The 60,948-nt window shown below is 40.9% G+C and overlaps 4 protein-coding genes across 4 annotated transcripts; 1 reads left to right on the forward strand and 3 right to left on the reverse strand.

The window, feature by feature from the left end:
• Window positions 1-8,706: 8,706 nt before the first annotated feature.
• Window positions 8,707-10,718, reverse strand: LOC306706811 (homeobox protein SIX6; the record flags this gene model as incomplete). Its single annotated transcript, XM_079174032.1, has 2 exons — window positions 8,707-8,872; window positions 10,147-10,718. 2 exons carry the CDS (start codon window positions 10,716-10,718, stop codon window positions 8,707-8,709), a joined length of 738 nt encoding a protein of 245 aa, XP_079030158.1.
• Window positions 10,719-37,856: 27,138 nt separating this feature from the next.
• On the reverse strand, window positions 37,857-46,521 carry ppm1aa (protein phosphatase, Mg2+/Mn2+ dependent, 1Aa). The gene is made up of 6 exons (XM_079174346.1): window positions 46,185-46,521; window positions 44,357-45,210; window positions 44,145-44,262; window positions 42,910-43,021; window positions 42,760-42,817; window positions 37,857-39,917 (listed from the first exon to the last, which is right to left on the reverse strand). Exons 2-6 carry the CDS (start codon window positions 45,191-45,193, stop codon window positions 39,888-39,890), a joined length of 1,155 nt encoding a protein of 384 aa, XP_079030472.1. The 5' UTR covers window positions 45,194-45,210; window positions 46,185-46,521; the 3' UTR covers window positions 37,857-39,887.
• A 1,526-nt stretch (window positions 46,522-48,047) lies between these two features.
• dhrs7 (dehydrogenase/reductase (SDR family) member 7) lies at window positions 48,048-52,329 on the forward strand. Its single transcript, XM_079174309.1, has 7 exons — window positions 48,048-48,249; window positions 49,148-49,300; window positions 49,422-49,528; window positions 49,681-49,920; window positions 50,146-50,268; window positions 50,390-50,605; window positions 51,980-52,329. The coding sequence occupies exons 1-7, from the start codon at window positions 48,120-48,122 to the stop codon at window positions 52,019-52,021; spliced, it is 1,011 nt and encodes a 336-aa protein (XP_079030435.1). The 5' UTR covers window positions 48,048-48,119; the 3' UTR covers window positions 52,022-52,329.
• Window positions 52,330-52,579: 250 nt separating this feature from the next.
• Window positions 52,580-60,636, reverse strand: pcnx4 (pecanex 4; the record flags this gene model as incomplete). The annotated part of the gene is given in 11 exon segments (XM_079175096.1): window positions 52,580-53,429; window positions 53,597-53,783; window positions 53,893-54,998; window positions 55,078-55,181; window positions 57,120-57,480; window positions 58,157-58,279; window positions 58,514-58,614; window positions 58,735-59,273; window positions 59,600-59,779; window positions 59,889-60,598; window positions 60,601-60,636. Coding segments are annotated over 11 exon segments (3,699 nt in total). The 3' UTR covers window positions 52,580-53,177.
• Window positions 60,637-60,948: the final 312 nt, after the last annotated feature.

The raw sequence follows: 60,948 nt of genomic DNA on the forward strand, positions 1-60,948 counted from the left end.
ATTATAAAGGGATTTTGGTAGAGCCGTAAGATAAGGATGAGCTGATGATTAGGCAGGTACTGTAGTTCAGTGACACTGGGACTATTTGGACTTTCTGAAGCTCCAGGAGACACCGCGTGAAGGACAGACGAGGGTCTCTGCTTCACTCTCTCTGTCTCAGAGTTTGGCAGGTTTATAACTATAACTCAAGAGCATGACTGAGAAAGGCTCAAGGTGCTGAACTTAAACTTGGCGACAGCTGCAGAAACTGGAGACCAGAGAGTTTAAATATAGACCCCTTAAAAATCCCAACTGGTGCCCTTGCCCTGCCTCAACACTTTCTTACACATGTACCTTCACACCTTCCATTCAGCAATACCGTACACTACGCTCATTTACACCTTCAAATTGAATGTGGCGTACCTGTAGTTTGTTTGTATGCACGGTCGAAAATGCATTTAAAGAGCTCTTTGTACAGTGAATGTTATTCTTAATGTAGGTTAACCATTCTCTAATTAAATGAAGCCTAAATGGAGGCCTGAAAAAACCCAAAATAAAAAACACGTCCTCTTAAGCCATTGTCCTCTAAGTGACAGTTGTGTTATTTATGTTCTTAATCAAAGTAGTCATTAAAGGCTATGTTGGCAATATGAGGCTTTGTATTAATATAATATATGACAGAAGTGTACAAAACCTGCTGTAGCGCTGCTGAGTCGATTCTTCTTCACTATGGATCTTGTCCACCATCTTGTGGCCAAACGTCAGTACTGCAGGTACAGACACTACACAGTACCAGGTGGGTTATTCTTTATTTAATTAAACTTATAAAAGACAGCTTGTCTTCATCAAACATATTTGTCACAGTGCTTATCTAAGTGAGCGATAGATGAGCATGGAATTTAAAAAAGTAATCTTTGTAAAATGCTTTATGTAAAAGTTCCTGTAAAACACATCATATGGATCATATATTTACATTCTAAATGGAAATAAAATGAATCAAACCACGGATAAGATAATAAATCAAATAAATCAAAAATAATTATGATAAGCATATAAAATAGCATACAAATTAATCTCACAGCACATGTCATATTTCAAAGTCATATTTTATGAATTACTGAAGAAAAACTTACTTTCATAAAAATAAAACAACGTATGCAATTGATCATGAATATAGTCACATTTAAGAAACATTTGAAACGTTTTTTAAAAATGTGCAATAGTAATTTAACATCATTTTTGTAAACATGTAAACCCTCATACATAATGAATGTGTGTAGTCAGTGTTTCAGTTTAGTAGTCAGAAGAAATTAATGCTGGTGAATTAGCCACAGAAAAAAGCATATTTTTTTAATTGACAGAATTCATATCTGGATAAAATATAACAAGGCTTCTATAAAAGTCTCATTCTTTAGTCGCCGTCTCCATCTAGTGGTCGAATACTGTACTTCACTCTCTGACCTGAGCAACACTTGTCTTTCTTGGCATGCTTAGGCTATAATTTGCCCTCAATGTAAAATACAAAATAATTGTGATGGAAACCATCAGCTCATAAAATATACACGAGTCCTACCAATACTAGGCCTCAGGGGCCGAGATCCTCAGGGTTCCAAAGGTTCCCTGTGTGGCAATTAGTCAGCGGTAATGTGACATTCTTAAATATGATTGGCCTAATAGATCTAGGTTTGTGGCACGTTTAAAGGTGCTCAAAGACCTGTTACATAACCAGCCAAAATGTTTGTCATTTTAGGATCTACTTTCTCTTGAGTCTCCTGTCTCGGTGAGATCGACACAGTCCTTGACTTGCTGCAGGTCATCTGACCTCTAGCAGGCAGCTTCATCTAAGATCTGCTTCTGTCGACATATTTCCCTGGCAGCTCCAGTCGCGGGCGGAGGGTCCAGGCTGACATTAGTCCTCTTTGTGTGTGCAGAGCAGCCCGATGATGTGAACGCTGGCTGACTTCACATAATTGCCTCACATTGTCTGCATTGTATCTGCTGACAAACAGTGGATTTGTAAGCGAAGCAGACGAGCCAAGGTTGGAGCCCGATTGATCGGAGCCTGATTTTAAAGCAGGCCTGTCAATGGCTGTGCCGTGGAGGAGGTATAACTTGAAGAACATTAGTAGCCTATATGAACTCCAGTCGTGGATCAATCAATACCTACACATATATAGTGTATGTGTCTTCTTTAGATGTCAGGCAATTATTAGTTTATTAGTAATTATAGTATTTGAAGTAAGCCACAGTAAAGATGCCTCATCATCTACCAAAAAGTACAATGTATCTGTAAAGAAAATGTGCTACACATGATTATAGGAGGCACAATAACATTTTTTTAATAATGTATCAAATTCATCTGATTAGCATAAACACACACTTATATATGCTTTAATGTTGAACAATCACATATGGGTGTCCACATACTTTTGACCATGAAGTGTATAGCACTATGAAAGGTCTTCGTCTTTGAAAGGATGTTAATATGTTCAGATTGCTGGAAGAACTTGGTCAATCTATAGAGAAACGGAGGAAATAAACAGAATGGTTAATGCGGTTTCGCTCTGCGGGAGGGAGAGACTGACTACACAATGATTAAGCAGATGATACTGTACACACTGTTTATTGCACAAGTGAAACACTTGGGATGTCACACTGATATGGAACGGATATTGTGGAACAGTGTATTGATGAAGTAGCTCAACTGTGTCTCTCTCCGTGGTACTGAAAGTCTCCTGCAGAGAATCAGCATTTACTGACCCTAGAAAGCTATCTTCGATGGAGTATGGCTTCCTCAATTTAAATTTCAACTGGAGCCTGCACGTGCATTGTGTCAAACCACATCTTTAAATCTAGTCAGGACAGCTACCATTGAGAGGACACTTCATGTCCCTCAGTATTGTTTAGAGGAATTTACGTTTTACAATCACACTCAAACTACACATGGGGTGTTTTTTTTTAATGTGCTTCTGCTAATCTTTAGAGTAAATATCTTTAAATGTGGCGATTTAAAAAAGGTTGAATTCATTATGAATCGCAAGTTAAAGTAAAATAAAAAGAAGGGATCTTAGAGTGTTTCTGTGACAGAATAGGCGTCTTTGTAACAGCGGTTAGAGCAGCATCAAGGAGGATGTCATTTACTGAGTGTTACTGAACAGTTAAGGCTAAATAAATTATTGAATAGGATGTGGATTTGTTTTCCTTGGTGTGTGCTTAAACTTCTTTAGATGGGGGAATACTACAACATTACGCCTAAGAGCAATAGGAAATACATAAAATCACTTAATTGTTCTCAGTATGTTTGGTTTGGTTTTAGTCCAACAGATAAAACTGGTTCGGCTATAATGTCCAGAATCGGATATCTAACTTCATATTAGATTGTTCCGGGATAAATGCATTAGGAATGATAGACAAGTGCTTGGTAAACTTCGAGGATCCCTCATCCAGATCCATGTGCGACATCACGACCACCAGGGGGCGTCTCTGGTCTGCGGTTTCATTTTTTAGAGAGCAATTCAGTGAAGCCTTCAGAAGATGATGCAGCTACACACAACTGAGATAGTTTCTTATTCTTTTCGAAGAAGACATTTCTGATGGGATGAAGAAAACCATCGGCCGGGTTACAATAAGGTGCACATGAGCCTCGAAATAGCTGTATTTCCAAGGGCGCGGAAATGAGCGGGTTTTTAATGAATATTTTTGATATAAATTCATTGCTTTTCGCACAATGAACTGACAGAAATAAGAAAAACTATTTTGATGGCGAGTTCAGGTTTAACCTTGTAAACAACAAGCAATGGGGGTGACAAAAAAGAAGTTGTTGGAGTGTGGATGGGATGGAGGTTGTTTTAGTTTGAAAAGGATGAGGGCAGAGAACAAAAGCCCTGCTGAAAAGGACAAGTTTCCCCTGCTGAGTGACCTCAACAACTTCAGGAGACATGTTGAGAGGGTGAAATGTGACGGCGTGACAGTATCACCGTTAGCCACATTGCTGCAGTGTTTTATCATCATTGTATTATTAATATTATAGTTATTGGTATTATTGTTATTACTATCATCATTATTATTATTATTAGCTGTGGTGAAGGATCCTGGGGTGGAACAAGTATTCAGATATTTTAAATAAAAATGGCAGTGTAGAAATCCCAAAGTAAAATCACATTTAAAACTAAAGCATCAAAATAAAGTGCCAAAAGTAAATATACTCATTATGCAGAATGACCCCTTTCAGAATAATTGATATTGCTGCATATGCACATGCAGCTGGTATCCGTGAGGGCTCATTTGAACTTATTACTGTCAGGTAGCCATAATCTATAATAATACATCGTTAATTATTACTTGATTATACACTCAGTGGCCATTGAGTGGCCACCATGTTTATTATTGAGGTTATAGTTAAAGGTGGTGTTGTACTGCACTGCATTATATTATTATATTATATTATATTAAAAGGTGTTTCAGTTTGTCCTCCCTGCATTAATAAGGTGTGCAGAAGAGGAACAGCTCTCAATGCAGTGCAGTACAACATCACTACGACTGCAATGCTAAAACTAATAAAACCTCTAAGAGAATTTTAACAAAGACTGAACATTATTGAGAACATTAAAGCAGACTTTATGGCAGACCAGTTGCTTTTGGATTGCTGCAAGAAACTACAAGTGTACCTAATAAACTGCTCACTGAGTGTATTTTCTATTAATAATCTCAACCTGCAAATAATGTAGTAACAAAACCTGTCAGATAAATGTCAGTTAAAAGTAGAATATTTTCAATTTAAAAAGGTTATGTATATATATATATATACACACAGCATCAGAAAAACAAGCACATCGCTGAGGATGGAGACCATCCCAGATTAATCACATCGCTTTTACTGCAGATTGTTTGATGCTGGGCTGACTGCATTACATGGACGCAGCAGGTCTAGATGAGGTGTCTGCAACGACATTAAAACACTGAGCCCAGATGTATTTTTTTTAACTGGTATATTGGACAAACCATTGTTTCTGTTATTATAATACTGTGCAGACCGGAAGTTGAGCTATACCAATACAAGTTGTTTGAACAGCCAACCATTTGAGCAGCCTGCATGGCGCTGGGCACGTTTAAACACTCCGTCTGCAGGATGTGGTGTATCTTGTTCAGTGTTTAAAATGGTTGTTATATAGAAGTTGTACTATGCCATATTTGATTTTAGACAGACAAAAAGCAAGTGTTGGAGGTAGCACGCTCTTCGGGTAAGACAGTCTATGTAGTCAAGGTTGGTCCTTCAGCTGCTTTCAACATTTATTTTATTGTATGACTGCTGATCATCTCGTCGTGATTAAAAATTAATGGAATTCGCAATATATCATTCTTACAGTGTCAGGACGGATACAAAGCAGGGGGGCGAGAAAGTACAGACCTGCGGTAAAAAGCAACAACACAATGTCAGCAACACGTGGTGGTTGCCTTTTGGAAACTGGGAGATGACACTGAGAGGGTTGGATGCGGCAAAGTTGCTTGACTTCGCTGTCACATATTTGGCAGATATGTAAATATATTAAAATATAGGGTTGGTTTTCTGCGCCTGAAAGAAGCAACGACATGCAAAGTGTCCCCACCTTCATCCTCACAGTTTGGAGAGGAGACAGTTGGACCGTTTCTACAGTATCTGTGACCTTCTTTCTGCTTCCTCTCTGTAGGATATGTGTTAATAAAAGGTTATACTGTTTGCCACCCTACAGCTAGTTTTTTTAAATGCCTCTCTTCTGGTGATAGTCTGCCCTGTGGGACTTCTCGGGACTCTATACTGCTATAAAATAATATAAACACTTCAATAGTAGCATTGGAAGTGGCAGTTTAAGGTCCCATATGCATTTACTTTGTTTGTTTTAGCAATCAATGTAGTACTTGTTTCTTTTTTGTTTACTCTTATTTGTTTTTAATTAGGCTATTGTTCTTATATAATTTAAAGGAGCAGCTCCAAAGCCGTTTCCATTTAATAAAACTACATTACAATTACCATTATTAGGCTATTATCATTATTTTTTAAAGTATTACTAGTATTTGTCTTGCGACTATTGGTCGTCTTAGTATAATACGTAGATTTATTCTGGTACACATTTTGTGATCAAATTAGGTATAAACAGTCTGAGGTTTTATTAAAAAATAAATATGTAGTTTATAAAATGCAGATGCTCTGCAGGCATATCGGCCAGCGCAGGCTGTCATGTCTGTGCAGTCATTTATCCTGAACAACTTTACCGCAGTGTGTGTGCACACTGAACCGCACCGACAGATTCATAACAAAACAGACGTAAAGTCAAGGCTACAGCCTGCCATTCAACACATCACAACCACAGCTGAAAGAGATATGCAAGTTAACCTCACGTATCTACTGAGAACCCTTAACTTGTCAACATACTCTGAAGCTGAAATAGGCTACTTGGTGAAGTTGCCCAGCATATAGATAAGATGAAACGTTTTCTCCACAAAGCCGAGATCACGTTGGAGCAAACTATATTCAATCCTCTTGTAATTTACTGAAGCATACTGCTGCGCCTATGAGTAGGCCACTACAAGCCAGAAAACAATCAACTTGTAATTAAATCCTTTTAATAGGCCAAGCCATACGCTCAAACGGTAGCACGTACGTACACGCACACACGCACACACACACAAACACACACACACACAAGAGAAGTTGTGATTTCCGTGCCCCAGACTACCCTCACAGGAGTCTTTTCTTTGGAGAGGGACCCGGTCGCTTCCCTTCACAAAACAGCAGCAGGGCCCCTTTTGTCCGAGCAGGGACCCCAGACCCATCATTAGCACTGATTACCGCTGACCAGTTTGACAACCTTATTGACTGCGAGAAAGACTTTTTCATCTAGTCCCCCGGTCGTCCTTATTTTCAAAAGAAACGGAAATATTCAGCCATTTTGTCCCCGTGGTTTGAAAGAGAAGTAGCAAAAATAAAAAAATAAAAGGAATACCCCCCCTCCATTTATTTCCCTTTACTTGTTTCCTCTCTCTCTCTCTCTCTCTCTCTCTCTCTCTCTCTCTCTCTCTCTCTCTCTCTCTCTCTCTCTCTCTCTCTCTCTCTCTCTCTCCCTCTCTCTCTCTCTCCATACACATTTAGCTTCCGTGTTGTTCAAGCTGAAAGGCTTTTGTCTGTCTCAGAAGTTACTGTAGCCTAATTAATAGCAAATTGGACGAAACCAGGTGTCTGTCCCATCAGTTGAAGCTCAACTTTAACTTCTGTTTAAGTCTGCTTTACTCACTTTGTTTCTCACCACATTGAGACCTCAGTGTATTTGTTCTGATTTAAAGTCTATCAGTAGAAATGTTCAGCAATATGATGCGCAGGTAGATATATTTTACAGACATTGTTTTCAACCTGGAAAATAATAATTCAAGATGTCGGTTTGGAAGGATGCTGCGGATATACGACAACAACAAAAGCCTTCCACAGAAAAAAATAGAGTATTTACCCCACTAGAGGGAAGAAATATTGTTGGAATATTGTGATGATTCGTTTAAGTGTGAACATTTAGACTAACTGAGGGAGGGAAACTGCTGTATCAGCACATAAACGAGCATGTAGTCAAATAAAATAGCAAAACAAGAAAAGACAAATAAGCCTTTTAGTCCAAACAGATATATGTGTGTGCATTAATGCTACACATATTATAATGATTTAGCCATAATACATCTGACATGATGCATTTACATCAAGCATGGTCTTCTAAATCAAAGCCTTTCTTGGGGGAAATGGACACTTGCAGAGAGTTAAGAAGCGTGTTTCTACATCTCTGTCCTCCTGCACATTTCTACAATCTGCTGTGTTTTGATCTCCACGATCTCTCTCGCACATCATCCGGGTTAGCGAGTCGGCCTTTCTGTGACCTCTCGCTGTCACCCTGCATTACACGACGCAAAGCATGTTGGCCAATTAGGCCTCGCTCTAAAACGTGTCAGGGAATATAGCACCGTGGTGTTATAATCAGAAAAAGTTTTGTCTTCATGAAAACATCGAAGAGGATTGTATATAAAAAATGTTAATATTTAACAATTGTATTCATGACTGTCTTTCTCCCCAAACAGCAATGAAAAAAATAAGACTAAACGCTATACTCTCTTGATCAACAATTCTTTTATTAAGTTATCTTTACTTTTTTTTTCTTTTACTGAAACACATTTTTCACTAAAGCGCGCATGCTCAACAGGTTCACCTGTGTACAAGGTAAGTATTAAAAACACCAAGCAAATGAATATGAAATTCGAAGAGACAGAGCAGATCGTTTTTAAATAGGCAAATAAACATTATTTATAAAACTTTGAAAGTAAAGTAAAAATATCACAGTTCTTTTTCAACATGAAATACCCACAGAGAACAGCAGGTTAGGCGCTCGAATGCCTTCGTCCCCCTCTTTGTATTTTTTTTCTTCTTCTTTTTACTTTTCATCTCGGGTCGTTGGTTTATTAGTCCGTCAAATAGGTTTCGTCCATATTAAGTTCAGTTATCCACACGTGGGTAAAACGCAAAAAAAAAGTAGGCATAAAAGGAAAAGGACGGGCAGTCCGCCGCAGATCACAGATCCCCTCATGTTTTTGGCACCCGTCAAATATCAGTTTGTGTGTGTGTGTGTTTTTTACTCAACGCAGGCACTAGGACTTGTTTTATTGGATTGTCTTTCACTCGTATCCCCCTTTAATTCATCAACGCCGTCGATCTGCCCGTCAGATGTCACATTCACTGTCGCTGGAGGTGATGGAGATGGCCGAGGCGGCTGCTTTGCTGGACAGACTGGCCTCCGGACTGGACGAGTTCCCCAGGCGGTCCACGGTGCCGTCATCGTCCGCCAGGGAGCGAACCGAGCCGCCGGACAGGACCTGCTGCTGGAGCCTGGGCAGAGGACACGAGACAAGACAACATTACATTAACACGTCTATTGTGCAATTTATTCTTTACAGTATAATAATAAAAAAAAAAAAAAATGCTGAAAACAGTTTGTAAAAAAAGGTGAATGAGGAAAATATTTCAAATACATATTTATTTTCCACTCCTCCCGATGATCTTCTTAACTGAGGGTTATTTTGAATTCATTTATGTGGCATAATTTTATCCTGTGCATTTTTTCTTTTGGAGAAAAAACCTGAATCCTGAAACAAAAAGGAACTAAACAGATGGTCTGCTACCTCAACCCATTAGCTTATTTTTTCACCTTCACGTTTATAAAACACACAATATATGACATTTTATTAAGTAAAACATTTTGGGGGCTAACAGTTAGAAATATTCCTTATACAAACAAATAGCACTGCATGGGATATTTTTTATTGTGCAGGCAAGATCGGTTATTTACAATAGGCTAAACCAATACGATAATTACAAATGGTGTGTCATTTCACGAAGATCTCACTAATTAATGTAGGCTATTGATTACATTCACTATAAACTAAAAAATGGTGGGCTGTTTTGGCTGCATTAAACATGACCAATACAGCAGTGTGACCTCGACCCACACTGCAATAGGCCCTTTAACAGATCGACTACAATTGTTATTGGAAATGAGCATATGATCTATTCAAATACATTTCAAATATTACATTATCATTATCGATCCTAAATATATTATTTGGCTTATAGTGCACTAACAATTAAATAAGAATACAATAACATGTGAATGTTTAGCTCACTCTTCATGTTAGCTTAAATCGTGTTCTGCAGCATTGTGTTAATCTTATTCATAACAAATCAATTAAAACCATTTATCCAGAGGTTTGCTCTCCCAATAATCTAAAATGATATGGGAAATCGTTATTTTGTTATTGTCACTGCTGGCTGGACATTTTCTGCATTTGAATCCCTTTAAAATATAACGTGATGTCAGACACTGCGAGCAGCATTAATTACAATAGAAAAAGCCCCCTGGCTGTAGGATTATTGAACAATTCAGAATCTAATATCTAGAGGAATATAAGAATTGATGTGCTCCAACCAGCGTGGGTTCCAGTGTGTTTTGCTATATTAAACTTAAAGACTATTAAATCACAGGATGCATACGTAGAGTCAGGATGCAGGGTGTTTTTTCCTTCTTCTCTTTTCTATGGCCAAACACTGTTTTGTGTTGCAGATATTGTGATCAGAAACCATTCAGAGACGCATGTATAGCTCACCTGTTCTTCGCAGCCGCTGCTCTGTCTCTTTGTCTGCGATTTTTGAACCAGTTTCCTACTTGTGTGGGTGTAAGTCCTGTAGCCTGTGCAAGCTCCCTCTTTTTACTGGGATTTGGGTAGGGATCCTGCAAATACCATTCTCTTAACAAGTGCCGGGTTCTCTCCTTGAAGCAATGGGTTTTCTGCTCTCCATCCCATATGGTTCTGGGTAGGGGGAACTTCTTCCGCACCCTGTATTTGTCCACCGGCCCCAGCGGGCGTCCCCGCAGCTTCTCAGCCTCCTGGTAGTGCGCTTCGAGCCACAGCGCCTGCAGCTTCGTGTGGGACTCTTTGGTGAACTTGTGGTTCTCCAGGATGTGGTAGAGTTCGCGGAAATTGCCGGTGTGGAAGGCGACGACTGCCCGGGCCCTCAACACCGACTCGTTCTTGTTGAGGACCTCGCAGGCCGCCGGCGCAACGGGCAGCGACCAGAGGAAGCGGCCGAGGCGCTCGACGTCCCCGCTCTCCTCCAGAGTCTCGCAGACCCCGGCGACCTGCTGGGGGCTGAAATTCAAGATGGGCAGCTGAAACATGGAGGCTTCTCCCGTGTTTCCCTCTCCCCCTCCTTTCTCTCCTCTCTCTCTCTCCTCCGTGTCGAGTCCTCCTGCGTCTGCTTCTCCGCGCGCCAGAGCAGTCCAAGACGAGGCAAACCCCAAAGTTACACCGAACCAATCGTCTGACCAGCCGTGAAAGACGCAAACACCCAAACGCCGCGGAGGAGGAACGATGCTGCGTGGGGGCCGGCTACCGCATCTTCAGGCTCGGCAAACTTGGCAGGCAAAACGGGGCCGAAGGTGCGAGAACATTAAAGCCGGAGCCACGATGTATTTTTCAAAGGTGGGCTGGGATTGAAAGTACGAAAGAATTAAAACCGGTGCCGAGATGTATTTTTTAAGGGGGGGAGAAAAAGACAGTCAAGCCCCCTCCGATGATTTCCTATTGGACTTGGCAGATTGGCTGCCCGGTTGCCATGGATGCGCGTCAATCACTGTCAAGTTGGACCAATCAGGCGGAAAGGAGAGCTCAGCGCCTCCCTTTTCAAAAATAATATAAACATTTTGACCTTTTTGCTTCGCGTCTTCAAACGTTTAACTGCCCTGTCGTGCTTTCCAAACACCCCTCTGCCTTTGTGTTAAAGAAAGACTCTTCAGTCTATGTAGTCAAGTGCCAAAGCAGGCAAACACGCTCAGCTCAGTCTCCCTTTAGAGCTCTTGAAACGGGCTTTAGGGTACACAGCAAAAAGACACAGCCCGCTGACTAGCATGCATGCACTAAAAATCAGTAGATAATATTATATAATTCTCAACTGTGTAAATATGGTGTTGTCTATTCGATGTGTTAAGCGTGGGCTATTAAATTGTGGCGTTTATGACCTCGCGTAATATGCTTTCTATTAATCTACAACCATTTAGGCATAGATATATAATATTCCTATACCATAAGCCATAATGTGGCTATATGTTTATATGCTTCGCTTTAAAATAAGATTACCCTGCAGTTCGTTATGTTTAATACTCATATATCCTAAGGCTTATATCGATGCTGATTTGTAGAAATCATTAAAAGGGTCAATGTGGGCTTTATTTCAACAGGGCTGCGAATTTGAAGCCAACTCACTTTCGCAACCTTGACCAGATTTTGTTGAGGCTTTCTTGCATTTTTCAACCGCACAAAAGTGATAATTTATTAACCATAATAAATTATATCAGAGCCTAAGTTATGATGAAGCATGCTCTTTTATGTGGAGCATGAATAAGTGCTCTTTTTTGAAAACACAGGCTAATTGATTGCTGTTATATTGGCACACTCTCAGAAAGGATGTGTTAATATCATACACACTTCTTGTGTTAGTACTATTTCAACACATGTATAGGGAATAAACGTGATAGTTGTTTATATAGGATTATCATGGCCCTGTCAGGCTACTCGGCTTTAGTATCAGACACACTCCGTTTTGTGCACAGGCTGATTTAGTAAATAAGAGGGCAGATAGATAGCGCAGATGGTTTGAAGTGTCGGGTCAGATTATTTCATGGCTGGATACAGTAGTAAAGTTCATTCTGACGGAAAAGCCTGATATTATTTTCACAGATCCCCTACCCACCCACCCCCACACACACAGACACACACACTCTCTCTCTCCCTCTCTCTCCCCCTCTCTCTCTCTCTCTCTCTCTCTCTCTCTCTCTCTCTCTCTCTCTCTCTCGCCGTCTCTCTCTCATGCACGCGCACACTCAAGCCGAATCCCCCTCGGGCTCTTTTTGCATGAATTATAGACTCTTGATGCAGGGTTATGAAATGCCTTCTGCACAGGAAGCTGTTCCTTCGCTTGCTGGTTTACTGGAGACAGCATCATCATTAAAAAAAAAAGAAGAGCACAATAATAAAGAATTTGCATATAATGTCTTCGCGATGATGTCTGTCCGCTTTGACAAACAAATAGGCCGCATCCTCGTCATAAAGATACCAATTTATAGCACATAGAGCGGCAACTATAACGAATTAATGAGCAAATTAAGACGATTGTGTCTATCGGTGTCGCCATTCATTCCCCCATATTATTACATCAACCGGTAAATATTGGTAAATAAAGGATAAGACCTCCATCAGATGCTGCAGTGGAAGTAAATTCCGAGGGCGACAGACAAGGTGCTGGTCTGAAATATTTAGCTGCTTGTAAATATTTCATCCCTGCAGGCTGCCTGTCCCAAACTAAATTTACAAGGAGTGCAATACTTTTTCTAGGAAGCGCGCATCAATAAAATATAGACGAGTTTCGGATCTCTTAAACGGAGGGCTGGAAATAACAATTGTAGACTATGCTCTGTAAGCCACACGTCTAGTTTATAGGCACTGTTAAAACATTTATAGAAGGAAAAAAAAAAGAATTGTGAATTCGTGTTTTAGTATCGCTGCAAAAACAAACAGGCGCTAAATACAACAATCGAAAAGCATAGGGCCTTTTTATTCACTTGTTATAGTTTTTCTATTGCTCGCATTCTCCTATTTTTTTAATTTAATACTCATTTCGCCTTCCATATAAAATTACAAATATATGCCATTTTAAATATAGGCCAACTCAGACTAAGCCGAAGTGGTAAACTACCCAACTCTTTCCAGGCCTATGTCACTGTGTCAGGAGATAGGCCTCCTGACACCAATATCTCCGCACATTCAGCACCGCAACACAGTGGATCTCATTCAAACACATCTTTTTTTCTCCTTTGTTTAATGCTTTCATGGTTCCCACTGACATCCTTGCAGCCAGCCCTCTGTCAGACAAAACTGTTTTTGATGCGGTTATAGGTTTGTATATTAGACCTTTTTTTTAAATGGATGCCGACCCTGTTTTTTTAAATTAATAACATTAAAGATTCCCTCATTTACAAACAGTTGTAAGCACTACTTCCAACTAAAATCTCTGTAGGCTGAGTGTGGAGACCAGGTGAACAAGATTCAATAGTGGTGAGGCACAGTGGGTGGACAAAATAACAGGAGCACCTGACTGACTCCAAGCCAGCCTAACTGTGACCTGAAAAGTGACTAGAAAATCAACACTTCTCTGAGAGAGTCAAAACAAACCAGTGTTGGTTGCAGGATCATTGCACTCAATTGCATTCATGTCAATAATGTCAGGTTTCCCTGTGTTTTGTAAATCATCTGATGATATAGGAGGTTATTTAATAATTTAAAAGCAAAATATGAACAAGAAGTCTTTAAAATGTTTAGAAATGTGGAAATATTTAATTCCACAATCACTGGGAAACTCCATCTGTTGTTAAAGACCATGTGATATGACTGAAAGCTCTAAAGCACCTTCTAAATGGACCTTTAGTGAGGGAGTGTTGTGTCATCTGCTGTTTCCATGTTCAAACATTAACATTAAGCCTCACAAATATTAATTAGCTGTCAAATTAGAGTGAATAATATTAGATCCCTGTTTATCATCATGAACACATGGGTCTACTTTACAACAGTAAGTGTAATAGGGGAATATCAAAGGCTCTGTACCTCATGTACACAACCAGCAGCTTCTGCAGCTGCTGTGGCTGTTATGCCAACTGACACAGATCCTTCACTGCATCGAACAGTTAGAAAAGATTATTGCCAAAGAGAAAAAGCTTGATACACATTTTTTTCCCCAGCTCAGCAACACAAAGAGGACTACAAGGTGAAGAGAGAATTGATACAGCACAAAGGTGTGGTGCACCCTGCCTCAGACCACCGCTCAGTATCCTCCCAGTTTATGATAGGAGACGAGAGCATTTACTATGTGTGATCATTAACATGTAGCTGGGCCATAGCTTGCCCAGGGCAGAGGGAGGGAAAGAGTGGGGAATAGTTACATGTGAACAGGCTGGAAATGACCCAGATTCCCTGGGATCGCTGGAGCAGACGAGACGCTACAAGAGCCTGTCACAACAGCCATCCTGCCACTATCATATGCAGACCTACAGTACCTTTCTCTCCCCATCACTGCTCCTTTTCATGAACATGCATGCGTGCACACCAAAGAGCGCTCACTCTAAACATCACTGGTAAAAGACAATCTGGACCTGAAACAAATAATATCATCTTCATTTCAACACACTTTGTTACTGTAAATATCTTCTCATCTGTCTCTGTAGGCATGCTTAAACGGCATCGAGAGAAGCAGTGATGTGAAATTGTGCCACAAAATGCTAATGTCTGCTTTTAGTTGCCTGGGGCGGGGCGGCACTTCTGCTTAGCAATGACGGCGGATGCAAGCATTTCTATGTATGTTCACTGCCTGCCTGACTTCTGTGCTTTGCTGGCTTCTCTGTACACGACTTAGAGTCAGCTGTCCCAGCACAGGATTAACTTTCCAATTAAGATATCATGTCAGCAACACACCACCATAACCCTCGCATGACCCGGATGTATTTAAAGGCCAGGACTTGAGAGAAGACATTGCCTCGTGGCTACACAGTGACAGGAGGGTTACGCCAAAGCTCTGTGAGAGTTGTGTTTTCAGACCCAGTAGCCCTCGGGGCAGCACTGGCTCTCGACACTGCGTTTAATCTGTGGATTTGTGGTAACAGAGAAGACTTCTTATCCACTGACCCATTGGCCCCCAGTGTACGTAATCCAGTGCCTTTCAGTCACACAGCTCTGCTGACACGGATAGAGGAGAGCCAATACACTGCAGCAGTCAGTGTGGGGGCGCATAAACACATGGCCTTCCCTGCCCTGACACACATACTCCTCCCCCAAGCTTTTGTTTCACAGGGCATATACTATACAGTGCAGACCAGGGTTATTATAACCATTGCACGTGATATTTGACCTTATAGCCACTCCAATTCACACTAGTATGGCGAATATGTAATAACGCCCTTTACAAAACTGAGATTGACAGCAGCATTGAATATTTACCGTCCGTTTTCTGCTATGAAAAGAGTAATTTTACCAACAGAACAGGGCAGAATATACACAGTGAGGCCATACAAAAGCAGGGGAGCACTTCTGTCAAAGAGATTTTCTGTTGTGTAAATCCCTGCAGATGTCCTGCATATCAAAACATATTTGAATTTAATATGTATATTATATATATATTTGAACTTAATTGAATCCTGCTATAATCATATAGTATAAAAGTGAGATCCTATTGAATGTTTCCAGGTTCCGTCTTCCCCGCAGGTCATAAATGTGAGAGAGAGAACCATGTTGGGCTGCCACAAAACAAACAATACAGTGAGAGTGAACCTCGAATCCTTGGAAGAAAACCATTAGGAATACCTTGAAACCTACCCCTTTCTTTCCTTTTTTTTTTTTGAAAACACATTTACGGAGCATGTTGTAGAGGACTTGCAATTATTACATCCATTCCACTCTTGAATGCAGTCAATTTCTGGGCTAAATGGAACTAGAGAGAGTGCATGTTGGCTATATATTACTTGTGCTTGTGAGTGTTTGTGTAAGAGGCAGAGCAAGGGAGCAGAAATTGCAAATGAACAAATGCATGCATCACCTATAGCACTTGCACAACAAAGTGATTGTATGTGCGAGGCAGCAATTCGCTGTTAAGAGCTAAAATGCCAACCTGGTAATTATGAACATTAAATGCTCTGTGTTCACGCGTATAGTTTTGTACAGCATGCTTGACATTGTACACAGCAGTGAGTGACTTTCCACATACAATACATCCTTGTCTTAAGTCCAATTGAACTGCAACTGTAGGAAGCAATAGCGAAGGGATGTAAACTACGTTTCTTGTTGATGTCCGACACAATGGTCCACTTGTCAAACCTGAGTATTGTATGAAATGAAATGCAACAACAAAAAACTTTTCAATGAATTATTGACACAGCTACAGACAAACTGTCAAAACAGGTGGGTTGAATGAATGCTTAGTCTTTAGACCTTCCTCTGCAGCCACCCACACACTATCTCCGTCTCTCTTTTTCCATTGTATTCACAGATGAATACGCAGCGGGCCTGCACTACTTAACATCTCAAATGTCCTAATCTTTGCGTCTATTATGATAGCAGTGCATCGAACATTTCTGACTGAGTTCACAACTCTATTATTGTCAGCGTAACGGGAGGTTTCTGAAGAACAAGCCTCTATGAATAGTTATCCGATTATTCTGCCTGCGCGTGACAACACCAAACCTCGTTTTTTTATCTCTTGGTGTCTAGAGTCCGTCTAGAAAGCCTCCACAGTGTCTCCTATCCTCTCTATTTATCACTGGTGGGGACAGTGGTCACCCGTAGAGCATTTTAGGCTGCAGAAAAGCAACCTCTCAAAAAAAAAAAATTACATGTCAGGCAATCTTGACGACACCCAAAGGTGACAGGAGTCAAAACTCATCACGGTCAGAAGGTCCTCTGGCGCCAGGAAGCTACATGATGCGTGAGTCAGGGCACAGGTCACAACGCCGCAGCCATGCTGCCTGGGCCACACCTCCACTTCACATTGTCTAAGAGCCTCTGCTCCTCCTAGTCACCACACACACCCACACACACTAACACACACACACACACACACACACACACACACACACACACACACACACACACACACGAGGACTGTCAATAAATGTCTCTTCTAGCAACAGACTTGCTCTTTTGTCTGCACTATGGTAGCTTTTTCCAATTGTGACCTTTCTCTTTAGAATATGTGTGATTTAATGTGTTTTATGCAAGAAGAAAAACATGGTACCAATATGTCTTTCCTGTACTCTACATAAATGGCAAGCTTTATTCATTTCATGTATTTATTTTTATGTTTTCCCGCAATTTTCATCTTCAGGCCAATTGACAGAGAGGAGAAAAAAATAAAAGTCTGAATTGTGTCCTTTAGCTCGGGGGAACGGTTCATACCGAGCCCTTTGAAGCACAGGGACTTCACTCTGAGCTCAGAATTACTTCATAGTAAATGATACACTCATCATTGCATTATACTCTACTATACAATAAGAATAAAAAAAGACTCCTTTAAGTTTAGATTCCATAAAACTGAATTGCTTACTGGACCTTGTGTTTTATTAGTGCGAACCACAGATGAGCAGCAATCTGTGAACTATGGCAAGGCTCTCTCCGAGAAGAGCCTCCAACGTACAATGCCTATTGAAAATATACATGTTTTCATTAGAAGGTTGCTGTCTTTTAATCAAAAAATGTATGCATTTTCTTCCATTGAATACAGTTCAAAATAAAAGGTACAACACCAGTGATCCTTTTCTGCAAGTGTTCTATTTAAAGCAGTTTAATTTAGAATTTGCAGGGAAAAAGCGTCATTAACAACTGCTTACAGATTTGGGTGGAATTGTATAATTGGCAAAGTGAATTAAAGACTATGTCAGAGATATCCATTGGCCCTGTATCAGATCCAAACTTGAATGTAGGAACCTGTCTACTTATTGCAAATGGAGCACACACTCAGAATTTGGGAGTTGTTTCCACTACAAGGGGCAGCAGCCGGGGACGTCCTGGATTTCCGGACTCTTAATGTCTGTCAGCTGGGCTTTATTGATGGCTTATGTCAAATGCCATTCTGACAGAGCTCATTAGGATGAAGGGAGTCGTCTAGGTAGAGGCAGGAGAAGGCAGAGCTGGCGAGCTGCCTGATCACTGTGTGCACAAAGCTCACCACTGTACCTAGAGGGTGATGCCTCTGACAGGAGTTAGCTGACAGGGTTATCTGTGTGTGTGTGTTTGTGTGTGTGTGTGATACACAGAGAGGGCTGATGGAGTGCAGAGAGAAAAAGTATATGTGTATGTATTCATGTCATTGCTTGAGTTACCCGGTGTCACTGAGCAGGTCCCCGTTTGATGCCACGACTCCAAACACAACTGACAGGCTGAGAGTCATCTCGCTTTCGCCACTCACACATACTCAAATATTTATCCGTGCGCAGCCCTCTCAGTGCACTGCATGGCATCAGCAGTCTTGTGCCACAAGGACAAGGCCCCGTAGAGACTTCAGGGACCTTGAGAAGATGAGTCAAATGATTTCCACCCTGGTCTTCTCTGTCGCACAGTAAATCCTGCAATGCCCTTAAAAAGGACAGAAAATATACATCTTATTTGCACCTTGATAGTCACTTATATGGGTCTCGTCTAGGGAAAATACATTTTACACATCCTCATTCGGGGATTACTCTCTAATAGCCAGCAGCCAGGGTCTAATGCTACTCTAAACAGCTGAATCCATATCTGCTATGGCCAGCGGCACTGGTGATGAGCTCAGACTGTTATGTGACATCTTAATATACTGATTAAAAATGCATGTTTGGAGGGTAAGCAGAGGGGTGCTCTGGGTGCTCCTGCCAGGGAAGATTAAATCATTCTACTTAACAGACACGCTGGGGATTCAGGTCAATGTAAATGAGCAAGCTATAAGACGCCAAAAGTCAGCAGTGGATTTTCTAAAGAGGCAAAAATATTATAACAGAAAAGAAGAAGGTATACGATCAATAAAAGTTCTGGCTGTGAGCCTGTGCCGAGGCCAGCTTTGGTGATGGTGATATGGAAGCGCTCAGATGCTGAAAGGAGAAGCAGAGTTCGGTGCAATTAACAATTCACTTTCAGTTGCTCCAAGAAAAAATCCATATTAAAATCAGCTGTAAATGGAGATAGATGAAAACTGAGAGCACAAGTCATGTAACTGTTAAATAATGTGATAGTAGTATATTTATGGCCTCATCAGCATCTAGTTGCATTAAAATCCTGCCAAATAGTTTGGCACACTGCAGCACATCGTCCCTGACAGCAGCAGGGAGGCTGAGACAGTGTTAATGTTATCTTAGCTTGGACGTCGTAAGGAGTCTGGCCAAAGAGATGTGGCTGCTAATCCAATCAGATAACACACACAAGTCCATCAAGGCTTTCGCTTGAGCTGAGATAATCAATTGCTGTCGCCCTTTCTTTGCCACGCACACTCACCTGTTCACAGGTGGACATACACAACCTGACCAAAGCCAAATACACAACATTTCTCACAGATTACAAATAACACAATGGGCAGTAACTCTTATTTTAGTCAAAGGAAATATGTTTATTATTGTAAACAAATAAAAAAGAAACCAAAAAAGACAGATAAGGCTATAAAAAATGATAATATAAAATGATAATGTATATGTTTTATTTATTAATGGAACTGTCCCATGTATAGAAAGTATAATTGATTAAATACTGTATTTGTCAAATATTTCCAATATTACTATAATAGTGACTTATTTTAATGTTAGCCTTATTAAATAAATGTTTTAACTGCCAACAAATGTAAGCTTATTTGTTCATAAATATCATGAATTGAATTAAACTGAATTCAGCAAAGGGCTGTGACTGTAGTCACTTAATGTTGACTAACTGTGACGTGATTTTACGAAACTTGAATGATGTTTTAAATAAATGAGCCAGAGCAAGAGACCAAAAGTCACTCAATGTGTTTTAAAATCCAGATAAATGACTATATAATGACAATGACCCAAGTGTCTTCACTACTAAAAACAACATATATCGCCTTCTCAGGAAAACACAAGCTATCCCTTTTTCTTTAGCGTATGGAAGCAACATCAACGGTTATTTTACTATCAAATGTGACGTCTGCATCTTGATCCAGACAATTTGTTGGCCTAACACATACAAATGGAAGCTATTGTGTACAGAATCTTTCTTCTTTTTGTACCTTGGTGGGTTCCTGACAGTTTTTAGCATCACCATTTACAATCTTCCAACTGCTTTTAGAAACACTGACTGTCATGGCCTTGTGCTGAATAATACTGCTTTAGAGAGAGCAAGGGAATTTTCCTGAGGGCACAGGTGTGCCCCGATAGTCTCATAAGCCCCAGCAGCACAAAGGAAAATAGATGCTTTCTTGGTGAAAGGAAATAGGAAGGCTCGAGGTGGAGAAACAGATCAACAATGGCTTTTTCGTTTGGGTGTATTTGGTTTTGACCTTCAGACAGAGCTTCATATAAATGCGACACCGTAGGGGAAATAAAAAATCCCACTGACCCTGAATCTATACACCCAACGCTGGCAAGGAATGAATACGTGATGTTCAAAGATGACTGTGGGAGAAAAAAAAAAAGTGTAATACATTTCCAGACAAATGGAGAGACGAAGTGTGCGGGTGATGCCTCTCCACCATCGGTAGCACCAGCAGGTGCAGTCAATTCCTTTTACGTACTCACACTCTTGAAGACAGAAGTGCTGGACATGGTAAACAAATATACACTATAACAACGTTCCTGTCATGCATGTGACCGTGACTCAACATGGACACCTTTGTGAAAAACAAATCTCAATGCAAAGCCTTCTGTTGTTCGGTCAACATTCCAGATTATGAAGCTTGATTTTTTTTTTTTCTTCTCCGATAAAAGCAGAAAAAAACATTCCTTCACCTTTAAAAAGGTATACATCAATATTTATGGAAATAAGACTCCTTAAAAAACAGTTTTCCTCCATTTCCATCTTACTCTTAACTTCTGTCTGCAGATGGCCCTCTGAAAGGGTCAGTGTGGCTGCATGTGGCTGAGAGGCTTGACATGCAGTGACGGGGTTGACAAGGTAAGTGGTCAGACTGCTAAGTCAGGCCGTCAGGAGACGTACAACACACTTACTGAATGAGGCGAGAGCAGAAGGAAGTGTTCGCCCAGGAAAATTCAATGAGTCGGTCAGAAAAATTTAAACAACCCTTACGTGGGTTCTAGTTATTGACTGAATTTTGATTGGAATAAAAAAGTGAGAATTTCAAACCGTACCTAGTGATCTCTCCATCTTGGATTATAGCTGAAAATAGCAGTCATTTTAAATGGCAAATCTACCTAGCAGCAATGCTTGCAGTGAGGTGGGGGTTCAGAGAAATCCTGCCTGTCCTTGTGTGTCACTTACCAGCCCCAGGAAAATACTTTTTTCTTTTTTTTTTTGCTGATAGCGCAAAGTGTCTCCATGAGGCTAATACTTTATGTCAGATTCTATACTAACAAGCGCGTTAGAAAGAGGAAATCCACCTTTACTTTCCCCATAAAAGCATTTTTCCTTTCCCACAACACTTAGCAGCTGTAAGGTTTTTAAGTATCGTCACAGTTGAAAAGCTGATGACTAGGTTCTTAGTATAGGTGCTAGAGGTGTACTGTAGAATCCTCCATGATTCACCCTGTTTTGTCTATTTTCTCTTCATTTTATTATCTACACTTCAGCAATGAGAAGAGCTAGACAAGTGAATTGATGGGAGTGTGGAGCAGGGAGGGGAGGTGGTGGTGGTGTGTGTGTGTGTGTGTGTGTGTGTGTGGGGGGGGGGGGGGATAAGGAAGAAAACAAAATAAAAAGGAAAACAGACAAGGAGTGCCAAGCTCTGAAAACTGGCATGCTGCAGTTGTATGTCAGTCACCTAGCAACAAGTCTTCCCCATCACTTACCCCCCGCTTCCCCGTCTCCCGCTGCGCTCTCTAATTCAACAAATCTGCTCAGAATGTATGGCTGCTCTTCTAACAAAACGCATTCTGCGCTGGGGGCTAAGGATGTGGGCCTCCGCTGAACACGCCACTCAGCTGCCCATTGACCACCGGGGCCTTTCTCTGCACACACTAAGGAGAGAGGGACAAAGACCCTGAAAGCAGGGGCAGCTCCACAGAGAAAACATTTGCTTGTAATTGTGTTTGACTGCATAATGAAAATGATGTTCTTTTTTAATTTGGGCTTGTTAAGGCCACCCTATTTTCCTCTGGTCACCTGATTATTGTAAAGAAGCAACCCCTCACTTGCCCTATGGGGCACAGAGGGGGGAAATATTGAAAATGGTCCAAAGACCTCCCCACTCTTTACTTTAACCCCTCTTGTGTTTCAAGTGTTCTCTGGCAAAAACATAAATATGTAGACCCTGTTCATTACAGGATGGGAGAGTATGCTAGAATTAGTTTTTTTTCCTTCCCTTGAGAAAGGATAATGGCAGTGAGGCACACACACAGATGCACACACATACACACATGGGAGTGCTGCCATGCTTGCCCCGAGTTGTGAAGCATTGAGAAGGTTAGCATTCCTGGTGCTACTTCAGTGAAACAGACCATTAGTGAGAGCATCAGGCGAGCACCCGAAAGAGTGCTTCAATGGACACATTCACATCTAGTGATTATTTGCACTTTAGCCCCCCAATTTACAGTTTTATTAATGTGTGTTTTCCACATTCATCTGGGTTTCCACTTGTTCTCCTCGCTGCTCTCCTGTGGCAAAGGTGAGGAGCATTCAGGTGAATGTCTAGAACTGGAAAAGAGAAAACGTAAACAACCTCCAAGCTGAAGACCAATTGGTTTAATTGTTGTTTGAGAAGGTCGCCCGATACCAGATTTTTTTTTGTGTGTGTGCCTTTCTTTGATAACTTCAATGGGACATTTCTTTTGGTGATTTCTGTCATGTTACATATGATTTTTGTCAGAAGCCGATGTGTCGTTGAATCAAAAACAAAGTTTTTCCGTCACCCTCCACACGGACCCCTATAGAGTGATTTAATTGGTGTGAGTCGGTGTCCCATGTTCACAGTTATCCCCAGGAGGTCACAGGTGAGAAGAAACACGGTTGATCTCTGCTCACTTACATTCAAGCGTATATTCTCTAGGTTTCTGTCGAGGAGGCCTGTGGAAGGTCGGCTCATGTGACTTTGACGGCGATCTGTGGCTTTCCTAATAAACAACCTTTATCTGCAGGTATAATGTCAGAGTCATTCGTGATCCTGGTTTGTGTTACTGAATCTCACAGCATTTACAGAATCATATAGATTGTGAGATTTCAATAGCAGGCAGCGTAAAACATTGCTCTGCTGTCCTGATTATCTTCATATAAAATATTTGAACTAGGGGTTGGATGGATAAAATCTATTATTGTGTATTTCATTTGAAATAAAACCGCCAGGTGCCAGTTTATTAGGTACGAGCTAAAAGTCATGCTGTGTAACGCAACAGCCCTGCATTAACTGAATAAATGTTATAGTGGGAAATTGAATCAAGAGCCGTTGATTCAATTTGATGGTCATTTTGGAGGCTGTGGTTTGTGATGCTGTTGAATTGTATTTTGTTATACCCGGAGGTGTTTTCTAATATTTCATCCACTGCATTTAAATCAGCGAGGGTAGACTAAATATTAAAAACACCTCTCAGTACAACACAATAACCACATCCTTCAAAATGATCATACAGTTGAATCAACACAACTCACCAAAACTGTTTCAACAAAACCTGATTATAACCTTCCTGAAAATAGGACTGTTGTATTAGGCTGAATATGTTTAGCTTGTAAACTTATTTTGGCTGCTCCAGTGAATTAAATACCTGAAAATTAAAATACTTCATTAGATTTATACCAAAATCCTGTAAATCTAATATTACCAAAAAAGCAGTCTGGCTTATTGATTTGCAACATTACCCACAATGTTGTTATTCAACCAGAGATATAACAAATAAAAATACTACCGTGGCAGAAAATAGTGCAAAATACTGATTAACAAATCAGTATATAACGATTAGTTGATTAATCAATTTGTTAACTGACATAAAATGTATTATCAATAAGTTTGAGTGTTCATTTTGATCCTTTTTCAAGCGACAAAATTGCTAGAAATCCTCTGGTTCCTGCTTTTCCAATGTAACATGATTTTCTGTTTTCTCTGTTTTATATCATTATAATTTGGGTTTTGAAACGGTGGTTAGACAAAACAAGCAATTTGAAAAAGTCACATGGCTTTGCAAAATTGTAATGAGCATTTTCCACTATTGTCCAACTTTTTATAGACGAAACAATTCATCACTCAATGAAGGAAAGAATTAGATGAAGCGAGAAGGAAAATAAATGCAAGTTGCAGCCCAAACCTAATATGGACCAAATGAACATGAGTTCACACAATGAGATACATTTCTTCCTCAAGGTATAAGAACTGAGATTAAAATCTTCTGTTATTCTACCTTAGGTCTGAGCAGGTGTAAAGAGGAAGCGTTGAATAGTCTGAGAGGTCAGATGGGACTGACTTAAGTCGAAGGATCCTGTCAGACTGGAGTGGCTGGAGGGCCTGCGGTAACACCCCCCACCTCCCACTATAGATTAACAAGTTTCAGCACCACATTGACAAGACCATTGGGTTTTTTTTTGTTAAGTGTCAACAAGTGAGCGTGTCTGTCTGTGTGGGTATTTTCAGGACTTTCACCATAAGGACCCCAACTTTGACACCAATTAAAGAGATTATGTCTTAAGATGAGAGGAAAACTATAGCCGTACGTTACCACTGTGATTGCTTTTGACAAGGTCACAGGGTACCGTGCAACAGTGCACGACCTCATAGCTGCCAAGGGATGAAAGCAAACAAAAAGAAAATAATCACTATAAAGACAGAGACACCTCACTAAAATATAAAACAATGACCACTGCACATTTAGCCAGTCAGCAGCAGGCTAGGAGTAATATAAAAACCTATAATTAACATAGTCCACTTTTAGATATAGCTGCAGCTCTCCTCCCAAATGGCTTACATTAAGTCAATTCGTTTGCATTATTACATATTGTCTGTTAGTTTGCTTGAATGATTTTCTCTAAGGAGTTGGTGTGGAGTGAAATTACATTTTTAAGTGATTTCAGTGGATTCCTGTCCTCAAGAGCAACTCAAATGGCTGCCTGTGTTGTATTTTCACGATGTAATCTACACAGAAGGCCTTATTACAACCTTGAAATACAGCACATGAAACCGAAAGGGCACTATCAAATTGTATTGCTTCGTTAGAATAATGAACAAAATCTGGCTGATTCAATCAACGCACCTTGGTAAGCCTTTTTTATTTAACGTTCGATAATAAATACTATGACGTCCTTGAACCCTACTTGGAAGTTATAATGATTACTTTAACACTGTTCAGAGATACATTTAAAAAAGAAAAGACTACTACAGAAACAGAAGCCGGCGTTTCAGCACACACAGCCTACGACCATTTGTACGTTATGTATGTGCATACAATTTAAACCAAACTAAATATAATGCGAAGCTGAGGGGTGCATGGGTTTAAAGGCCCGTTTGATTTAAAAACAGTTCACGTTAACAACGCTCACAACGACCGTTTTGTAGCCATTATAGTTGCGTCGCTGTGTTAAGAGTTAATTAATGTAACGTAACTGTTTTTTTGCACTTTACCTGGTATTATCTTAACATTTCTGGTGTCCTACCTTACTGTGGAGGGCAGGTTCATCCTGACTCAAGTTTTGTGGTGGTGGCCTCCTCCCCCTCTTTCCTCTTCTTCTTCTTTTTTTTTTGTTACGTGTTTTCACGTTAATTAGCAGCAGTTGAACTGTGAGCCGTAAATCAAGAAGTGCGGAGTGTATTAATGAGTCGGACCACCCAGGAGAACTATTTTCTCTGCACTTTCTGAGCGGACAATGTGAGGATACTCGAGTCTGCCATGCTCTGAAAACCATGAATGAACATTCACAAGAGCAGTGCTCCCCTGCTGCCACATTTCCAGCAGGCTAATGGCTGCTACAAGTAGCCTACTGATTAAACTATTTTTTTTTTTTAAAAGGTGAAGTATTCTGCACAAAAACAGAGATCATTTTATTGGACGAAGTTAGGGTCCCTCTACCTTTTTCTTTTTACTGAGCGCCGAGCATGACGCTCGGACAGAAAACTTAGATTTTGAAGTAAAAAAAAAAAAATAGAAATAAGGGCCACCTAAATGAGAAAATAACTGTTAATCACTGCTGGCCTTGGCGTCAATTAATATCCCTCAAGCTCCATCAAACGACTATGTTAAGCTATTTATTAAAGTAAATAAATAAGAACCTAACTAAATGCTGAGAACATTTTTCACATTATTTGTACCTTTTTTCTAATATAAAGCCAGGTTTATAAAACTTAAATGTAGTAGAAAAGTCAACTTACAGGCTATAGGTCAGGCTATTGAACATGCCTGTGATCTTTTCATTAACACATAGGCTAGATATAAAATTTCTCTCTGCAAGTCCTTTTAAAAACCTGCCAAAACTCTCTTTCTATATTTTTCCCACAAGAGCAGATCCTCAGCACTACAGGTAGTACTTAATTGTCTTCCATTATGAACCCTCACAAAGCTAGACCACTGGCTACTAAAATACCAAGGTTAATCTTGATTAAATGTCTTTCCAGGGTACAAAAAGCATATTTTACATAAAACATCCTTCAAGGGGATTGAAGCATGGTGTTGAAAAAAAAAAAAAATTAAAATATTGCTGATGGCAAGGCCAAGCATCCCAACTCTCAAATGAAAGGTATCAAAGAGATTAAAGAAAACCCATTATAACGCAACATGTCTTCATCCGCCTTCTCCATTATCTTCCTCCCAAATTCAAGTCACACCTTACCAAGCCAAAGCTGCATCTTTAATCTTTCCTCAAAGTACCGTTTAAGATTTCACATGAATGGTTTTCGGTGCATATGCTTTAACATTTTCTACTTTTGTAGCCACCATTCATCGTAATAGACAAGGTCTGTAGCTGTTAAGAAGCAGCCTACAATGTCGTAAGAGCTGTTAAAGCTTTAAAAGTTAAAAAAGTATAATGTTTCCATACAACATGAAAACAGGCAGTGAAGGTGAGTATTAAATATGAGTGTTAATTCAAACTGATTCTCTCACAAATTACTTCAAGCTTTACTGATCATTGTCAAACCTCAATATCTATTAAAGAGGAAAGACGTGCAGTTAATTCAGCTGTGTAAATGCTTCTGCATAACCAGCTGTATCAAGGCTTCCCTCTCTTCTTTCCTCTGCTGAGCAAAAAAATTCTCTTGCAGGCTGAATGCCCCGAGCCAGCGACTTTTGTTCTCTCACACTTACCCCACACACTCCAAATGTAACATCCTTCTGCAAGGAAAAAAAGTATTTCCTCCCACAGCTGTTGATGAATTGTGTTTGTGTGTAAGGCCCAGATGGGGCAATAACACGTGTGTCTTTATACAACTGAGGCACAGACCCAAAATAGTAGTTTCATGGATAGTGGTGAATGAGGAAACCCTTTCTCAAACACAGCAAAGAAGCTTGTGGCCAAATTAAAGTGATGGTCATTGACGAGCAGAAAATCAGGAGAGTCAGAAGATGCCTTAATGATGCTGCTGCAGAGAGAAAAGTGACCGTTTGTACTGTGAGGCGGGTGCCTCAATGTTTTTTTTGCCAACACAGGCCACCCCCTCATGAACCCATTCATTTATATTCTACCAAGAATATAGAGGAAATGCTGACAAATTAGACGCTCTGTTTCAACTTTCACTGCTTGAGATTGTGTTTGCATGTGAACATGAGTTGGATTCAGTTGGAATGCAATTCAGGAACAAGTTTAAAACATAAAAATCAAACTTAAAACTCACACAGATGTCAGCTTTCTTCCTCACATAATGAGGCAGCAGACCTAAGCTTGAACTAGACTGATGAATTAAAAAATATAAACTATTTTCCCACAGCAGTGTCTCTCAGTCAACACAATAGTGGATGAAAGTAATTTACCAAAACCAAAAGGCTAATGAAACATGGTACAGTATCTGCTTTTCTACTAAAAAGAGGTTAACTCTTATATTGAGCTTCTTGTTTACCTGAAGTTCAAAAGCCAAACTCGTTCTACTAAATCAAACTCTTTGTGTACTGAGGCTATAACCTCTACGGATAACATGCTGCAGAAGAAGAGACAAAAGTGAGGAGAGGTTTTCAACTAAATGAATATCTCTTATACAACCTCACATCACAAGACTGAAGAAGTAAGTAAGGATCTGCTCTTTTCCTTGTCCTCAGACCTTGTCCACTCTTTCATCCTGCTTGATTTAGTGCAAGTTAATTTAATTTGTGAGATGAGAATTACTGTATCTATGTAATGCAAAAGACACTTAAAGCACTTAACGTCTTGGAGGAGATGTCAACTCGTCTTAATTCGCTGTTAACAAACGGAAACACAATGGCTTTCACATAAAACACAACAAACAAAAGAGTTACAGCTGTGTTCAAGGTTTTATTTGTGGACGCACATTTCACACAGAACAATGTTATGTCACTCAAGATACTTAAGATCCCTCAGGGCACAAACATGACCTGCAGATATACAGTACAGTTCAGTATTAACTTTTAGACCCAAGTGCTGATCTACAGGCTGTGTAGTAATCTGTGGTCATACAGCAGGAATGAAAAATACTTGTTCGCTTGGAAGATTCAGCCTTAGAACCAGCAACTTAGCTCAGCACCATTGGTTTTTACAGACGGTTCAGTTAAGAACCGTGAGGTGAGGTCAGTGAATAACAAACGCACTATAGAGTTGTGTGATGGACCAGGAAAAACTGAGGCGCACAACCCAATTGATTCCTCTCGAGGCAAACATGCTGGCAGCATGAATGGAGGGCTTTGATGAAGTAAGCCTTGCTTAATTAATGCCCGTCAACATATAACGCGACTACAAAGACAATTCATACACGCGGGGATCACATACGCTGTCACTGAGAGGAATTGTACAGTAGTGATTTTCTTTTTTTTTTTGTCTTTCCCTGAGGCAAACACAGCTGCAATAGTTTGTTACCGCAGCTGTGGAGAGTCACACCAAATATTCGGTACAACTGCATTTACTGGCTTGGTTCCTTTGATGGGATTTACTGCTTCTGGTGTATGACGTAAAGGGATGGAAATGTACACAATCTGATCAGAAACAAAGAAAACTTGTGAAGATGTGCAAAGTAATAAAGCTCTATAGCAGAGAAGTTTAAAACAGATACTCCAAGTGGTGGAGCTTTGGAGCCATGATGGAGAGATAAGAACTCCAAAGCAACACAGGAAAAACCACCTGTGCATCTCTTCATACATTGAAAATATTTTTGGATTTTGTGGATTATTTTAAGTGTTGCGTCACCCTTCTGTTACATAGATATTAGTTACCGTAATCAAATATGTTCTTACAAAGAAAGAAGACACCAGAGCCATTTAGAATACGGAATAAAAAAAATGCAGTTTTGCCCCATAATGAGTGTTTTATGGGGCAAAACGTCTACTGTAAGTATCGTTCCCCTAATTTTAGCCCGGCTTGACGATACTGTTTTATCTCACTTCCCTTTAGTTGTGGTGAATTTCACATCTTTGTACGGCTCAGCTACCTGAGCCTCTGCACTGTCCTCTCTTATCCTAATAACATTTTATTAATGTTTACTGTGTGATTACATATTTATTGTTTTTCTACCTATGTCTCTTGTTTGTTCATTTGCACTATATCACTATGCTGCTGTAATCCTGCAAATTTCCCCACTGTGGGACTAATGAAGGATTATTTTATTTTAACACATCTAATAACAAAAGATTTAAAGTATGATCAGATAAACTGATAGAAGACTATAGGTAAATTCCCATCCCGGCACAGTGTCTTATGCAGTATTTCAATTAGTAATCTTAAACAGTAACATCTTAAAATGGGCCAAACAGTGTGGAGAGCTAATGTTGAATGACAAGTTGGGTGTATCAGATGTGTATGTGGAGGAAAACCACATTCAATAAATGATGAAGTGAGAGGAGATTCATTCATTATGGTGATAGACAAATATGAGACAAGAAATGCTTGCTTGACATCCTCTGATTAGTTCTTGGTTTAGCTGAAACCACGGAAGAGGAAGATGTCTGGGTCCTGGGGAGGAGAAGAGCAGGATGCAGATGAGGTGAAGTTTAAAGATACAGATGAAGTGACGGCATGCAGGAGGAATGACTCAATCACCCACAGGCTGCATGCGACCAGATGTCAGACAGCATGCAGAAGAGATGAAAAAGACAGATCTGTACGAAACTAGGAGACCAACACCTTGTGGTCTATTCTGCACACGGGACATCTATTGCAAGTCTGTCCTTCCTCAGCGAGGGATCCCTCCTCAGTTGTTCTTCTGGAGGTCTCTCTTCCATTTTTCCCCGTTAAATGGCTTTTTGTTTGGGGGGTTTCTCCTCCATTGAAAAGGACAGAAGGTGTCGTAAGCTGTTCAGATTCTAAAGCGCCCTGAAGCAAATTTGTGATATTGGGCTATATAAATGAAATTCGCTTGTGACATTATGATATATAAAAAAAAAAAAAAAAAGCCATTAATGGTTGAGGGCCCACTGAAGACAGCCTGATGACAAGACACCTACAGGCAGTTTCCATCCCCAGCCTAATGACAGACAAGAGAGAGCATGCTGTAAACAACAAAAGGCTGTGCAGGTTCAAAAGAAAAACTATTTGCTTGCAGTCGCGTCAATAAATCTTCACAGTAAAGCACAATAGTTGTTCTTAGACAAAGGCAATAATAAGGAAAATTGGTGGTATGGATTGTGAGAAGACAGCAACGAAGGTACCGAAAAAACCCTGTACGTCTTTAGCAGTGCTTAACCATCGATAAATAATCATTGACTGGGTATCTAACCTTTGTTTTACAGACAAAACTGAATTCTCACTGTGTCTACAGACTAGTGGTGAATCATGCAGGGTTTTGTTGAGACCTCAATGTCCACTGTGGTCTTGTTAAGAAAATACAACATTCAATGTCTTTCAGTGAGTCGGTGTTGCATCTTCTTGCTCCTCTTTCCTAATTCAGTTCAGCCATGTACTTTAGGATTTTCCCCAAGCCACATTACTTATAATTTTGCTGTGTTTGCAAGAGATGAAGCAGCAATTCAGCTGTAAATCACATTGACACAGGGAGCTACGAGTAAGACATATTAAAATGTAATAAACTGGATATTGTCAGATTTAAATGGGCACTCCAGCGATTCTAATATTGCACTTCCATAAAGTTAAGTGACTGGTGAGATACTGATAAAAAAAGAAAAAGTTTCCAAGACAATATAAAGAAACACACCAAGACTGCCTGAGCGACTGGTCAATCCCTTTAAAAAAAATGACCATTTAGTGTAATAAATACCTTTAAAAATGTTGTATCGGAAGAGGTTTCAGTTATTTTGTCCATCCCCTGCAGCCATGACAAACAACTAGTCACTTGCCAGACAAGTTATTCTGAGACATGGTTTCCCCCCCCCCCCTTCCACACAATGAAATATGGATAAGAGTGGCAGGGATAGTGGGCAGCTGTCAACAAATTCCACAGCTTCCCGCCACCACCGATCAATCAGGACCACAACAGTGCTGACCTGCTGGCTAGAGCTGACATAAATCCTAAATCTTCCAGTCAGTGCGGAGGAATGACAGGACACAAAGTGGTGGTGGTGGTGGTGGGAGCGAAGGCTGATACAGGCTCTAACAAGGAAAGGTGCTGATGCTAATGAGTGTATCTGTGGCTCTCTAACAAGCCTGCATCGTTTGATGTCCTAATTTACAGTGAGCTTTGTCTCAGGGGTGCAGGATAATGAGCTGGCCCGGGATTCCCAGGGCAGCAGCTTGTGTAACACACCTCATGCAAGGGGACGCTCAGTCCCACCAAGCGTAAGAGAGTGAGAGAGGGAGAGAGAGAGAGAGAGAGAGAGAGAGAGAGAGAGAGCGAGAAAGAAGGAAGGACATATTGGATGTCTGTAGGAGAGAGAAGGGCGTGAGGAGGGAGGGAGGGGGAGGTGGGTACATGTCATCCCTGCTTGATATGCTTGTTTGTACACACCAATCATTGAATCGCTGCAACCAAGTGAGAAAAGCTTGTGTTCTCTGTGACAAACTGACCTCGGGCAACAAGAACACTCACAGAAAGAGGAAATGGAGAAGGAAAGCATGGCGGGTGGGGGAGAAGCAGCAGCAGCAGAGAACGTTGGATTTGATCCTTCTCGAGCTACGTCTTGTCCACAAAACACCCGTCAAAGACATCCCTTCTCTAGCGCTCCCGTGCTTAACTCAATCAAAAAATGTCCCTCCTATTTACAGAGCAACCCTGAAAAATCTGGCTCCTAGTGCACTCCAAAGCAAATTAGCAAATGTGGAGCTCAGTGACCTCAGTGCTGAGACCATCCACACAGAGTATGCGGTGCGCCCTACCACCCCCACCTCTTACTGCCGCGTCTGCATGGCTGCATTAGTCAAGCTCAAATGGGTTTTTCCGCCATGAGAAGCAGAGCATGACATGCTCTAAACAATGGCAGGCAGATGACGAGCCAGCTCCATTTGATGATGGCCTCTGCCGACGTGGTCGCCTTTTTCTTTTTGATGTGGGGGAATATAAGGGCAGCATGATTCATTAGGAGTGCACAGGTGGCCCGGGACCTAATGAGTCACATTCTGTGCAGTTCTGACATGCAGATGGCTCCGAGATGGATGTACGTGTTTAAAAATGTAGTGGTGATGACGCGTGAACCTGCTTTTTTTCAGTACATATAAATCTAATACAGCAGTAGCCAATAGTCCCCAACACGTTTAATACAAGAGGCTAAAAAAATGCACCAACACGCTGACAACGGCCATCAACAGCAAACACGGCACAATAGTCAGGATGGTAAGACTTACCGCTTTAAATGTCAACCATGTCAAAAGCTGTTATTTAATGCAACTAAAAGTCATCATCAACATCTACTTAATAACAAGACACTGACTGTTCCATCAATGAACTACAGAGGACTATTGGTTGGAGTGTGAATGCTATGGCTGGTGTCTCTAAGCAGGCTCAGCCATTAACACTGCCCCCCTCTGGCTGACTGATTAGGATCCTGTTTTTGCATCAATCAGTCAGACATTGAGTGAAGAGAGAAAGCAATAGCACGGTAGACATTTTGTGTCATATCTAATAGCAGATACCCAATCATTGAGAAAAAATGCACTCTTGAATATACTCACAGCAATACTAATAGCTTCTGGAGTAGCAAAACAAACTCCAAACTGCATAATACATCTAACTTTGCTTCCGGATCTTTAAAGAGTACACAAAAACATTTAAAAAAAAAAGCTTGTTTCAGCATGCCACTCAATTCATCACAGGAGCCACAACAATCCAAATTGTACCTGATCTATTAACTGCTCACCACTGAGCACCGTTTGAACGTTTGACCTTCTAACACAGCTCATGACATTATGTTGACATTTGAAGTAATCCCTCCGACGGTTCTTAATCCCAGTGGCCGTGGACCGCCCTGACCCCTCCTCTGACATGCACTCACCACACACTGACAGAAGAGGCAGGGAGACAAACACAACTCTGATACGCAGACAAGTCAACAACACCACTGGGCTTTGGAAAGCTCACGGGGCTCAGAAACATGCAGCGAGGAAAGGGCTCGTTAATTATCACACACAAACTGAGGCGCTGAGATTGTTTGAGCCTCTCGTGTGTCATTTCATTTTGTTCAAGAAGTAATTACTTGGCGATGTTTGTAAAAAAAACAAAAAAAAAACACAGTTCATTCAAGTAGACTTACAGCTGTTCTGAAGAGTCTTCCAACATCTGGATGAGATGTATTTGCTGAATCCATTTGCGCGAAACATCTGTCCTTGCTCAGATATTTATGCGTTGTATTGGATAAAAATGTAGAATATTGGAAAGAAACATTAAAGTATACCAATAAAAGCGGTAATACATTTTGGTTAAATTGAGCAAGGAAATAAGTTATTTCCGGCAACCATTTTTGGTTAAGGAAAAAGAGGCAACTAGAGAAACGGATTGCAAATTTTTCATCGTGAAGTGGACAAAATGCTTTTTCCTCCAGATGTTAGTCTTCAAGGATTCTCAGGATACCTTCAGAACAGCGCTAAGTATTGCTAAATGTACTTAAATGTAATACATGAAAGTCAACAACATGCCTGCCAGTAATTTACAGTACACACCCTTCTACGTCTAAACATTTAAACTGTCTGCAGTTGTGTGACGAGGAAGCCTGTGCTGGATGGCATTCTGCGTAGTTAGCATCACTATGCAGAAGATCTACACACTCCGTCACACTATTAACCTTACTGTAATGCATGTTCAGGTTTGTTTTCCACCAGATAGTATTATATATCTGATACAAAGAAGCATGTTTGGATTGTATATCCTCCATTCTGCCCTGGCTTTTACAGCAGACACATACTTTTTGGTAAAATAATGTAGCTTTCCCAGTAAAAACTGTATTTATGTCACGTTAAAGGTTTTCTTTCTGAACAAAGTTTCTCTAATGCAACAGCACAAACAGATAAAAAGTGATGAAATGAGAGGTACAAGATGACAACCCATTTATTTAGTAATACATTCTGCAAACTAGAAATTTTATTCAAACTTCAAAGGCTAAAAAAAATGAAAGAAAGGAGGGAAAGAAGGGGAGAAAATGTAAGGAGCAGGGAGAGAAATGCATCAATTCACAAGCAAGGAATGCAATTTGTTCAATCGACAACACAAATAGTACAATTTAGTTCAGGGAACAAAGCATTTTTAAACATTTTCTTTTTTTCTGCCATTCCTTTGGAGCTAGAACATAATACAAAATATACAGTTATTGAACTTTGTAAAATCACTCACAGAGGCCTTTGAGGAGCATTTGAATGGACACTGACAACACGTATCTACAGCACTCTAAAGCTATTCTTGAAGGTAATCATAAATATAGCAGACATGAATGTATGTATGCACGTTTTGAATGCTTACGAGGTTACCATGTTAAAACACTTGCATTAGTTAAAAAGTATGACATCATCTGCAGTGAAAAATTAAATACGCTTTAAAGACCGAGATTCAATAAGGTAACACTGGAGGGAGGGGGGGGGGACACACACACACAAACCAGCGACGGTTGAAAAGTTGTACCATGTGACAACCAGGACAAAGTCACTTTGTTGATAGCTTAAGTACCCTAACATGGGGGTAGTTTTGGATCTATTGGAGTGTAATGTCAGCAGCATTACTCCTCCTCATAGTGTTTAGTTGAACAAGTACTATAGGGGGGCAACATGAGACTGGGTAAGGCAAATCGGTGAGCTTATTTATGAGCTGAAAAAGGTCAGCAAAGTGAGGCTCAGGTCGCCCTGCGAGGGGACAAATGAACCGCAACTGCTCAGGGTCACACAGTAAACGCCACAACCGAGGTACAGCGATATGTACAAGAGGGCGCGAGCATTTCAAATCTCTTCAACGTCTGCCAGGTAGTCCTCCGTACAAGAATATACAGGATGCAATCCAGGCAACCAAAGGTAACTCTGTAAATAGCTTTATAATCTTCTCTTTCTACAATAACAATTTTCTGATAAAAAGCTGATTATACAGATGATCAGTGCATATGACTTTTGTCATTTAGTCACTTCTCACACACACCACACATTTCTAAAACCCTGAACTCTCGATACAATTCTAGATTTGAGCGTCACACGAGTAGACAAACTGGTGAAATCACACAGGTGAGCATTTGAGGGTTAGCGTATACGACAAGGCCAATAGTGTTACTAGTTACTAAAATATGTTGTCATTTTGCAGTAGCCACTAAAATCACTACTTGTTTTGTTAACGTCAGCACAAATCAGTCAAATACTGTACATGAGCACGGGCTTATCCCGCTCATAAAGATCAGTGTTATAACCCTACGCTCAGGGGGAGAAGCACAAAACAAAACGCTTTCATTAAAGTCTCCAAACGTCAAGTGCTTTCTGAACAAAGACAAAAGCTATTCCTATAAAAGTTATGAGGTATTTTAGTTAATAACAAATCAAAACAGAATAAAGACTAGACGCTCGGGATCTTTTTTTTTGTTCATTTTTTTAAGGGAATGCAGGACTAACAGGGATGCCATAGAAATTATACATAACTTAAACTAACGGTCAGGTGTGACAAATCACAGCCACTGTCAATATCTGCTAACATTGCAGCTACAGCAATTTTGAATATTAAAAAGCTAATTTTTAGATTTTTCATTCTGTGGCTTGTTATAGAAATGGGGCATTAACCAGCTTCATGTAGGAGCCACATCCTGAATTGTAAATCTCTAGGGCAACGCAGGACAGTCAAGGGAAGTGGGGATATATCGATGGCCTCAAAAGGCAAAGAAATAGTTTGTTCCTTATTAAAGCGCAAAGAAAAATTGCATGAAATGTTGCTTTAAGAGTCAACACCTCCCAGGTTTGCAATTAGCAGCTTGGTGCTGAAAACTGTTTGAGACATTTAGTGCACGCACTAAACATAATACAAGCAAAATAAAACTGCTCATCCAAGTAAAAAAAGGCATTTTCATTCACATTACATTGTTTCCTCAAACATACTGAATAAACTGCTTTGAAGAGTTTTCATTTGACATGTGAGCACAGTATGTAATGGTGATAGAATATAAAACTGTAATTTTAAACCAAAAGAAGTGAATTAAACATTTTTACTGTTTTTTTTTTGTTGCATTTTAATTTTGTTTTTTTTATGTGGGGGAATATTCAAGTAAAACCCCATTTTTATGCCAACACACACACACACAAAGAAATCTGCTGAATTATGACTGTTATTATTCGTGCCGTTTGTCGGGTGACTGTTTAAAGGTACCCTGCGGAGTTTCTCCTGTAAACACAGTTAGGCCTACATTCAACATTTCTTCCCAAAATGCAATGCGTCTCTAAGGCCGAACAAACATGTTCAACGCTTCTCCAAACATCACAGAAGATTTTCAAAGGCTCTTTTCTGTTTTAAAGCCTGAACTTTCTACGTTGGCTTGCTTGCGGTCTTATTGTCGTTCATGGCTCTTTACCATGACACCTACTGTTGATATAAACATGTCTGCCTCCTGCAGTCATGTTTACCCTCGTCGCCATGCTAGTAGAGGGAGGACCCACACATTAAACATTAATCTACAGCACGACCAGTGTTTAAACGCTCCACAGAGTACCTTTAATAGCTGGAAATCTTAAAGTCAACATCATTCTCCAACATGTTTACCATCTTTTACAGAGTTACAGCTCTGTACTCCTTTATACTCTTACTTCTTGTGATATAGACATCCCACTTTTTGGAGTGTCTTTGGTCTTTTTGCCACAAGAGCATATTAGAAAGCAGCAAATTTAAGGTTAAAGTCTGTGTTTTTGTAATGGTTTGATAATTTGCAACCACCAGAAACCTAAATGCGCTGAAATAGTTAGGATTGTCATTTCTATAAATGAAGAGTTACAAATGTTGTACATTATTATTGTGTATTTTGTTAATGAAACAGTTCAAACCCTAAGTGTTGATTAGAGGGACACTGACGTGATTAAGGGGAACGTTTTGTTTGCCAAAACACACAAATATTAAACTAACCACCCCAACACAAACCACCATCACATTTTGTCCATGGCAAAAAACTAACTCAAGCGACATGATTTATTCCTTGAAAGTTTAAGTCAAAAATATATACATACATTAATTTCCAACAATGCAATTTTAGACAAAAAAAAAAAAAATGGCAGAAAATAAATCTGAAATAAAACCATTTCTCTTCAAGAAATATATCTACTGCGTGTGTGTTAAATACAGATTTAGTTCGGGAGTATTCATCTTTAAAAGGGGGGAAATTCACTAAAAGAATAAAGAAACAACCCACAGGTCATACACTAGAGCAGCAAACTGTATTGTGCTGTGGCTTGTGGTGCTGTGGGGGGGGGGATAAAAAGGTGCTATACAACCATGAGAACTCATTGCAGCTAGCAGATTTGTTCTTGGTTTGAATGTCCAGTTGAAGACCACGTGAAGAATAAAAATAGCCGTGTGAGTGTTAGAGTCAATATCTTGTAAGTTGTGTCCTATGCTCAGACTGGTAACGGGTGATCTTCTGTAAAATAGTCAGTGATTAAACTGTTCACATCAGTCACATTACCAGATGTTAAAAAGGTAGAAGCTAAAAATCTATCTGTACCACAAAAAAATGGATTCTCATGAAAAAGAAACTTGGCATAGGCTGTCATAAAGCTGAAACAAGTGATTATAAATCATATGGCACCCACAGTGGGCACTGGTAACAACACATGTTTAGAAACTGATACTTAAATATGACACAATCGACGTGTAAACTAGTCTAGACGTGACTAGATTCGATGCATTGTACACCATGGGTTAACTGAACTACTTGTGTCATCTCAGGTTACTGTATAGTTCTGATATATAGCTTGAAGTTGTTCAAACAGCATAACAGCATGTAAACTCTGTTATCCAAAGCTTTTTGGAATAAGAAGTAGTGAAAGCTTATGTTGGGCTGATATGGAACACTGGCTGAAAACAGGTCAGACAATGGGGGAAGCATTTGGGAGAGCAGTTCCCTTAAACTCCAGGCTGGTCTGTTTGTCTGAACCACCAGAGCTAATTTAAGTTAGAGTTGCACACACAGATCTGCCTTTACACGGACACACGTGTGCACATACATAGACACGAGCACGAGCACCCACTCACGCGATCAGTATCTATTTGCACAGACACGCGTGTTGACAGGGTCTTTTTTTTTTTCATCAAATGACTCGAAGAAATGAACAAAAACAAAAAGAGATTATTTGTCACTTCAAACTTCCAAAATGACTGAGAAACACTTTGCAATTATTATTTGAGCATGTAGAGAAAACCACTTACAAAAATAAAATACAATAAAAAAAAAAAAAAAAGCACAGGGAAAAAAATAATTAGGATTTAAATGGTTTGATATAGAGAGCTTACTGTGCTGTCAACTATACAATTTACCCGTTTTTTTTTTTTAAAGGAGCATAGACTAACTAAAAAAAATAAAATAAAAGGTAAAGTATAAGCGCAGAGACATTGTGCCTGGAGGACAAGCAGTAATATTCACTGAATAGACTTTTGTTACAATTCCAGAAGAGCAGGAAAAGGCAGATAGTGCATAAAAGATTCTCTTTTTCATTTCTTTCATTTTTTAACTTAAAATCAAGCTGCATTAAATACAGGCTGTTTGTACAGGACAATTGCACTTCACAAAAACAGAAATATACAAACACACACAAGGAAATGTGAATCAAATTAATTACAGCAAAAGAAAAAAGAAATCTTACTACTTAAGCCGACTATTTAACAAAAAAGAAAGAAAACCTTGGGGACTCAATTGTTATGGATTACTTTAGAGGAGAGTATTAAAGTGGGTGAACATAAAAAGGGGGAGACAAGAGGGTGGGGATCCTGAACTCCAGAGTGGACTGGTGCTGCACTATTCCAGGTTTGTGTGCATGCAACTCCTCTTCTTCCTCCTTCTCCTCCTCCTCCTCCTCTTCCCATGAAATTCCCTTCTTAGAAACCAAAAGCTCAGAGTAACGGAGAGACAGACTGCTGAGCTGAGCTGCTGTGGGTCTTGAGAGGATGGTGGTTTGTAAACTCTATGCTGTGTTAGTGGTCGGAGGTTGTGTTACCACATGTCGTCTGTGGACGCGGAGTCCTTGATAAGAGAGGAGAGGAAGGAAAAACCCTTCAGACTGGCTCTACACCCATGATATCTATCAAGAGCTGGACAGGTTTAAGCATGTAGGACACAAACTGAAACTCATCCAGGACTGGATTCTTGGATGTCTACACCATTATTTCTACGGTAAATCATTTTACAGATGATCTGGAGATGACGTGTCATTTGCCACGGGTTATGGATATCACGAAGAAAACTACAACACAAATGAATCTGTGAGGGAATAAGTGTTTTCTGAAGTTGTAACATCCTCTCTAGAAAAAAAAGATGTATCCGATCATATCTACGTAATCTTTTGGAACCAGTATTTGGAGCAAGTAGCTTTAGAAAAATAAAGTGTGCCAGATTTAGCAGACTACATATGTTATTTGTGGGTGGTCCAATCAGTGGTCTCTATGAAGGCCGATCAGAAGAGGCAGGTTTCGGATCGGCCTTGGTGTCAGCAGATCCCCACTACCAATACCAAAGGACTTGGATATTGGTAGTTGGGAAAGCAAAAACCTGATATGGACATCCGTTATGTCTACGCATGCAGTGACATTACCTAACTACCAGGACTTATCTGTCTGAAACTAACCAACCTACCGATTCAGAATGCCACCACACTTTAAGTTAAGGTCTACAAGCAAAGCAAACAAATAGGTTATAAACTAATTTAAGGAACAGTTAAAAAATAACAACAGAATTGTAACTTGCACAATTCTGCCAAACAATCTATAAGCTGTATTGTTTGTGTGTTATTGTTACTATTTTACCAAATACTTGTTGTTAAAATCTTTTCGTCTCTTAAACTGCCTTGATTTTTATGGAAACAAATTGTCAATATTATTAATGAGTCCTTCTGACAACTGTTTTCTTATAATACAAACAAATGTGTAACTGCTTGATGGAGATGATTAGAAAGTTTTGTTAAAAAGCAGGACGACGTTAAAGCAGTAAGGGACGTCTCGATTACTTCCCCCATTTAGAATGTGTATATATATATATATATATATATATGTGTATATTATATATATATATATATATATATATATTATAGTTGTAGTAGTTTGTGATCGGTTATTGTCACCTCTTTGTTGTGTACCACAACTTTATATAAAAAAGGGACAACAGGTCATCGGAATTGAAGGACACATTACTGGAAGTGTCTGTAGTGTAAATGGGATTATGTTGCCATTACCCTCACTAGAAATAACGCAAAAATACCTACTACAGAATCCCCAAGGTTGGTAACAGAAAGACAAAAGTATTGGGCTGACCTATTGACAAATACCACTGTGTGCCGTCATGGTGTTCATGACTACATCTTGCATCCTTTCTTATAAAAAGGACTTTCGTAACATGGCGTGCTTCTACACAATACTGACTTACTGACAAAGACCCAGTTAACAAACCACTTCAAATTTCCCTGACTCATGTGATGAATTACACTGACTCGATGACCTTTTCTGAATTGTGTGGCGCTCCACGAGTATATAATGGGCTATTAGGATTCCTTGTCACAAATGTACCTCTGTGTTTATAAGGGTTCACGTCTCACATACTCTGCATAACATCACCTGTTAATGTGAAGGTCTTGTCTGAAGAATTAAGAGCAAGAATGAGCTGGATGGATACATCCAACCCGAGCAACAGTTGGAAGGGATGACGAGAGACGTCACTTGAGGATTTACATTATTGTTTTAACAATGGGCGGCATGACATAATGTCTGTGGACATAATGTTTGACGTGCCATCGAGCTTCTATACCGACAATGAATCCTAGAAAAACTGAAAGTGCAAATGCCGCCAAAGGTGGTTCAAATAACTACTCACTCAAAAGGTTGAATATAGTTACAAATACTGTATATGATTTCTGTGCGTCACTTTGAATATGTTTGCAAATATTTCCATTAACTGTACTTTCTCCATGGAGCGCTTTGTGTCAGTTTAGGCCATTATGTATTCAGGCCGCACCACATCATACAGAGGAAGCCAAGGGGCCCGACGGCTTTCTGAAGGAACCCTTATTTACAAAAAATAACTCAATGTGTGAAAGTAATTTCAAAAGTCCAGCTTTATACAAACAAAAAACACAAACAAAAGTGCCAATTTTCCCTGTCAAGGACAAGATGACGTGCACAACTCAAATGCAGCTGACCCAGGGAGCGTTTCTGATGAAAGCTCATTATATCGGAGTGGACGAGGGCAACGGCTTTGTGGTCCGTTTGTATACAAAAGGAACGATGAGCAATGTTTTGTTTTTTAAATCAGTATGTGAGAGAGTGCAGGTTTGTATTCCAGCCACACAAATACCAGACAATTTCACTTATTAGCTCTCCCCTCTTTGATTTAAAGAGCATCATTATGGAAATCAGCTCATGTTTTATGAAACTGAGCCTTTTTGGCATTGGACCCGCAATGCAATAGTGGTCTTTTGTCAAAATTAAACCAAGTTATGTTTAACTAGGACTATTGAAGGGAAAGAATCAGACACTTTTCTGCTGGCATCAGCCATACAGAAAAGTGTAGTATTAGAACAATATAACGGTGCTTTTATCAACTTTCTGTTTTTCAGATTCACTTAAACTAGACGGAAGGCAAAGAGACGTCGTAGAGTCACTACGTCATCGCTGAGCCAGTCAGTAACGTCACTTTCTCTGACTGCATTTTGAGTAAATCAGACTTGGCAACAAGCCTATTTTCTAGTTCTTCTTGTTGAATACTAATGACAGGAATAGATTGTTTTAAATCTGCTGGTCACACGTCAAAAGGCATGCATGTACCAATCCAAGCACACGTACAGGGAGTTAAAAAGACAAGTTGTTGGCATACTTACTGTGTCATCACTTCGGTAGGGGTTGAGTTTGTTGTACACTGCTTCAATAACACTTCGTCTAAAGGGAAGAAAAAGTAACAAATATAAATTATAATAAATAATATTAAACTGACACTGTCCGAAACAAAAACTTGCACAAAGCGCACTCACTTGCTTGCCAGCTCTCCTCCGGGAGGGAGGTTAGGGATGCTCTCAGATGCTAACGTTCGCATAACATGGACCAAATCCGGGACACCTTCATCCCCCTGCTTCTTAATAATCTCTGTTGGAAAACAAAATTATATTTGGATCACGAAAATACAAGTGTTTCTAAAAAAAAAAGATAGATATGTGCAATTATTATCATTCTCTGGATATACAACATCTGTAGTACATAGAGTACATGTATGTCAATCATCTGAATCTAGGGTCTATAGAGGCTCCCTCACCTTGTGATAGAAAGTATAAAGGTTCAGTAATGTAAAACTTAAAAGGGAGTGGTAACAGTTTTTAGACCTATGGCCAACTACTGTTCCCAGAGGAGACAATAATTAACCAGAAATGTTTTATAGACGACCTCTTTTCGAGGTTGTCAAGTCTACATTGAACAACATGTGTTAAAATGAATCCCCAGATAAAATGGCCTCCAATTTGAAAATACGTCTCATTCTTTCAAAGACACTTGACATTAACATGTAATTGACTGTGTTTGATATTGTAAATGGCTGACTTAAGATCTGTGCTCAAAAAGTTAAATTGATGACAAATAAATGATACATTTCATTTAACAAAATGAGCCAAAGTTGTCAACAGTGTCGGGGGTTCCTAGCTTCTTCTCAGCCGACACTTCCAGTGAATGTCAGGTAATGTTTTCCTTAAAAGAACCGGCCGAGAACTAGAAGCTATGCCAGTGGCCCTCTAACTGTAGAGACTGAATGTGAAGTCTTTAAGTTGGTGTTTCAAACTTCCAGCATGTCTATAATCTAAAGAAGAACACTGTAAACGTGTCTGTGTATTAAGGATAAACCTGAGATATTAAAAGTGCATTGGACATTTAAGAACCACAAGCGGTTATGTATAATCAAGCAGATTACATTTATTATACTCAGTCTAGTGTTTGCTCCCTGAGCATAAGGGAATCAAAAGAAAACAACTGCTTTGAGACAGGCTTTTGGGTGTTTCTCTGGCTCTAGACACAGCTGTGACAGATAACACATATAACATCTTCCCATCATCCTAAATGTTAATAAGGCTAACATTTTAAAACATGATGTAAAAAAGACAAACATGGAATTTACCCTGAATAAGGAAAATAATCCTAACACCAAAAGTAAAATGGATGTGATGTCAATATCCCAGGTTCTATTGTGGTCCACTAAACCCAAAATGTGATTTTTCGCTCCTACCTTCTACTCTGCCCTCCAGATATTTATCCAGCTCCGCCTCCCGTTTCACTGCTTCTGGAGATACCTTTGGTGCCCCGGGAAAGCAGATTAACACAACACTCATATTGTCTCGGCTTCCCTGTGAAAAAAATAAAGAAACACAGAGGTCATATAAATAAACCATTACAGACAAGTGTGTAACAATATAGGTAGGTTTTGTGGAAATGCCATACCTTGTACAAGCAGGTGTCAACAATTTCATTGCTGACTCTTTCAAGATCATCGGTCACCTCTAGCCTTGACCTGACAAAGTCACACAGTTCCTCATTGGCCATGACATCCCAGATGCCATCACAGGCTAGTATAATGAACTCATCTTCGCCCTCGCATCTCTCTATTGCATACACTTCGGGCTCCGGGGACACAAGCTGCTCTGTCGGACCTTTTCCATGCACACACTTGTAGTCGAAGTCTCCCAAGGCCCGAGATACAGCTAGAGACCCATTGACTCGCTGGATCATGACTGAGCCACCGGCATTCTGGATCCTTTCCTTCTCCAAAGGGTTGCTGGGTTTGTGATCCTGCGTGAAGAAGTGCACAGCTCCGCCCCGGCTGAGGATTCCCCGTGAGTCGCCACAGTTGATAAAGTAGGTATGGCTCGGAGCAATCATCACTCCCACTGCAGTGGAACCACTGCGGTCCACACCATGCTTTTTCTCGGAGATGGTTCGCATGTGTTCATCAATCTGCAGAAATCCCGTGCGGATCCCAATCTTCACGCTTTCTACGGAGGGGTCCTCCTGCAAAGCACTCTGGAAGTCTGAGTTGCTGGTGATGTGCTCCAGCAGGTGCTCACAGCAGTACTTGGCCACCTGAGAGCCAGCATGCCCGTCATAAACAGCAAAGAATGACCAGGGGTCGAGACCATGAGGCAGACCAATAATTGCTGTGTGTGCATCTTCCATCTCTACTCGCCAACCCTGCATGCTACTCAGCCCATACTTCAGGTCGTTGCCCTCACCACGGGAATTGTATTTTTCCATCTTTGGTTTGTCCAGAAATGCACCCATCGTGTCTCTCTTAACACCTGTAGCACAAGTGAAAAGAAAAGCATCTATTTACAAGCTATGACAGAAATGTAGTGTTTACTAATGCAGCCAATAATTTAAGGACTTTGTGGCAATATTCAGTTTCTGATCAAAGTACAATGGTATATTTTTATAGTAAATAAACTAAAAATACATACTGGATATCTAGTGCTAAACGGAAAAACACAATGTTTTTTTATCAATGGGATTAAAAGAAATAGCACATATTCCATTCATAAGTGGCACAAAATTAGCATATTGGAGCTGGGTTTAGGTCCCCTGCCCTTATCTAAAAATAGTAAAACCGTGTAAACATTTTGGCTACTTATTAGGAGCCCTGCTGATGTGGATAAGATTGAAACGCCCTTCAACCCCTGCCTGATCAAGCGTAACATTGAATGTAGTTAGTGTAACGCAATGCAAGTTATTTAATTATACTTTGAATAACATTACAACGCTAGGCACCATCTATGTGACCTTCGCAGTGCCTAACACTTCACCAAACTAGCTACTCGGGTTAATATTAGTTAAAGCTATCGTTACATGCCTGCAGAGCGAACGCCAGCTAACCGACAGACCAGTTACTCGATAACCACCACAAAACAATGTCTGGAGATCTGGCAAATCAAACATTAACGCTAACGTTGTGATACGCCTATTTACAACATGGACCTGCTCAGCAAGATAGCCTTTGCTATTAGGTTAGATCAACGGACAATGTTAACGTTAGCTCTGTAGCATGCCCAAAAATACAACCCAGATAAACAAACAACATTGCCTAGTTGTGGGCCTTGACCCTTGTCCCCGACAGCTAACTTTGACAGGCCTCCCTCTGCCATGGTTTGCTAACATTGTCTAAAGGCAAGGAAAGCCCTCGGCCTTGCTAACGTATCATCGCTAGCATTACATGCTAAAATAGCTAGGGTAGCTAAACTACACTTGCTGGTTTAAAAGTAAACACTTTATGACTTACCAAATATCCGAAATACCAGTTGACAGCAACGGAAACTGCGAAGGTGACAAGGACCGAACAGCCTCAGTTCACACCAGAGAGGGTACACCGACGAAACTAGGGGGTCTGCGACGGTTTAGCTAGGCTAGCTAGCGAGTTAGCTAGCAATGAGCAGTCGTCACTCGAGACTCATATAAATTGTGGAAGTGCGGAGGTCCCTCTTTGCGTGCGCCCGTGATGCATTACATTATCTCAGCTGGCGATCTTAAGTATATTTTCACAGCTTTTCTTGGGAATATATGGGCCGGAGATTTGTGTGGTCAAGCCAGGGGGAAGCTGAAACGTCCGTCCCAGCCTCTCCACTAGACAGCTTGACAGCTTGCTAGCTAACGTTAGCTTCTGAGGAGCACGGAGCGAGCCCCCAGGAACAGCGCTGCGCTGTGATGCGATTCTGGCCTAGTGGCTGCTCTGGGTAATTACAACTTCCGGGATCATCACGTGACGCACTCTGGGCCATTTTTCCCATACACAATCATTGGAAAGGGACCAGCTGTAAAATGGCGAATACATTTTCCTACATTTTTATGAACGTCACAATGCCCCCCGAAAATGACTCTTACATTTTTCGAATTTTATCTATACAGTCGAATAAAGTCTAGAAGAGCTACGTGATTAAATTATTTAATTCCATCCGTGTGTACGGGGAACCAACAGGAAGTCAGCCGACCATAGAATGATGGTTTTATTATACATCCATGGACTTAACTCGCACAGTGAGCAACTTAGAATCAATGGGGCGCAATCGTTGACTGTGGTATGCAGTTATTGTCAATGCATCTATGGCACAGTTCTTATGAGAAAGGTCCCGGATGTTGCAGGTTGCGTCCTCGAAAAAATGACATCATCTCTGTAGAGTTGTGGCTGCTCAGACTGGAACACAGGAGGCATGTAGCCAATGAAAAATAGCCTCCCAAATTTGATATTTGGCTTGAATTTGTACACTGGGTGGTTTTAAAGGACGCATGAATTCAATCGTACATTTGTCACATAAATGTAATATGCGTATGACAGTATTGAGCAGTTTCATATATTTTGTAGTATGAGGACAAGTCCTTAGTGTGGTAGCTGCTGAAAAGCAATGTCATGAATGAATGTTCTGAATTTGATAATGATTCTGTAAGCCAAATGCATGCATCAATAGAGACAAAAAGAATGGCCTGTTTCAACAAATGCACAATACAGGAGTCTATATACGTGATAATAGGAAACACTCTTGTCAACTGATATTGAATATGAGACAACCGATACTTTACTGTTTAATGTCCAGATATTAGCCATATCATTTTGAAAATTCTGCTGTAGAACAATCTGTTCCTCTCTTAATAGAGCCCAGTGTCACGGTCACTCTTTTGAGCTTCTCCTGTTCAGTCTCTGTTGACCAGTATTGCAATATAAGAGGCCGTGGACATTTCTTTGCATCCCTTTTTTGGTTACATGACGCCTTGTGTATTGCACTGCTGCACATTTTAACATTGTGAGGGTGAGCTTGGCTTATTTTGAACAAAACTTTTTTTTATTTTTATTTTTATCTCTGTTCTGAAAGTGAATTGTGTTTTGTAACAGCAATCGCTTTTGGAGAACCAACACGTTTCTGTATAACACTGGTTGAAGTTTATTATTGCAAAGAAGCTGACATTCACCACAGTGAAAAAAAAGGGCGGCTTCTGCAACTCTAAGAGGGCAGGAAGAATGAAGAGTTAGAGGAAAATAATATGGGGCTTCCTTCACACGATGCATTTTCAGCCCAAAATTGACAAGTGCCCGTCTTTTATTCTGAAAATATTCAAAGGGAAGTGACGTCTATATCCGTTTGCTGCAGTTTTGTTGTGACCAATTAAACAGTAGGGCTACTTAACTTAAACCACAAGTCTAACGTAATTCATTCATTTTCAACAAATGGACTGCTGCATAGCATCTGCACTGTGGTGTTTTATACCACTTTATTTACTTATTCACTTCCTGTGTTTTATTTTCGCGGATGCAGACTTCACTCTGCTTTGGGCAGGTCTGTTCGGACACCGGCCAGGTGAGTTAATGACACCTGACTTCACGTGTCTTCTTGAGCCCCGTTTGTTATTCACAAACAAATGCATCCGTCTGATAATACGATGGGGACCGTCAGTGTCTATGTTTTATTCCCCGATAAACTTGAGGTCAATGAGGTTAAACAATAACCAGCTAACGTTTCACGTTTCACCCATGATGCTTATCTGAGCTGTTCACAGGTCAAACTCTACATGTTATCTGTAGTGAATCTGGGGATGATTTACACACGTTTTCCTATGAAGGACCAGTGGTGGAATAGGGATTCAGATATTTGACATAAGAAGAAGTAGCAGTAAAAGTAAATTTCACTTTCCACCATATTAAAGGACAAAACAGTCACAAAAAAAACCCTATATACATTTTAATTTTATGGCGTCCCTTGACTGTTTTTTGTTAAGTTGTATGACCTTTGCTTCCAGGGAGGTATTATAGCAAAAACATATTTGTTAAAGGGAAAAACAGGGCTCACACGATTTTGTAGAATAAACAAAATAGTTGATAGTTTCTCCACAAAGAATCACACCAAAACATCACGTTAAATCGTGTGTTAACCAGATACGTTTCTTCAAAATAAGTCAATCAGCATGAAGAAAAAGCATAATAAAATGACTAATAAACTAAAGAAATCTTGGGGGAGTGAGATCAAAACGATGATTAATCAGCTAAGAGGAGGCCTGGCTAGTAAAAAAAAAAAAGATATATTTTAATTTTTTTTTAAATTGTTGTGAAGGTCCCTGCGGAGACCAGAACCAGTAGTGGTGTAATTCACATTTAAAAATTAGAGGGGAAAAAAAAGTGCGAGGGTCATGTTGACATGGAGTAGTCTCAGCATAAGCCATGCAATGTTGACAGTTGTATTTTTTTTGTGTGTTAAACAGAGAATAAACTGAAAGGTTTGGTGGTTTGGGTCACTGGAGCCTCCAGTGGTATTGGAGAGGAGCTGGCCTACCAGCTAGCAAGGTGTGGGTCACGTCTCATCCTGTCTGCTCGACGTGAGGATGAGCTAAAGAGGGTGAAACGTTGCTGTTTAGGTGAGACAATACAAAACAACTATATAATTGAATAGTTTAGCGAAAAGAAAGCCTATTTCAAATTCATTTAGTCTTGCTCAGTTTTGACCAGATGAATATTTTCTGTAATTCTTTCCTCAAGAGTGCTCCGACCTTCAGGATGAAGATATTCGTGTTCTTCCACTTGATTTGTTGGAGAGGACATCGCATGAGGAAAAAGCAAAAGCCGCAATTCAGTACTTTGGACATGTAGGGCCGCTACAATTCCTCTTTTATAATACAATGTGGTTTCATCATTAGTTTAATTGCAATAAGAACATGTCACAAACTGTCATTCCCAGGTGGGAATGACAGTTCTATGACAGTCCTATTCTCTGCTTGTGTCCAATTTTCCTTCCCAGATTGATGTCCTAATTAACAATGGGGGCCGAAGCCAGCGCTCTCTGTGCTTGGAGACCAGCATTGATGTGTATCAGGCCTTGATGGAGCTCAACTTCATGGGTACAGTTTCCATCACCAAGCAGGTGCTGCCTCACATGACGCAGCGAGCCACAGGAAGCATTGTGACTGTCAGCAGTGTAGCCGGCCTCGCCGGGGCACCACTGTTAACAGGATACTCTGCCAGCAAACACGCTCTTCAGGTGAAGGGACCACAGCTACAGTAGTCACATAAGACTGTTTGTTTTCTCTGATTTCATTTCTCCGGTGTCAGACTGAATACTTTAGTTTCTTTTTTCAGGAATGTTGATTTTTATCACAGAGGAGCAGGTGTTTATTTATTTATTACTTCTATCTGTGAAATAAATACTTCTACATGTGAATAGCTGTTCGGTCCTGTTTGCTGATTGTTACTGTTTTGTCTACAGGGTTTCTTTAATTCTCTTAGGACCGAGCTGACTGACTTTCCAAACATACTCATCAGCACGGTGTGTCCCGGGCCTGTGCAATCGCAGATTGTCCAAAATGCCTTCACGGAGGAAGTGCACACGGTATTTGTTATAGAGCTGTTGATTTTGAACATAACAATCCTGTATTTTACCTGTATGTGATATGACACTAGCTATTTCAGTAGTAGGTTTTCAGTCACCTGTTTTCCTTCCTTTACCAAAGCCCATGGCTGCAGCGGGTGACCAGGGGCACAAGATGCCAACGAGTCGCTGTGTGCGCTTAATGCTGGTGGGAATTGCCAACGGTGTCAAGGAAATGTGGATTGCACAGCAGCCCTTCCTCCTGTTCTACTACACCTGGCAGTATACTCCCACATTTGCCTGGTTCATCACAAACGTGTTGGGCAGAAAAAGGGTGCAGAATTTCAAAGCTGGTCTGGTAGGTGTATAATCTAATTTTAGGAAATCTATGTGTACAAAGTCAATATGTTACATATTCAACCAACGCATTGGCTAGATGTCTCATCCGTGAGGTGTACCTAAATCAAATATCACAATGTCTACGTCTGTCTGGTAAATATGTAACTGGAGCTAGCCACAGATTACTTTAAGTAAAGACTGGAGCTAACGAGGCTCTGTCCAAAGGTAATAAGATAGGCCTACGAACAGCTGTAAAGTTTTACTTAACAGGTATTTTGTCCTGTACTACTTCTTTGGCTCTGAGCAGATGCCAGGCAACCTGGGGAGACTGCAGGAAGTTGATGGTCCAGCACATAGCGCCCCCCTAAAACAAATATACTAGTTTAACACTTACACCTATGGACAGAGCTAGGTTAGCTGTTTCCCTGTTTCCAGCTTTTGTGCTAAGCTAAGCCAGCGATACATTTCACATACAGACGTGAGTGGTTTCAACCTTCTCATCTGACTCTTGCAAGAAAGCAAATAAGCAGGTTTCCCAAAATGTTGAACCGTTCTTTTAAAAGTTGGATGGAGCTATGCTGGGAATTTTCTCGGTCACTAATTCATACTCACTGCCAATCAGCCAAAGGTTCACATAGACTAGGTTTGAGATTTGTTGAGCCAACATGAGTGGAAACACCTGTTTGGATGTACAGGTCCTTTTAAAAACATCCCCTGTACTACTGAAAAACTAATTTCCCATATTTAAAGATGTATGTAAAGCTGGCGAAATTCAGATAGAAAGGCTCATTTTAGTCCGAATGCACCAGAAAGCATTCACAAGGGATGAGACCAGTTTGTTGTTTCTGTATGTTTGACCTTGCTCCATTAGACCCAGGACCGGGGGATTTTCATTGTGTCAAAGGACTTAAAATACTTGAATAAAGTAGAATGTGGCAGACATTATGCAAAGCTGTGTCTTGACAGCTGGGGGGGGGGGGGACTCAGCCCAACTGACCTTGCTTGAGTCTAATAAGAAGAAGACGGTGGCCGGGGTATGACAGTGGGAATGACTACTTCCCCGTGGTTCTGACTGACTGATCAGTGTGCCTGTTGGAATCTGCTGGACAGTGACGGCTGAGGGCCATGAAGAAAGGTCATGTACAACTGGCCAGACGTTGGAGCGTCACATGCTTATACTTCAGTAAAAATGTACACAGTATTCCTAAACACTGGGGTTTAGGGAATGTCAGTCATGCATGGGACTAGGGTTGCAAAGGGAAGTTAAGCTGAGACGTTTTGGAAATGTTGCACAATTTCAATACAAAAATCCTACCGTTGCAAACACAACTAAAAATGTAGATCAAATGTACAGTAGTCAAACAGTGCTAACTGCCAGCCCTTTCTTTTGCAGGATGCAGACACTGCATACTTCACTAAGTCCAAGACCTCCTGAAAGTCACATCCTCAAGAGGAAACACATGAATTCCTGATGTTGGACCTGGAAAGTGATATGGGTCTTTGCCTTCATCTTGAAGAAAAACATTTAAAGACACGACTGCTTTGAAAGCTCAGCGCTTGACAGGGTCTAATAAAAATGAGTACATTTTTATTTCATTAGGCTTTCTTCTCAATAGTTGTAAATCCTATATTTTACCGTTTTTTTTTTTTTTGTAACAAGCATCTACAGGTTATGCGAACTTCTCTTTAAAAGCCTACATTAAATGTTATATGGGGGTTGTATATTGGATGTAACAAAGCACGAGCACCAACCTTTTGAATGCCTAATAAAATTGATTTGGGATACATTTTCTGCCCTGGCAAGTTTGTTTAGTGAAACATAACAAAACAGCTTCTGCCAAGCTATTTTATTATAAGTATACACAGTTAAACATATAAAAATCAACAATATGTACATAAGAATATGGACAAATTCATTTAATTCTAAATTGTAAACAAGTGAATTGTAAACAACACAATAGCACTAAACGACTTACACATACAGCAAGACTTACTCAAGGCACATCCTTGATATCTTAACAAAACATTAAAACTCATGTCCCGTTTTTTGGGGACATGAACCAAAACAAATTGCGAAATGTAAAAAGTACGATAAAACGAGGTATGCAGCAGGTGTCATCTAGAGGGGAGGAGGGGAAATGGATTCACTTCTTTTTAAGCACAAACATTAACAAACAAACCCCAAAAAACGACGTGTGCTTTGGTGGAAACCTATCAGGGAGTTTCTTCTTCTTTAATGTGCTGATCTAGGAGGTAGTCCACATTGTCAGTTAAAATCTGACATTTTGCAACTTGTACAAGAGTGCAGTGGTGATGCAACTGCTTCTTCCTCTGTGGTGCAGGAAATGAAGCACTAAAGAAGTCAAATGAATGTGAAAACTAAGTAGGTTCCCAACGGACATCAGTTTTCTGAACTCGAGGGAGTCAATGAAGCTAATTGATTGAACATTTCTCTTGACTTTGCTTCCACATGGATTTTATGATAACCATTGACTTTGGAAATGGACATTTTGCTGCGGTAGTACCGCCTGAAAAACATCCTCCTACCTCTCCAGAGTATGTTCAGCAGAAAGGGCAGAAGATGCCACAGGTCAGAGGCAGGGGAAGTGGAGGGGGGCTGAGGAGTAAATTGGGTATCCCAGAGGGGGATCAGCTGCCTGAACAGTTAGGTTCCTTAGCATGAAGGGGTGAGCCTGGATGCTGTAACGCTCCTCGTCGTCATTGGTAGCATACAGGAGCTCCCAGGAAAGGTTTGCCCACTGGCCTCGCACTCCCTCTCCATTCAGACGACCTACTTGGACCAGCTGCTCCTGCAGCGACAGGACTCGCCCTGTGTAGGTACCCTGTGGACAAGGACAGTCAATGATGCAAATTAAATACACAGACTTCACCGAGATTGGCTCTAAATTGCCATTTTAAATACCCTCCATTTTTTATTCCAATTACTGAATAAGATGTAGTTAAGGTATCAACAGTGTAGCTTAGACAGGATGTAAACAAGTGTGATTACCATAGCAAGGTCATGTCCTAGAGAGAACAGGAAGGGTTTCTCCTGAAGGACACTGTCGTGCCAGCCTTTCTCTGTCACCAGGCCAATGTACCAATCCCTTTCATATTCCTCCAAGGTGCTGAACAACTCCTCAGGGGACTCCATGGGCCCTAGACTTGCTTGATCAAACAGCAGCTTGAAACTGAACCTGATGGCAAACAGAGGCAGAATTCAATAAAATATTTTTTTTCTCTGACAAATAATTCTGAACCTGTGATCAGTTACCAAAACCTAGAGACTCTAACTGCCAATTTTACCTGAAAGCTCGAAGTGCAAGCTGGTAAAGTTCTTTACTTGAGGAGAGCCAGTCGAGTCCTTCCGTCCATGGTATGTCTCCACAATAGAGTCTGTAGACGTAACTGGGACTGGTGAAGGCAGACTCTGCTCCCAGTGAGATGAGACATGAAAGTGCAACCTGTGCATGCAGCTCTTTCAAAGCGTCATCCTCCTTCAGGGCTTTGGTCATGTCCTCTGAGGTCTCGCCCTGCACAGCAGGCCCAAACCGCCCCAAGGTGAACCGAAACCAGTCCTCAGGAAACAAAGACCTGAGCTGCAGCAAGCGGGATGGTAGCAACGGTGCAGTCCTCCACGCTGTTGGGAGGTTGAACACCTCCGACTGGGGGCAGTTGAAGTTCAGCTGAGGGAGAGAGCCGGGACTCTCTCTGAAGACCTCTGAAATCCGGCCTTTATCCACTGCTGGCATCCCGATGCCCAAACCCAGAGGCTGCAGTGGCTGCAGGGCAGAGAGAGCCATGTTTTCAAAAAGGCTGTCCATCTCCACAGAGCCTGGCAGAGAGGCCCCTGTCTGCAGCACTGCGTGTCCAGGCTGCGCCTCTGCGGTCACTAATGCCACTGTCCGCCTGGCTGGTTGAGGTCCAAATAAGTCGTCCTCATCTGACCAATCACCAAAGGAAGTCAAACTGGAGCTGTCCTGCCTGAACCGGAGAGAAGACACATTGGATTCCACCATGACAGCCTCAGCTGGCGGGTTACAGGTGGTCTGAGCCAACTGGGAAGACTGGGACTTCCTGCCTCCAACCCCTGGCCCTTCTTCATTGCTCCATAGAAATCCTTTATGCTTCTGCACACAGTATCGGAGGAGCAACCAGACCAGTGCTTTCAGAAAGTCATCCTGAAGTTTCCTCAAGTTGTCATGAGAGTCGATGATGCCAGAAAGCACATTTCGGGCATCAGAGTAGACTCGCACTGCAAGGGCAGCACAAGGGGTGAGGGCATTTCCCCAGTGCAGGTTAAAGCCCTGGGTGAAACCAAGCCGCTCGGGGCGCTCAAAAGCAGCCTCGAACACCTCATCCACCCTCCGTGCTTCCACTGTGTGGCAAGATGTCTCCTGCAGCTCCAGACCCTGTAACAAACCACATTGTACTATCATGTTGTAAATGACTGCAGTGATTCTTAAAAGACAAAACGGAAGGATTCAGTACCTTAATGTTGACTGTACAGTAGCCATAGCCTCTCTCCAAGATCATTATCCAAACCATACGGTCCTGAAAGCGCCCAAGAAAATGAGAGCCTGGGGATAAAGAACCTACAGATGGGGGAGAAAATCATGTCAGCCATCCATGCATCCAACATGTAAAGAGATACATCATGTAACACACACACACACACACACACACACACACACACACACACACACACACACACACACACACACACACACACACACACACACACACACACACACACACACACACACACACACACACACACACACACACACACGTAATGGTGCACATTCCTTTCATTTTGCATCAGCTGTGCGTCCCTCTGTTGACTATATGGATAACGTAGCTACTGGATGAGCTGCAGGGAGACATGTACCATCAGTTGTACAGGAAGTTCATGATACTGTTTTAACTGCGTGACTGCACAGAGATCTAAATATTACATCTTTTCTTAGCCTTAGTTTTCCATTAGTCTCTAAAAGTTCCCTCCTTTTATAGAAACGCTGGCAAAAGACTGACATTTATTTCGGCGAAGATGAACAGAAATGGCAAGGTGATGGAGGCTTTTGTTTGAAGACGACTAGCACTCGCTCAAGAATAATGTCAGGTCCCATGACGACATCTCAGAATAGTCCCAGTCGTACCTCATGATGGAAAGTGACAACCTGGGCAGACTCCTTCCCGCTCACTGCTCCACGGCCCCCAGTGTGAGCGAAGCAAGAGAACACTACAAACTGCCATCGCTAGACTGTGAGCATCCACCTAACAAGCGCTTATTCTGAATTATACATCACAGCTACAGCACCCCAAGCTCATAAAAAAAAAAAAAAAAAGATTGAGTGACGACATCACCTCAGCAGCTTCATTCCGTTTTGAAAAATCAATCCATAAATGATGATTCTCTACTACTTGCACCGTTTCTCCTGATCGAGCACAGAACAAACTCATAGCAGCAGCTCTGTTTGTCTTACGAGCATTACGCGGTTAATGGTGTGGAAAGATTTGAATGTAATGAATACAGATCAGAGCTATTTTCTTTTTTTGGGTCACTTCACAGGAAGCTCAACCGGATCATGCAAGTTTGCATTACTGCGAGCAATTCCAAAGAGCTGCTCCCAACAACATTCCTCTTACTATTAAACCATACGAGGTGATGGTTCAACGCTCGTTGATCTGCATACTGTTCCTACTTCACCCACAGAAAAGTTTAGCCACTGCTTATTATAGTTCAAGTTAAGGGGGGTCGCAATATAACGGCATAGTTATATTTAAAAAATGTAATATTGATATTATGTTAATAATACACGTGATAAAATAATTAATAATCCGCCGCCTCTTAAATGAGCTTTTGTAGAGTTATGGTTACAGACTCACCTCCCTACACTCGTATATTGAGTGTAATTCATTAGTCAAAAAAGAGACATAAACAATAAATAATGTTAAAGATGAATTATTGATAGAATTTTTTTTCCCCTAATTGTCTAAAGATTTTGTAATAATATTGTTGTCATAAATTAGGCCACGATAACCGTGCATTGATCATCTGATATTGTGACAGTTCCAGTACAAGTCAAAACACACTGTAGTGAAAACATTTTTATAATATTAACTTTAGAATATTGTAAAAAAAAAAACAATATAAAGTATTACAATTTTAATCTAATAAAAATGTATCCAATTGACAAGTTAACAAATTAAGAAAATATAAATTACAAATATTTTTATAATCAATTTTTAAAAATTTGTTATGTATTATTATTACCCCAAACTATTAACTGATGGGTAAAATATAGTTTTTAAGAATAAAAACAATTATTTGCAGCCATTATTTAGATCTGATTGTAATATATTTGAACGCTCTCAATGAACATTACAATAGAATATTGCAAATATAGATTTGCAGACCATCTAAATTCTAACATAGTGAACAATATTAACTCGTAACATTTGAGAAAGATTTTTATTTTTTTTTAAAAGAAGACACCATAGAAAGAAGATATAAAGGATAGACAACTAACCCAGTGACCCTCTTGCAAAGGCCGTCCTCAGAGCAGAGGCCAGACTTCCGCTCATCTGCTGGTAGAAGATTGAGTCCGGGCAGGGACAGGCGGTACCTACGGGGCCCGGCCAACTGCGCTGAGGCCTGGGGAACCCCACCAGGAAGATGGGCAGGGTGAAGAGGGGCAGCAGAGGGGCGGAGAGAAGGGCAGACAGGGTCACCACCGCCAGCACCAGTGGACATAGGGAGGCATTCAGAGCCAAGAGGGTTCCCGCCGACTGACGGCGCTGCTTCTTCTCTGTCCAAGATGTCACCAACACAGTCAGGGTGAACTTTAGCTTGGTGAGGAACTGGGTCAGTCTGTCAATCAGGAGGCCCACCTGGATTAGAGACACACATAAAGAGCACTGATCTACTGATCTTTTGTGTGCTTCATTTACTTTCTATTACTTTGTGTTTTTGCTATTTTAACTGCTGACCAAACCAAAAGTTTGGAAAAATGTCACTGCAATATTATGAATATGAAAACATTATGAAAACACTCAGCGGCAGCTTCATTAGGTATACCTGTAAAATCCAATGCAAACAAGTACAATAGCTCATTCACAAATTCTACATTTGCAAGGATAATAATGGGCCGTTTGAAAGGTATTTTAGCCATATGTTTAGTATTGAGGTGGTAGTTTGCTGTGGTGTTGAACTGGACTGTGTTATTATCAGCCACGACGTTGGTATTGCCTTCACCTTGTGAGTGTGTGTGTGTGTGTGTGTGTGTGTGTGTGTGTGTGTGTGTGTGTGTGTGTGTGTGTGTGTGTGTGTGTGTGTGTGTGTGTGTGTGTGTGTGTGTGTGTCTGTGTGTGTCTGTGTGTGTGTCTGTCTTCAGAGCAAAATGTGGCCTGGAGACACCCACTTTGCCAGGTGTTTATTTTTCTCACGATAGCGTTGCAACCACGCAAGATGCAGTCACAAAACTTTACAAATGTGTATGATCCGAGCAAGGGGGTCGAAGAGGCCATTGTGTGGTGGAAATAAGGGAAAAATGAGTGTTGACCTCACCAGAAGAAGCTGAACTCCAGTGCCCAGGTTGTCCCAGCCTAGCAGCATGTTGTTTCCAGCTGCAAGCCGCACCAAGACCACCACTACCATCTGCAGCAGAGCATCCTCTGAATTCTGCCACACCTGCACAGCAACAGAATGCAACCACTGTGCTGAGCATAAAAAAGAAAATTGTGCAAAAGGTACCAAGAAGACACGTTTTTGATTCTCATACTTTTCAGTGATTTTTTTTCCTGGTTACATTATCAATCTGCTTGTAGTCTGTTTAAAAAGAAGGTATTTACTGTCGCATATGTTTTCTGCATGTTCTGTTCATATCGCTACATAGATTCTGAGCAAGAGTGAGTGTGAGCATACCACTCGAAAGGCTCGTGTGAATCCCACACAGAGGGAAACCCTGTGGAGCAGATGCAGAGATTTGTCCATAGACAGGAAAGCAATCATTGCAAATGGAGACACTGTGAAGTGAAACACACAGTAATTGCAGGTCAAAAACACATTCAGATACAAAGCACTGTTCTTATCACAACTGAGATTGGACAACATCAGACTTAAAATACACATTATAACAAGCTCACCAAGATAAAGAAGGACTCTTCTGATTGCTGCAGCAATGTATAATCCTCTGTTCCTCTGCTTGAAAGTCTGCACATTGGACATGCCTTTAGGGTACAGGGGATTGAGGAACACCCCTCCAAAAACATAGGCCCCCTGGATTTCTCTGAGAGCCCAACAGCAACCGAAGAGTGCGAGGAGAAGGTAGCTGACAGGAGCCTGGGGTCCCATGACCCAGCTCTGGGACTGAGCTGAACCGAGGAAGTAATGCAACAGCCCTGCCTCTGCCATCGCCACCAAAAACAGGCTCAAATATAGCAGCAGCTCCCTGCAGCCCAGATTCCAGCCAAAGGAACTGGGAGGAGGAGGTGGCGACCCCCCTCTTCGTAATCCACGATCCCCAAAAGCTGCCCTGGGACCTCTGCAGAGTGCGCCAACCTGGCTGAGGTCCAGGCTCAGCAGAAATCCCGTAGAGATGGAGAAGAGAACCACACCCAGTGTTGACGGGATGAAGTAATTACACACAGCTATGCCAGCAGATATGCCAAACATCAACAGCAGCCTATGGGACAACGTACACACAATAGGTCAGTTGCCATTCCAATGGGACTATTAGAATCTGATGAGAAACTAGTTCCCCACATAACACATAATGTGAATGAACAAAAACTGTGTTTGGCTCAAACGTCTGCTGTAAAGGTACTGCTTTAAATCACGATATCCAAGTGTCAGGCACACAAAATGAAATGAGAGCTCAAAATTCACATTGAAATGATGACAAATAAACTTTATAGGGAACATGTGATCGAGCGCTACAATGTAATAGTACCACTACTTCAAACAACAAATAAATATGGATGATTATCGTCATGCTCTTTCAATACGTACCTGAGGTTGCTGGACATGGGCGAGCCTCCTAAGCCAAAAACAAGAGCCTGCTCCATGCCCCAGAGGAGCAGGGCATCAAGGGGAGGCAGTATACCTAGCGCCCACAGCAGCGGTAGGAAAAGGAACAGCACATGCAGAATCTGGCTTGCCAGCTGGAGCTCAGGGACCGGGCCTGAGAACCTAAATCAGAGCAAGGCATTGAGATGAATTATGGCAGCAGACATTTTAAAAAGTCATTCTGTAAAGAGGACAACTCAATTAATTAGAGAACTGTGTTGCTGTTGCTCACCTATCAGCCATGTCCACAGCAATGAAAATAAAAATGTAGAGGGGCCGTGTGAGTGGGGTGATCTCATAAGTGTCCTGTGCCTGGAAAGTGGCCGTCTCTGTGGCCGTATTTACAATGAGGGAATACTCAGCTATACACAGTGTCACCCAACTCAGGACAAAGACGACAAGGGATATGCCAATGCTGCCGTACAGAGCCGTCAGTCTGCCAAGGAACACGTACCATGTCCCAAAGCCACAGAGCACCCCAGCTAGCATTGTATGCAGCACCACATTGAGTCCAAAACGCTTTCCCGGGGCAATAAATTGAACCGTCTCTGGGCTGACGCAGTGGATGAATTCCACATCCTCTTCATCAACCAGGATGTTGGGCGCACCTAGTCTCTCCACGGTGCCACTCCTCTGAGCAGCATACAGTGCCAGGGCCTGGACACCCGCTGCAGCCCCGAACATAAGCATACCAGAGAGCACTGTGGCGTGGAGCTCCTGGAGCAGCTGCAGCTGGCAGAGCAGCGTACCAATGCCCCCAAAAAGCCATGGTGTCAAGAACAAGACTACCTGATTGACATAGACATATGGTGGGGCACAGTAGCCCAACTTGAAGCGTGGACCCCCCAACAACGTCTGGGGGAAGCGCTTCCAGAAGAACTCCTGCTTGTACTCATTAAGAAGGGGCACATCTGGCCCCATTCTGACCATTCCCAAAGGGGTGGCAGGTCATCTCCACACCGCTGAAGTAGGGGGTCCATTCATCGTCCCATGCAAAATGAAGCTGTCTGTAATGAAGCACATCTTCAGTTAGCAGGCAATGGAGACATAATCTTTAAATCAAACAAACCAGAGATGCCCCAATACGATGTATCATTGACATTGTCATACAAGAGGACCCTAGTCTGTGGCTCACATGTAGTAACGTTACACAAACTGCAGTTAAATAAGTATTAAATAATACAACTTTTAACTTTGATACTCTCAGTGAGTCAACTTATGTTGAATGTTTTCATTAGCACCTAATATTATTATGAGTCACCAATAAACGTGGATGTTTAAATAGCAAATTA

This window comes from Pholis gunnellus (genome assembly GCF_910591455.1).
Source record: "Pholis gunnellus genome assembly, chromosome: 15".
NCBI classification, from domain to species: Eukaryota; Metazoa; Chordata; class Actinopteri; order Perciformes; family Pholidae; genus Pholis; species Pholis gunnellus.

What these genes read in the sequence shown, in the direction of transcription:
- dhrs7 (XM_079174309.1), top strand. Translation starts at nt 48,120, where the DNA reads ATGGACTGCTGCATAGCATCTGCACTGTGGTGTTTTATACCACTTTAT. An exon ending in CAATTCAGTACTTTGGACAT is followed by an intron (nt 49,529 to 49,680) that starts GTAGGGCCGCTA and finishes TTTCCTTCCCAG; the next exon opens with ATTGATGTCCTAATTAACAA. An exon ending in CCAGCAAACACGCTCTTCAG is followed by an intron (nt 49,921 to 50,145) that starts GTGAAGGGACCA and finishes TTTTGTCTACAG; the next exon opens with GGTTTCTTTAATTCTCTTAG.
- ppm1aa (XM_079174346.1), bottom strand. Translation starts at nt 45,193, where the DNA reads ATGGGTGCATTTCTGGACAAACCAAAGATGGAAAAATACAATTCCCGT. An exon ending in GGAGGAGAGCTGGCAAGCAA is followed by an intron (nt 42,818 to 42,909) that starts GTGAGTGCGCTT and finishes TCTTCCCTTTAG; the next exon opens with ACGAAGTGTTATTGAAGCAG. An exon ending in CCTACCGAAGTGATGACACA is followed by an intron (nt 39,918 to 42,759) that starts GTAAGTATGCCA and finishes TCTCTTATCAAG; the next exon opens with GACTCCGCGTCCACAGACGA.